This window comes from Gopherus evgoodei, chromosome 14 (assembly GCF_007399415.2).
Source record: "Gopherus evgoodei ecotype Sinaloan lineage chromosome 14, rGopEvg1_v1.p, whole genome shotgun sequence".
Lineage (NCBI taxonomy): Eukaryota > Metazoa > Chordata > Testudines > Testudinidae > Gopherus > Gopherus evgoodei.
This window is the reverse complement of record NC_044335.1, coordinates 10,948,778-11,020,866: the sequence shown is the minus strand read 5'-3', so window position 1 is coordinate 11,020,866 and position 72,089 is coordinate 10,948,778. Positions and strand designations below refer to the sequence as shown.

Below are 72,089 nucleotides of genomic sequence, written 5' to 3'. Positions count from 1 at the left end.
AGTTGCCCAAAATCCAATTCTGTAAAATAGGAATAATCCCATAGTGTAGACATACCCTTAAATGCACTTTTAAATTGCAGGTACAATTACTGTTACTATGCATATGCGTATTCAGCCGTGGTAACTGCAGGATCCCTTTTGCCTGCAAAATTTTGTACACCAGGTTCTAAAAATCTGACTCTCTGTTCCCTGCTGTAACATCTAGATTATGCTTCCTCCAGACCAAATTTTTTTTAAAAAAAGCCACATACCAAATGAGAGAACACAACAAATTTAGGAGACATGAACAGCAAATCCCAATATGCCCTTTTCTATTATGTGAAACAAATGATCTCATTTTAGAACCCAAGAGGCATAGAAGCAATTAAACTGAACAGAGGGCACACAATTACAGCTCTTGTTTCTCCTAGAAGAAAGAAAAAATGCTTTTGAAACAAATATGCTCATGCACCTGTGATCCAGGGCTGCTTTTGGGACACATTCCCTCTCATCAGTCACCCTGGATTCAAAGAAACAATCTGCTAGATGAGGTGAGGTGTGATTCTGGGTCATCACCAGCTTTTGGAAATAAAAGAGAACAATGACTCCATCTTACTGAGATCAGGAAAATCTCTCCTTCCCCACCATCGCACAAGTTAAATTATGTGCAAAAGGGAATGTTTTAGAAGCAACATGTCTCATTCTAAGGCCTCATTCCACATGGGTTATTTTGTTCAGTGGATTCCGAAAAGTTTTATTGGTTACAGGACAGGCTGAGGGCCAGCCAGTTGGCACAAATCTCTACAGCTTCTTCTTTACATCTTAGAGTTCCTCGAAGAATAAACAAGTTTTGAAAACTTGTCCTTTGTCCCAGATTGATCTCAATATTCTTTTAATTGCCTGCCATTGTGGTGTGCAATTTAAAAGAAAAAATATGTACGGCTAAAAGGAACGTTATGCAGCAACAATCTCAGATTCCCTCAACAACAGTCTTCAGTCCCATAGCTTGTAAAATGTTTGTACCTGAAGATTTCTGCCAGGTAAGTAGCAGAACACCCCAAAAGCTGAAAATAAAAGCTCACCGAGATGGCCTGGTATCTTCTTCACAACTATTTGTATAGTTTGGGCTCCAGCTGGAGAATGGGCTCTGAGACCTGGGGAGGAGGAGAGGTCTCAGAGCCCAGGCTCCAGGCCAAGTAGGAAGTCTTAACTCCTGTTTTTAGCCCCATAGTGCAGGACCAAGTCAGTGGACCCAAGCTCTGAGACTTGCTGCCATGTTTTCGATTTTGCTGTGTTGATGGCCTACAGATGCTTGACTCAGCCTTGTCTTTGGACAGCAGTGTGATTTCATCCAATTTTCCCAAATATTGGGCTACAGGGAATTAAGAGAGCTATAATAGCAAGTCAGTAGATAATATATTCACAAATACAGTTCCTCTTCTCAACCATCAGTAGATGAAATAGCTCGCAGACGGCTTAGGTGTGAACAGCTCTTGCAGTTTGTCATGTCAATCTGCTTATGTCATAGAGGTTCATTGGTCATTTTATTTTCCTTTTGACTAGTTCATGCCAGCAGACACTTGTTTATTTCTCTCTGGAAGTCTTTCCTTGGTGGAGAGATAAATTACATGGAGAGAGAAGGAAAGGTCACATATTCAAACACAGTGTCAGATTTGTTTTTAGATTGATGGAACTCGGCTGTGGCTGCCCCAGAAGAGCCATAGCTAGAGGTTTGCACTTGTATTATGAAGTAATTCCCTGAAAAGACCCCCTGGCAAGACACTAGCTTCTCTACTGTCTATCTGGTAACTTTGTAATCAATTTTTGTGCTTATGCACTAAATTCAGTACAATACTAGATCATAAGCTGCTAACTCTAGCATTTCTGTATTGCTGGATTTGATCAGCCTGCAAAGGAATGTATGGCACAGATGGGAAGAAGATATGATCATTTAGTTTGTTTTTCTATGAGTAACTTCCACTTTAGCGCCTCTTACACTGACAGCACAGAACAAATAATAAAGTGATTCAGCTGCCAATAATATAAAAAACAGGGATAGATTGTATTAAAGTTTCATACACAATATGCTGAGCTCTGTTCCAGAGTAGAACGCCCTCCTCTTATTGCAGAAAGACTCACTGTTGGAAGATATATATTTCAATATAATTTTTCAGAAACGTTTTCTACATCAGAAGTTTTGCATGCACAACATTGGTTATAGTCTAATACTGTTCCTTCAGTAACTGACAGAAGCAAGAGATCACATCAGTATTCTTCACAGCTGGACACAGATGAGGATGGGCAGGCTGTGACCAGCAGAAAGAGGACCAGGAAGAATTCCACACAGTTAGAAGATTCCAGTAGACACTAGCTCATCAGCACGGAAACTGTGGAAGATGCCTCCCAAGATCCAGCTGGTCCAAGGGAATAGAAAGATGTACAGGACACACTTATGGCAGCTTGGCCCAAGCTGTAAGAAAAGCAAGCTTGCCCATAAAGAGTTCTCCAACTGTCCAAAAATGACAGACAATCCTTGTCGGGGGTTCAATACTCTGAAAAATCAAAAGAACATTCTGCAAGGGACAAGCAGACAACAGTCATGCAGTCTTCTTGGAGCCAAGACATGAAACGTCACTCTAAGATTGGATAGGCTTCTGAAGTCAGCGGGCAAGGATCCCCTGGTGATGGTTCATATCAACACTAATGACACTGCATTGCGGGATATCTTGCTGATAATAGGTGACTTCAAGGAACTCAGAAGCCTGGTGAAGAAGAAGAATGTCCAAGAGATCTTCTCTGAGATACTGCCTGCCTTGTGAGCAAAGGAAGAGCGAAGACAGAAAATTCTGAAAGTGAACCACTGGCTAGGTATATGGTATAGGACAGACAGTTTGAGTTTTGTGGACTATCGGTCCACCTTCTGTGGGGAAAGGGAGCTGTATAGTTTGAATAGCCTCTACCTCAGTCGAAGGGGAACCAGCCTCCTAGGGAACAAGCTGGCTAGAGTCACCAGGAAGGCATTAAACCAGGGGTTGGCAACCGTTGAGAACTGGTGTGCCGAGTCTTCATTTATTCACTCTAATTTAAGGTTTCGCGTGCCAGTAATACATTTTTAACGTTCTTAGAAGGTCTCTTTCTATAAGTCTATAATATATAATTAAACTACTGTTATATGTAAAGTAAATTAGGTTTTTAAAATGTTTAAGAAGCTTCATTTAAAATTAAATAAAATGCAGAGCCCTCCGGACCAGTGGCCAGGACCCAGCCAGTGTGAGTGCCACTGAAAATCAGCTCATGTGCCACCTTTGGCACCCATGCCATAGGTTGCCTACCCCTGCATTAAACTAATAACAAAAAGGGAGGTAAAAAGAAGGTAAATATGAATACTCATTTAGCACAGAATCAAGGTGTTGAAAACAAAATTAATCAAGAAACAAAAAGGACATGAAGGGAAGGAATTCTTTAATTGCCTATACACTAATACTAGGATTTTGGGTAACCAACAACAGGAATTGAAATTGCTCATTTTCAAACATAAATTTGATCTAATTCATATTTCTGAAACCTGGTGGGATGATTCGCATGATTAGAATGTTAAAAGCTACCTAGGAAGGAGGAAATGGGCAAAAGGGGAAGAGGAGTGGCACTCTATGTCAAAAATAGAATTATCTGTTTCCAAGTCACTGATAACTTGGAGAAAAAAATTGTCTTGAATGCTTATGGATCAACTAACAGATAAAGCACAAGATGGACTATTAGTTTGCATCTGCTACAGACTGCCATATCACATAGAGAACAGGATGGCTGGCTCCTTATGAAATTATCTGTAATGTCTAGGCAACCCCCCCCCCCCCCAAAACAAACCTGTATGATCTTGGTGTTTTCAGTTTGAGTAGCATGTCCTGGAGGTCTCATGCTGACAATACTAAAACATCCCTGGAATTTCTAAATATTCTGGATGATAATTCCTAACTCAAAAATGTTATAACCAACATAGAGGAATTCTATATTAGACTTTGTCTTAACAGAAAAGGAGGAACTAATCACAGAACTAAAAATTAACTGTAGCTGAGGTATAAGTGATTGTGCCATCATCATATTTATAATGTGTAAATAGAATAAAATCCAGACCAACGTCTATACTCAATGCTTTAAAAGGGCTAATTTCACAAAGCTGAAAACAATTATGAGCCAGATCAGCTGGGAGGAAAAATTTAACCAGAAAAAAAGTGAATGTTAATTGAGAATTGTTTGTGGCTTTTTGGCCAACTAATAAAGTATTGTTAAAGTCCCACAATTAAGGAAGAAAACCATAATGATTAAAAACACTGGAAGTGGTTTAGAGGGCAAGTAATGTACATATATCATACACAATAAATTTTTATATAAAAATTATTTGTGTACACACACACAGAGTTCAGTTCTGGTGTCCACAATTCAAGAAGAATGTTGAAAAATTGGAAAGGGTTCAGAGAAGAGCCACGAAAATGATTAGAAAACCTGCCTGATAGTGATAAGCTACATAGGTTGAGTTTCTTGAGTTTAAGGGATGACTTGATTATAGTCAATAAATACCTACATGCGGAACAAATATTTAATAATGGTCTCTTCAATCTAGGAAAGAATGATATAACACAATCCAATGGCTGGAAGCTGAAGCTAGACAAATTTAGATTGGAAATAAGTTGTAATTATTTTTTTTAAAAGCAGTAAGTAATTAACCACTGGAACAATTTACTAAGGGTCATGGTGAATTCTCCAACATTGACAATTTTAAAATCAAAATTAGCTGGTTTTCTAAAAGATCTGCTCTAGGAATTATTTTGGAGATGTTCTAGGACCTGTGTTACATAGGAGGTCAGACCAAATGGTCTTTTCTGACCTTCAAATCTATGAATCCCTGCCCAAGAGCCACAGTGTGTCATTTAGAGCACATGATCTCAGACTTGCCAAATCCTGCTCACCCAGGCAAGCAGGAATCTTCAATGCCATTCATTGCTGCACCATGCAAACTTTCATTAAAAAACAACAACAACAACAACAACAACACATTTCAAGCTATTATGATTGAGAAGAAAACCTTAAAGGCATGATCTTAGTGCACTAGTTTTAAAAGTTCTTGAGCTGAGCCCCTCCCTCCTTTGAGTTACAATTTTTTGGTTGCACCCCCTTACCCCCAATACCTGCCCTCCCCCCTCAGGTTTTCAGGATGGGGGAAGGCGTATGCAATTGTCTCTGCAGGTGAAGCACGGAGGCGTTGACACAGACCGGGTAGCCTGAGTCAGGGGGTGGAGGTGGCACTCCCTCCCCAAGCCCTGCAGGACTGGCCTGAGGCCCCCCCAAATGTTCCTCTGCGTTCTCCTAGGGGACACACACACAACCAGTTTGAAAACCTCTGCCTTAATGTAACCTCCATAGCAGCACCTGGGCAGTATGGGAGCAGCTGCTGCTGTTAAACTGTCTGACTCTGGACCATAAATGGTGCTCCACTCCCTCCCTCAGTTCAACAGCAGTAAGTACAGGAGCAGAAGTAATGGTCCCTCCCGCTATATGTTCCAGGTTCCCGTCCCTTGGGCTCTGGAGGAGGGGAGGCAAAGGGTGACTGAGAGTTCAGGCTTACCTCTCTGATGTCCCCAAGCACAGCTCTGATGAGTTTTCCCACTGGAGAGAGTCTTTCCTGAGCTGGGCCATTGATTTAAAGTTTGTTGTTGCTTTGACCCGCCAAAGCTAAAGTCCTTTTCTTCTAAGGCAAACTAAAAAAGTCTAAGCAGAAAACAAGCAGGCCCTTTATTAGTGCTTTCCAAGGTGGAGGGGAGGGGTTTCTGCACCACCCCTATAGATAGCTCCATAATAGTTGGGCACATGAACCTCAGTTGGGACCCCAGGACAGAAAACTGCCCTATGCTAAAGCCTGGCTTGCTCCACTATTTCCCAGGGCCAGTTCCAATAGTGCCTGTCTCTGTTCAGGCCTCCTCCCCTCACTCCCTAGTGCACAAACACTTCTGCAGGGGCCTTCTGTAGCTCACCTTTAGGCCTCCTCCCTGGCCCTTTGCTAACTTCTTCCTGCCTCCTTCACCAGCTTCCTTTCAGTAAGGAGTGACTACCAGCCTTTTCCTCTGGTTCTAGAGCATCTTACAGGACAGTGCTGCTCCCACCTGTCCCTTCACCTAACAAGAAGCAGCCTGCGCTGAGATTTCCCAGCAGGCCCTGTGCTCAGTCACTTGGGCAAAGAAAGAAAGGAGAGAGCTGGATACTGAACCCCTTAAAGGTACAGGTCATCATTTCACCTACCTTGTCTCCTAGAGACTTGCCCATTTCCAGGGCAGGTTCCATCCATTTCCAGAGCCTCATTTTTTCCATCTGCCCTGGACGATTTGCCTTGGCCTGTGCAGTTCCTCCAGCCAGTGTACCTCAAAGCATAGGCAGTCTGTCCCATCAAACAACCCTTTCCTTTCTTCTTTATACATTTCAAGTTCTTCCCACAAGGCAGCCATCTCAGCTCCCACCCTCCAGCTTATCTTTTTTTGCTGGTGGTTTTCAATCCCTATTTTATACAAACAGCATAAAGTATCCAGATTAATTGACTAGCCATATTTTATCCTAGACTTCTCTTCTGTCAGTGCTGCCCCCTCACCTGAACAAATTTCAAGTGAATAGATTGTCTCATCTAGCAGGGATTACTATTGTAAATATTATTCTTAATTCCTTTTATTAACTGCTCCAAAGTTTGAGGTTGTTTGGATCCAGGGATTTAGGTCAGGGTTCAGATCTGGGGGAGGGTGGACAGTATTAATAACAGTAGTACTTTGCATTTAGATAGCACTTTTTATCCAGAGATAAGAGCGTTACTTGCAATAAATTATAACAGCAAGGAGTATTATTTTATGCAAAACTTCTTTCTAGACAACAACTGAAAGAGGAAGGGATATTTATATTAATGCATTGTTGCCCTGATGCTAAGAAGGCTGAGAAGGAAGAAAAGGAAAGGACGCCAGGGCTCATTCTAGACTAAGCTCTTCAGAATATGGACCTTGTCCTCCTATTTGTTTTATTAATCATCTAGCTCACTTTTGGTGTTATATAAATAATAATAAAAGAAGGGAAGAAAGAAAGAGACATGGAGAGAGAAAGATTCCTTTAGACAGGGGTGACCAAATTTTGTGACCTGTATGCTCCTAAAATACCATACGTAGTCATCATCTTTCTAAATTTGGCTTAAAGGCCCCTGAAGTAAATGTGATTCTTTCCATTCACTTCAAAGGACTTTGAATCAGGCTGTCTGGCAACTAAAGTGGCAGGGGAAACATGATCAGCTTTGGGATTTTATTGCTGTGTAACTCAAGCAACAAGTAACTTAATAAATAATAATCACAACACTGTGTTTCTGGAGAGCTTATTGATCTCACTGCATTCTACACACAATCATCGTTTATTAATTTCTGTTTATCATTTAAGAACGGTACAATATGTGCCATTAAAAACACAATGTTTGCAGTTTTACAGTATCTTCTATTCCAAAAATAGGACTATATTGTGATTAATGCTGAAATTGCAGATGGGGAAGGAGATTTTAATGGTGCCTGCTAAACAAGTACAATAAAAGACAATGGGTGGGTACATTTATTTTTTTAAATATGCATCATTTGTGAATTAGGTTCTGTTCTGGGGCCGCTACATAGTTGTAAGAACAGGCATCTGTAGCACATCTGTGTACTACTACTTCTCAAACTTTTACAATCCAATTCTAATACAATGTTTATTAGCAGGGGAGTATAGCCTGGGTAGTCTTTTTTTTTTTTTTTAATGTTTCCCCTTAGTGGTTTCCCTTGTTTAAACAGCTCTAAAGCTTTTAGTAACTCATAACTATTTTGTGTAGCACTCGTGTGGAGACTAAATGCTATGGGATTATTGGTAGAAAGTATCTGATTGATTAATCAATCCCCTACACAGAAGTATTTATAAGATGGAGAGACAAGGACCAGACAAATATGTTAAAAACAAACAGTTTGTTAAAGAAACCCAAAGGTGCCTAATTATACTAACAGTCTCAAATTTTCAAATATAGAATCTGTGAGCTTGCTTTTCTTGGGAATTCCTGCTGTCAGTCTGATTTGGGAACTCTAATGCCATCTCTTCAGCTGCTCCACATTCCAAAACTCCTTAAGTCTCAGCCTTGTCTGTGTTCTAGACATCTCTCTCCTTTCAGTCAATTACAAGTAACTTTTTCTCAAATATTTACACTCCAGAATGAGACAGATTCTCTGTTCTTCTTCACTCCCTTTGAGCTGCTCATGTGGCCCAAAGGGAAGGGAGATTGGCTGCATCTCCCTAGCTGAGGATTGCCCTGGTGTGAGGAAGTACTCTATGGGTGTAGTGCCAGCATAGCTGACTCCTGACACCACTCCTTCTGCAACCCAAGACAGGGGGCAGAAAGGGGCATACTGGAGGTGGGGAGAAGTGAGGAAGAGGGTAGAGAGTATTAATGCTAATGATTTTTAGCATCTATGCAGCACATTGATCTCAAGATTTGGAAACTGAGGTATAGAGGGGAAAAAGACTTATCAAAGTCACACAATAAGTCAAAGGTAAAGGTGTGTAAGAGTGTGTAAATCAGGTCTCATAACTTCCTGTCTGTTAAGCCAAGCTGCCTCCTCATATACACTCCCTGCTGGATATGTCTTAAAAAAAAATCCCTTTTAGGTTTTTTGACCAAGGACTATGTAATATTGCTAGTGCACTTTTTAGAACGCTGTGCTCTCAAATGGTCTCACAAAGCCACCTTTATCATATGTCAAAAAATGAGTAAAGTTCAATGCCTAAACATCATTCAAAATCACCAATAGTAAAAGATTAGCACAATCATTCTTTTTTGGGGTCTAATTACTAATTAGGCATTCTTCCATTATAGTAAATAATAAGTTAATAGTTATGCTTATTGATATGCTCTCCTGGAACTTGGAACACTAGATCAGAAATACCCACGTTGGGCCTCATTTAGAAACAATGACTGAGAAAGCAGAATGTTGGCACTGTATTGGATTCCAGGTGTTTGCATCTATACAGCTACAAAATTATCCGTAAAATAGTATTTCCCATGCAGGTCTAAAATTAAAAGTTATATATCTAATTTAGAAATTTTGAAATAAATATGGAACATTCATGCAACATTCATTCAACATTTCTGAACCTAGCACATTTATTGAAATTGCTTATTAAGTAAGGAAAATCATAATCTTTGTGCTAATTATTGATGTGACATTCAATGTGTGTTTCCAGACAACTTCTGATTTGTGACTTATTAGTCTATATATTTACTTAACATGAAGGACTAATAATAATGCATGATAAAGATTTGTTTCTGTTCCTACTTACGTGGATGGAAATCAGGAATAATTCCTTTGAATTGAATGTAGTTGAGAACAGAATCAGGCCACACAAAATCCAGAAATAATAATCTCTTTGCTAAGGGCCTCTCTGTCTTTTCAGCGGAAGTTACATCTAATCTTTTATTTCTTTTACACCTCATTTGGTCAAAATCTTGCCCTTGGGTTCTTAATTTCTAAACCTTGATTATGAATTCTAGGATACATTTTATTACTTTTTTGTTTACACTGCACTTGGTTTGCTGACACAGTATCCCTTGTCTTTTCAGAGTGAAAACAGCAGATGTAAGAAAGAGCAGAGCACGTTAAAGGCGATATTTACAGAAATGGTAGGATTTTAAAAGCAGAATACTGCCTCTCAATAGCATTTGAGATTGTTTCTAACATTGTCTTTGGTGGCTGTTGTATTGCTAATCAGTCCATAAGTATGATACAATGATGATACTGCTATGTTGTTCCTTTCTTTCACTGTTTCTCTTATTACTGTGAGACTACTTCATTATTAGGGAGAGGGAAAATTCTTATATTGCAACAAAGGAAAACTCAGGTGATAAAACTAAAATTTAGAGTCATATCATTTGGAAATTATCACACCCTTGATTTACAAACAGTGTTTCCCATTGACTGAGAAATAATAGCACAACATGCCTCTATAATTTTTCTCCTGAAGATAGGTGAAAATGCAATCACAGAATCATAGAATATCAGGGTTGGAAGAGACCTCAGGAGGTCATCTTGTCCAACCCCCTGCTCAAAGCAGGACCTATTCCCAACTAAATCATCCCAGCCAGGGCTTTGTCAAGCATGACCTTAAAAACCTCTAAGGGAAGGGGATTTCACCACCTCCCTAGGTTAAGTATTATGCAGTGTAGCTGAAGTCACGTCGGTTCCAGGATATTACAGAGACAAGGTGGATGAGATAATATCTTTAACTTGAGCAACTGCTGTGGTGACAGAGGCAAGGTTTCGAACCATACAGAGCTTTTCATGACATTTGGAAAAGGAACTCCCAGCATCATAGCAAAATGCAAGGTGGAATAGATTGTTTAGCATAAGTAAAAGCAGCAAAGAATCCTGTGGTACCTTATAGACTAACAGACGTTTTGGAGCATGAGCTTATATATACCTATATTCCACTACATGCATCTGAGGAAGTAGGTATTCACCCACGAAAGCTCATGCTCCAAAACGTCTGTTAGTCTATAAGGTGCCACAGGATTCTTTGCTGCTTTTACAGATCCAGACTAACACGGCTACCCCTCTGATACTTAGCATAAGTAGTTAGCACATATTAAGTGGGACCATTCACCACACTGGGTTATAACAATCTAATTCATGAATCCCCTCTTTTTGTCCTATGACTGCAGAGGTGTTAACGAGCCACTCTACCTTTGAATGGTCCGGTGCCAGGCAAGTAATCTAACCACTGGGCTAAAAGTTATAAGGCATATGCTTTTAACTTTAAGCAGTGGAGAGTATTGAAATCTATGAGAATACTCTCATCTTTACAGTTAAGCACATACTTTGCTAGATCAGGGCCAAACTTCAGTGTAATGCTAGTGACTTGAGCTTCTTTGAGGTTCACTGTCACTAGAAACTCTGATTTAACTAATAATTCTAAGAACTCACAGTGATCCTATTTTTTCAGCCTGCCTTTGGGCTTAGTGGCTGTTCACTCTCCTGCTTCTGGTATTTTATAAGTACATGTCATAAAGTGTAGTCACTTTCAGAGACATGATGTCTCTTTGTACCGTTAGACAGGAAAATAGTATTTACACTCTCCGCCTAATGTTTACATCTTTAAAAACAGGCAACAAGGCAATAATACTGAATTTCTTAATTAATGGAACATGACATTTAACTGAGCTTTTATATAAAGTGTGGCTACTGAATAACACACACCAGAAGCTGATTTTTTGGGGGTGGGAGGAGGTAGGGAAGGAGAATTATGTATTTTCCTTGGGAAAGGGAAAAGTGCTCTCATGAAATACCAGAAAGTGAGCATAATTGTCTGTAGGGTTCCCTCCCCCCATGAAAGAGGGCTTAGGGAATGCACTGATGGCTGGAATCAGGCGGCTAGGTGCCCAAGGTGTTTCTTACAGGAATGAGTTAGGCACCTGCAGAGGAGGTGTTCACCTTATACCCTTGAGTCCAGTGGTTAGAGCACTCACCAGGGATGTGGGAGACCTAGATTCAATTTCCCTTCTTTGCCAGAGCTAGAAGTTATAAGGGGAGCAAGCACCACCTTCTCTTCCTCCAGCTGGATTTTGATTGGTACCCGATGAGGAAGACAGCCCATGCCTACCAGATTGGGGGCTGCACGCAGCTTAAAAAGATGAATGCCTGTCTTCCCACGTTTTGTGAATCATTTTGGCACAAGCGAAGGAAATAGGCATCTGGACACCTAGAGTGAGGCAGCAGTTCTTATGCTGAGGCAGAAAAATAGGCACCTAGCGAATTTTTACCCTGAAAATTTAGCCACTGAGTGAGTTTTAAGCGCCTATAGAATTCAGTGGGAGTTTTGTGTATCACATGGGACTGGATTTAGCTGCTTAAATTCAAGATTTAGGTGCCTAAGTACTTGGTGGATCTAGGACCTAAATGACTTGCCCAAGATCACACAGGAAGTCAGTGGCAGAAACAAAAAATAATTGAGCACAAATCTGAGTCACAATCTAGTACTTTGACCACAAAAAACAGCCGACCTCTCTGAGCCGATACCACCAGCTCTTTTGAGAGCGATGGATTAAGAGCCACATAGCTAGTTAAGAACATCGGGGGAGGGTGTTCAGGCAGAACTTTGTGCCTCCTCCCTTTCTCTACCTGTGCAAGGCTGCAAGGCATGGGCAACCACGAGCACGAGGGGGTAAGTGATAGCAACCCTCAACATCCATATACACTGAGCAGTCAGCTGTCGTTTTGTGGGAGGCAACTGGAGCTTTAAAACAGCAGCTCCAGTTTCTAATTGGATTGGGGGTGTATGGGAAAAGTGCAGCAATGGATCTTTTCTTCTTTTGACAGCTCTCTCCTCCTCAGGACTAATACTGCACGGGGGCGAAGAGAAAACCCCCAACAAGCCAGAAGCACCGATCACACCTCCGTGTGGGAGCTGATTGCTGGGAGCAGCGTTTGCCGCGAGACCTAGGATTTCCCCTGCCTCCAACCTGAAGCGATTTCTCCTGGAACAAAGTCATCCCCCGCCTCACTCCACCTTTGCTGGCCGTTGACAAGTTTTGCCATTTGGATTTAATGGAGCTGGGATTCTTGTTACTCTTTGGACTTACAGTGACCTCGAGCGCAGGTAAAAGGGAATTTCTTGGTTGGCACACAAAGCTGGGGGCTGCAGCAGCCTCCCCCACAGGCAGCAGCGCCAGCGGCTTCTGGTGCGTGGTCAGTAAGTAGGAACCCAAATCAGTAGGTTAAGGTGGGGTTTAAAGGAGAAAACAAGCGAATCTAAACGAACGCTGCATGAAAAGAGACTAAACTCTTGTAACCACTGGGCCTCCTCGCACTAATCCTCGCCTGCAAATCGAACCGAACCCGAAACTCGAACTCCTCGGGTACCACCCTGGGCCAGGGGCGCTGCACCCTGCTCGTGCATTGCTCCTGGGGGGGCCCCCAAAGCAGGCACAGACCCCGGGAGCTGCCTCCGTACCTACCGTCCGCCAGGGCATTCAAGCCAAACTCAGCCCCTCGCCACCCCGCAAAAGCAATCCGGTTACAAGGGTGGGGGGCGCCATTGGAAAGGACAAGCCCCTGGCTGGGGGTCGAGGGATGGGACCCCCCCAAGCGGCTGCTCCCCCGCGGCTCAGCCTTTCTTCTCTCCCCACCCTGCAGGGTTCTCGCTGCCCGTGCCTCGCCCCCGGCCCCTCGCGGAGAGCGGCAGCGGCCGGGGCCCGAGGTTTCCCGCGCTCCGGGAGCAGGCCGGGGTGGAGAGCCCGGGCCGAGCCGCCGCAGGGGGGCTGCCGGCCGGCGGAGGAGGGAAGGCGGATGGCCCGGGAGCGCCGCGCCGCAGAGCCAAGCGCTGCACTTGCTACACCTACAAGGACAAGGAGTGTGTGTACTACTGCCACCTGGACATCATCTGGATCAACACCCCCGAGTGAGTGCGGCGGGGGCGGCACGCCGGCGAGACCCCCCCCCGGGCGCGGGGAGGGGCGGCACCCCAGCGATAGCCTGGGCGTGGGGGGGGGCAGCACCTCAGGGAGACCCCCCGGGCGCGGGGAGGGGTGGCATCTCAGACAGATCCCGGGCGTGGGGGGGCAGCACCTCAGGGAGACCCCCCCCGGGCGCGGGGAGGGGCGGCAGCCCAGCGAGAGCCTGGGCGTGGGGGGCAGCACCTCAGGGAGACCCCCCCCCGGCTGTGGGGAGGGGCGGCACCCCAGCGAGATCCCGGGCGTGGGGGGGGTAGCACCTCAGGGAGACCCCCCCCGGGCGTGGGGGATGGCGGCACCCCAGCGAGAGCCTGGATTTGGGGGGGTGCCACTTCAGAGAGATCCCGGGCGTGGGGGGGGCAGCATCTCAGGGACACCCCCCCCGGGTGTGGGGAGGGGCGGCACCCCAGCGAGAGCCCAGGCGTGGGAGGGGCGGCACCCCAGCGAGAGCCCCCCAGCAGTGGGAGGGGTGCCACCTCAGAGAGACCCCGGTCGTGGGGGGGGGGCGGTACCCCAACGGGAGCCCGGGCGTGGGGGGCAGGGGCGGCTCCAGGCCCTAGCACGCCAAGTGTGTGCTTGGGGCGCCCTGCCGGTGGACCTCCCGCTCTGCTGCTCGCATGCGGGGGGTCCACTGGAGCCGCGGGACCGGCAGAGCGCCCCCCGCGGCATGCCACCGTGCTTGGGGCGGCGAAATGTCTAGAGCCGCCCCTGGTGGGGGGGTGCCACTTCAGAGAGACTCCGGTAGTGGTGGGGGGCGGCACCCCAGCAAGACCCCCCCCCCGGGCGTGGTGGGAGGCAGCAGGTGGTGGCACCTCAGCGAGACTCCGGGGATGGGGGGGGTAGCACCTCAGAGAGATCCTGGGTGTGGGGGGGCGGCACTCCAGCGAGACCCCTCCAGCTGTGGGGAGGAGCCACCTCAGAGAGACCCCGGGCATGGTGGGGGGCAGCAACTCAGCAAGAGAGACCCCCGGGCATGGTGGGGGGCAGCACCTCAGCACAAGAGACCCCAGCCGTGGGGGGTGGTGTAACCTCAGCGAGACTATGGGCGTGTGGGGGGGGGCGGCACCTCAGAGAGACCCCCCAGGCATGGGGGGATGGCACCCCAGCAAGACCTCCCTGGGCATAGGGGGCAGCACCCCAGAGAGACCCTGGCAGTGGTGGGGGGTGAGCAGCACCCCCAAGAGAGCTGGAGGGAGAGCTCCCAGGGAAGGGGGGCGCAGAATGTCTGGGAGGGCTGGGGGGGGAGACTCTGGGGATAGGGGGAGCAGCACCCCAGAGAGAGCTGGGGGGAAGAGATCCCAGGTATAGGGGGGAGCAGCACCGCTGAGAGAGCTGGAGGGAGAGATCCTGGGTGGTGGGGAGAGCAGCATGCCTGGGAGGCCTGGGGAGAAGAGATTGTGGGGATAGGGGGAGCAGCACGCTTGGGAGAGACCTCCAGGAATGGGGGGAGCAGCATGCCTGGGAGAGCTGGGGGAGAGACCCTTGGTATAAGGGGAGCAGCACCCCAGGGAGAGCGATCCCGGGGATAGGGGGAGCAGCATCCTTGGGAGAGACACCCGGGTATAGGGGGACCAGCACCCCAGGGAGAGCTGGGGGAGAGATCCCAGGGATAGGAGGGAGCAGCATCCTTGGGAGAGACACCTGAGTATAGGGGGACCAGCACCCCAGGGAGGGCTGGGGGAGAGCCTCCCCCAGGGATGGGGCAGGGGGAGCAGCACCTGGAGTTCAGGCAATCCCAGGGGAGCTGGAGCTGGGCCGGAATGAGCAGATGGGGACTGGCTCTCCAAAGTGAGTAAGCCAGAGACATGGTGGGACGGGGCCATGGCTGGGGAATAGCCCCTTGACATGAGTTCCTTTTCTATCTCCAAGCCTTGAAGGATGAGAAAAGGAAGGGGATAAGGAGTGGAGTGACCCCTCCCCCTCCATGGGGACAGAGGTTCAGCCACCCAGAGTGAGCTAGCCTGGGAATTGGGTGCTGGGCTCAGCCCCCTAGAGTGAACGAGGCCCCTTCAGGGAGGGAGAAGATGCTGTGTCCCTGGGGAGTAAGGAGATTCCTTTTCTGGGGGAGCTGGGAACCAGTACACCAGAGCAAGTAAGGGGCTGAGGGTGCTCTCCCTTCCCTCCTGGGAATGGTACAGGAGGGCTGTAGGATGATCCTTGCAGACTGCAGTTGAAGGGATTCCCCTCAGGGATGGTGTGCTGTGGGGGCTGAGGCTCCCCGCCCAGAAGAGGGGAGAGTCTACAGAGAGCCGTGCACCAAGTTCTTGCTGCCATCCCTCCCCTGCATGACTCCCCCAGCTGCTACTTGGCCATCTTACCAGTTACGAGGCCCCGGACTGAGTGTGTGTGAATGTGCACCAAACTTATAGCAGCTCTTGTCCAGGGAGCTAATATCTCAGTGCAAGGAAGGCAGAACAGCAGCAGCCATATTTTTAGATTGCACGCTCTTTGCCCTCAAAGTGCCTAGCGCTCTGGAGGTCAGATTCTACATAATAATAATAAATGGAAAGGGTTGTTTGTAGCCAATGAACTATCCCATCGTGCCCTTTGTACAGAGAGATATATTAAAGTTCTGCTCTGAAGAGTGACTCTCTGGAGGTTCCATGTTTGTCGTCTCTCAGTGACCCCAGGGAAAATCTGCTAAATTAACCTGTAACAAGATGGCTTTTCTCAGTGCCAGCCCTGTCAACTCAATTGGGAGTCTTGGCTCATGCTTCTTAACAAGTTAGCTGAGATCCTGCTTTTGGAACTTGGTGCTGGATTTAATGACCCCCCTCCGCTGTGGAGAATTCATATGAGTCATCCCATTGAAGGCACTATCACATGAGGAAGGGCAATCAAGGGGGGAATCAAGCTCTTAGTTAACAATTCTGTTGATGCCTGAACTAGAATAAAATCCTCAACTCAACTGCACTAGCTTTGCAAAGCTAACAGAAGTATAAGTGTAGTAAAATCTCATTTGTCACTAAATAAGCAGAGAAAACTTAAGATACACTCAGGGAGCAGATTTGTTCAGGTAGACATTTTTTTACTTTCTTTTCTGTCCATAGCTGCACATTATCCATTTCACTGACACGCATATCCTGAAATTCCAGCATAATTCCAGCATAATTCTAATCTCTACTACGCTTTCCTATACTGTGCCTCAACACAGTCTTTCCTCTGACAAAAAGAACAGGAATACTTGTGGCACCTTAGAGACTAACAAATTTATTTGAGCATAAGCTTTCGTGGGCTACAGCTCACTTCATTGGATGTGAAGATATTTATACACACAGAGAACATGAACTGTTCTGCTGGTTTTTGAATGTTATGATTCCTGATGTCAGATTTGTGTCTGTTTATTCTTTTGCATAGAGACTGTCTGGTTTGGCCAATGTACACTTCAGCCTCTCTAATCACTCAGTGACAGACGTTAAGGTGGCAATTTTGCAACAGAAAAGCTTCAAAAACAGACTCCAATGAGAAGCTGCTGAACTTGAATTAATATGCAAACTAGATACCATTAACTTAGGTTTGAACAGAGACTGGGAATGGCTTGGTTATTACACTAATTGAATCTATTTTCCCATGTTAAAGTATTCTCACACCTTCATGTCAGCTGTTCAAAATGGGCCATCTTGATTATCACTTCAAAAGTTTTTCTCCCCTGGTGATAACAGCTTCTCTTAATTAATTAGCCTCTTATGGTTGGTATGGGTACTTCCACCTTTTCATGTTCTCTGTATGTATAAATATCTTCTTACTGTATGTTCCATTCTGTGCATCCAGTGAAGTGGGCTGTAGCCCACGAAAGCTTATGCTCAAATATATTTGTTAGTCTCTCGAGTACCACAAATACTCCTGTTCTTTTTGCTGATACAGACTAACACGACTGCTACTCTGAAACCTTTCCTCTGACAGTATCTCTCACCACTTTGTTGAGGTGCTGACAAACATATCAAGGAAGTGGTGGAGAACATCTTACAACATACATTGTCCCGTTAGGATTATGGCTGCTGATAAACTAAACAGAGTATCAGACACTTGTCTGAAGTTACTGTTAACTACACACAGCACTTAATTCTGTTACCTTCTTTGTTTTGGTTAATGTTTGCAGTGTGAAGTCTCACATACTAGAACAGGGGTTGGCAGCCTTTCAGAAGTGGTTTGCTGAGTCTTCATTTAGTCGCTCTAATTTAAAGTTTCACGTGCCAGTAATACGTTTTCACATTTTTAGAAGGTCTCTTTCTATAAGTCTATAATATATAACTAAACTATTGTTGTATGTAAAGTAAATAAGGTTTTTAAAATGTTTAAGAAGCTTCATTTAAAATTAAATTAAAATGCAGAGCCCCCCAGAGCGGTGGCCAGGACCTGGGCAGTGTGAGTGCCACTGAAAATCAGCTCGCATGGCAGCTTCGGCATGTGTGCCATAGGTTGCTTACCCCTGTCCTAAAAGTCAGGCTGGGAGGGGCTTGCATGTTGAACAGCAGGATCAATACCTAGATGGATTAACAGAAAGACCTAGTCCAGGACAGAGTAACACTGAGCCTACAGCCTCAATTTCTGAGCCTTGGCTCCTATATCTAGACTGGGGGCGCTCTGATTTCCTGCCTGAAACAAGAAGTCCAAGAGTCTTAAATATATTCTAAGGCCACGCCTACGCTATGAACTAGTGATTCCCTTGCTCACATACACATATTCACAGTACCTCAAGTATAAATAGCAGCGTAGCCATGATAGCATGGGTAGCAACAGCAGAGACTGGCTTAGCTGTGCTGGGTATGTACTCATGAGTTTCAGGCAGCTTTGAACTTAGCACAGCTAAGTCATGCCTCCACTGTTATTTTTATTTGCACTACTTCAATGAGAACTAGTGTGAGTATGTGTATGCGAGCAGGGGAATCACAGCCCTAGCTCATAGTGTAGCTGTCGCCTAAGGGGAATGTTTCATGGGCTGCCTCCTACTAATAATCAGATAAATCCCTGGAGGAGCCACAGCAATTGTACCTTTAAAAAGTAATTAGGAAAGAATTTAATGTATTTTTAGCTTCATTTAATGCACATTAGAAGCTGGAAACAAGGCAGAGGAGTCATCCCCCTGTGACCATCCAGCTTTCCATTGACCACCAGCAACTGGTCCACTGACCAGAGTTTGGGAACTTCTGCAATTTATCTAAACGTGTTTTTAATTAACTACAAGGACTTTAATTGGTTCAGAATAACAACACTGAGAAAAATCAAGTAACAGCAAAAATACATAAAGCTAATGCGTCCTGACTTACAGGCTATATCCAGCACTACTTCCTTTGTGAATGCACCAACCAATTCCAGCTGGAAGCACTGTCAATTGACAAGTCTTATTAACTCTGTAAATGTGCAGTAACCAGTCACCCCGGTCCTTGAAACTCCATACTTCACCACCACTGGGCTTAGTTAGGAATAATTTTAGCTAAATATTTATCACTCGTATTTAAACCAAGGCTTGACTGGTGAAACTTTTAATAACCAATAACTTCATTGTAAATGTTTTCCCCACGAGTTCCAAAACTGATTTGAACTTTTTGGGGTTAGATTCTGCACCCCTTTAAGTCAGTGGCAAAAGTCCCTTTTTAGTCCAGCAGGAATAGGATTGAGCCTTTGTCTTTGAATATAGCAACCACCTTATGGATGTGGGGTGCTTGCCAAGCCAGTTTGCGGCTCTCATCAGTCATGTGCAGAGCCCTCAGCCTACCATCAATTCTGGTCAGAGGCAGGGTGGATTTGATTAAACCCTAGTCAGGAAGACTCGATTTAATCATGTATTTCTACATAAAAGTGTATTCTTGTTGATTGTTGTAACCTTAATACATATTCTTCACAACTCAGAGATAGATGAGACCCACACTGGGTCTCTTATGACTTGCTGCATTAAAGGTTTCCCTTCTAGTGAGAGAATAGTATGGTAGATCTTAAATCAGTGCAGGCTACACTCAGAAAGAGCTGAAGACTTCTGGAATATGCTGCTCAAACAGTTTCACTTTTGTTTCTATTGCTTGTCTCTCCCTTTTCACATTTATCTCCAGACTTCCATTCCTTGTCCAGATGTATTCTGCTCCCAACAATGTTCTATTCATTGAACTTTTTAGATTTGCACTTTTAGAGAGAGGTAAAGGATTGACTCTGTGTACACAAATTTGCAGAGGGACAATAGGGTTGAGGTTTGTTATTTTTCACCTCTCTCTCTATATTTATTTTAAATTTTTTTTGCTGTTAACAAGCATGTTACTTCTGGACACATAAATCCACAGTTTGAGAATGGCAAAACTAAGCATTTCTGATAGTATCTTCTAGACTGAGCACTGAGTCCCATTGGGTAGATAGAAAGATTAACCTAAATAATCTATACAGAAGCCCCTAGAACCCCATAAAATTGGTTCCCTAATCCATGAACTATTGGAACTCATTTACAAAACTTTTCTTAAACATTACATGAATATATTGTCTCATACTATAGAATTTTAATTTATAATCCCTATTCCATTGTGATGTATCTTAATTAGAACTATCTTTAGATAGGGTTTTTTCCCTAAAAAACGTTTTTATCAAAAAATCCAATTTAAATTTAAAAAAATCCGATTTTTTTAAATTAAAAAAAAATTGATTTTTATCCACCCTGGTCAGAGGGTAGTTGTTAGTGATGCATGACGTTGTCTGTCTTTGGCCACAGCTGTATGAATCCTGGATGCACATTGACCCTGGCCCATTTGAAATCAATTCAGAAGGACCCGTGAGTGACATAGCAAATCAAAACCAAGTACAGTACATGCATATTTGGCTCAGTTCTAAGGGACAGTCGTGCAACATTGATAGTGTAGGAGAGTGAAGTAGGAGAATTCTATTTTTTTTTTCACTTGAACTTTTTTTCCCCTGTGAGGAGAGCAGCAAATGGAGGAAAGGTTTAGGGTAGAAGTTTGTATTTTTAAAAATTAAAGGATTTGATTAATAATTTTAGGAAGTGTATGATTTCAGTGTAAACACCCATATTATGCTTCATTTGCATTGATTTACTAGTCCGTCAGGGTAGGTTTTTTTTAAATTTACACTTTTCATACTATATTTCTTAAACTTCTTGTCTGGATGATATATTATTTTCAACTGAATAAATTAAAAATATCCACTAATCTGAAGTCCTCATTGTGAACCCAGTGCATGTGTGAGTTTTGGCTTGACCCTGAGGAATATTGAAACCCAGAGTGCTTATTTTTAAATCAGTATTTGAATCTTTGCCTCTATTGACACGTTAAAACAAGTATAAATGTTGAAACGTTCAGTTAAAAAAAATAACCTAGTCAAATAGTTTGAACAGAACCTGATCCCAGTCATTACTCATGCAAGTAATGCCATTGAGCTCAATGGGATTATTCAGGGTAGGTTTTCAGGGTCAAGCTCTTATTTTTGAAAGACTGATTTACTGGTGAAATCTAATCATATGGTTTTCATTTCAGAGTAGAGAAGGACAATTTACAGTAATGAGACAGGATTCAAACAGACCAGTCTTTTGATAAGATGACTTTTGCTGTGACAATAACATAAGCACTTTCACTGCATAATTGTCCAGAAAGTAAACTCACTCAAGGACTGGCTCTCCACTGTGTTACACTGGTGTAAAAACTAGTGAATTTGCATTCAAGTCCAAGGAGTTCCTCCAATATAAATTGGTATAATGGAGTGGGAAAATCAGGCTCTCCTGCTTGTATTAAAATGTCCAGGAAGTCCCACAACACTGCCCTGGGTACGGATCTAGCACTTATGGCTTTCAGTATGAGAGCTGATTTCTGACTTTAGCAGAGCTGTCAAGTTTTATGCAGCTGGATATGAAGTTTTATGAATGAGTTATGAACATTTTCTAATATTTGCATCTGAGCATAAACTTGAGTTTATGGTCAGCATACTGCGTCCCAAATGCAGTGACAGGTAGGCCGTGAAGCTGCATAAAACTTAGCAGCTGGCGTGGATGGGAGCTAGTTTGGGTGGGTGCTAGAAGGGGTGTGAATTAGTGGGAGCTGGGGTTGCTGGAATCAGGGGGTGCACAGTACAGTTTGGGGGAATGTTAGCTGGCTACTCCAAGGGTGGGTTGGGTGGCTGGAGTCTCCCAGGGATTGGCTGTACTCTGGCAGGAGCGCTTGGTGCCTGTACTGAACCCACTCACCTTCTGTCCCACCTAGCAGACCTCCTGTTGCTTGAGCCTTTCCCGACCTCCTCCAGCAGAGAGAACACCTAGAGGGGAGACAGAGGGTATGTCTACATCTAAAATTTTGCAGCGCTGGTTGTTACAGCTGTATTAGTACAGCTGTATAGGACCAGCACTGCAGAGTGGCCACACTTACAGCAACCAGCGCTGCAAGTGGTGTTAGATGTGGCCACACTGCAGCGCTGTTGGGCGGCTTCAAGGGGGGTTCGGGGAACGCGAGAGCAAACCGGGAAAGGAGACCAGCTTCGCCGCGGTTTGCTCTCGCGTTCCCCGAACCACCCTGCAAACCGCAGGGAAGGAGACCTGCTTGCACGGAAGTTCGGGGAACGCGAGAGCAAACCGGGGAAGGAGACCAGCTTGATTACCAGAGGCTTCCTCAGATATGCTGGGATACCTGCTTATTCCACGGAGGTCAAGAAAAGCGCTGGTAAGTGTCTACACTTGATTACCAGCGCTGGATCCTCTACACCCGAGACAAAACGGGAGTACGGCCAGCGCTGCAAACAGGGAGTTGCAGCGCTGGTGATGCCCTGAAGATGTGTACACCTCCTAAGTTGCAGCGCTGTAACCCCCTCACCAGCGCTGCAACTTTGTGATGTAGACAAGCCCAGAGAGGTGGCTGCCTGCAGAGCAGGTGTCCCTGCAGACCTTGGTGGACAGAAGGAGTAACTACAGCTTTTGTTCTCGCCAAGGTAGATGCTTGAGGCTCCTGCTAGGCTGCAGGAATGTGAGAATGTCATGAGAGACAGAGAAGGACAAAAGATTGATGGGGTAATATATGTTATTGGACCAATTTTTGGTGGTGAAAATGACAAGCTTTTGTGCTTACACTGAGCTCTGCTTTTATCTGTAAGCTCAAAAGTTTCTCTCTCCCACCAACAGAAATTGGTCCAATAACATACATTACCTCACCCACCTTGTCTCTCTAATATCCTGGGACTGACACAGCTATAACACTGCATATATCAGAGATGTATGACACTTGGCACCACTGGCTTAGCTACACCCAGGGAGCTTCCACAGAAGCAGGGATGCATATCTGAGAGCAGATGGAAGGGCCGTGCATGGAGACATTGACCCTTCTTGAAAATACACACATCCAGTGCAACAAGAGCACAGCTGGGTTTTAGTGTCAGGCATATAGACCCTATGTCATGGTATAATTCCTCACTCTGAACCCTAGCGTCCAAAAGTTGGGGTACCAGCATGAATTCCTCTAAGCTCAATTACCAGCTTAGTACTTGTAGCGCTGCCACCAACCAGGAATTCCAGTGCCTGGTACACTCTGGTCCCCCCAAAACCTTGCCCGGGGACCCCCAAGACCCAGTCCCTCTGGATCTTAACAGAAGGAAAGTAAACTCTTTCCCTCACCGTTGCCTCTCCCAGGCTTCCCCTCCCTGGGTTACCCTGGAAGATCACTGTGATTCAAACTCCTTGAATCTTAAAACAGAGAAGAAAATGTACCTTCCCCCCTCTTTCTCTCTTCCCCTCCCAGATTCTCCCTGAGAGAGACAGTAATCCTAACACAGATAGAAATTAGCCTCTCTCTCCCCCCTCCCTCCTTTCTCCTCACCAATTCCCTGGTGGATCCAGACCCCATCCCCTGGGGTCTCACACCAGAATAAAAAAAATCAGGTTCTTAAACAAGAAACTTTTAATTAAAGAGAGAAAAACAGTAAAAATTATCTTTATAAATTTAAAATGGAATAAGTACAGGGTCTTTCAGCTAGAGACACTGGGAATATCCTCCCAGCCTAAGTATTCAAGTACAAATTAAAATCCTTTCAGCAAAATATAAATTTGAACTCCTTCCAGCCAAATACACATTTGCAAATAAAGAAAACAAACATAAGCCTAACTTGCTTTATCTACCTAGTACTCACTATTTTGAATTTATAAGAACCTGTATCAGGGAGTTTGGAGAGAAACCTGGTTGCACGTCTGGTCCCTCTGAGCCCCCAGAGTGAACAACAACCAAAAACTAACAGCACACACACAAACTTCCCTCCCTCAAGATTTGAAAGTATCCTGTCCCCTGATTGGTCTTCTGGTCAGGTGACAGCCTGGCTCATTGATCTTGTTAACCCTTTACAGGCAAAAGAAACGTGAAGTACTTTTGTTCTATTAACTCTTACTTATCTATGACACCCTACCACTGTGCTGACTGTACACCCTGAGCAGCCAGGCCCCCTGAAGTTAGTTGGATTGATCAGGAATATGACTGAGTAGAATGTGGCCCGCAGTGAGTAGTTTAATATCCCCTAGAATTCAGCCTACGCTTTCTGAATAGGAATAGCCACAATGTCCATAAGAACATTATATATGTAGTGTTTCTAAGTGGCCCTGTTTTGTCACCGTTGCTAAGTGCATGCAGCTGAGACAGTATTTGACAGCGAAACAGTTTGCTGTCAAAGAAAGCTGATCCGAAGTAGGTTTGGTATCCCTAGAAAGAGCATTATTTACTCTTAGGAAGTAAAAGGAGCAGGAGGCCAGAAGGATAGTTTTCTGAAATTTCTGCTTACTCACCTCTTTTCCTTTCTTCTCTTACTTCCTCACCACTCATTTCCCATCTAGGCTCAGCAGCATCTTCCACTCTCTCCCTATTTTCTTTCCTCCCCACACCATCATTATCCCCTTTGAATTACATCCTTCCTCCCTCACAGCCCTTAGTTCCTCCTGTTTTACTCTTTCTTATTATATACCATGCTGCCAAATTCCCTTCCTCCTCCAACCTCATTTCTTTGCCTACCTCTTTGCACAGAAGATGCTTTTAAACATTGTATTAACATATTTAAAACAGACTCTGGTTTTGGCTTCTCTGGCCCTAGGGAGATGATTGAGATTTCCTTAAAAACAGTGCTGGAGGTAGAGTGCCAACCCAAAGCAGATTTTATCACTTAACTGCCTACCCCTTCCTCCCCTGCTCCCAACTGTGGTGAGAAGCATCTTAGATCAGCAAGTAGGGAGGTGTCGGAAGGCAGAAAATTACAATGTTTCTAGGCTCTGACCCTGGAGACTCCCCATGTGAAAAAAGTGAGAGCGTGTGTCTGTCTGGACTTGTCAGTGAACTACTGGGGTCACTTCAGCCATCAGAGCATGCTGGTGTCATTTTGATACTGTTGTCTTGTTTGTTGGAAATGGTGAGAGCCTTAGAGAGAAAGGAGGGAGTCCTAAATGAAAGTCACAGAAGGATGTAGCAATTAATGTCCTTGTGGGCAAAAGGTTACATTGCAAAACCATTGTGAAGAGCTAGTATATGCTACATGCCGAGGCGATCTGTTATTCAGTAATAATGATTGAATTGCTTTATGATTCCGTGTTCTCTGTTAAGTGATTAATTTTATCTTGTTCCTGCAATTAAAGATACTGAAAATCTCTCAACAGAAGGAACTACTACTTTTTGGCAAGACCCACTGACTTATAGGCTCAATTATAAAATTTATTCATGAAATAACTTAGAGAAGAAACCAAAATCTTTTCTAGGTTACATCTTTAAAACGTTTAATGGCCCCTTATCTTTTGATGGGAGCTGAGATGTGCATTCAAAAGCAATGTGTGGTCCAATAAATAGATTTTATAGTGTTGCTGACAGAGTTATTTAAGGTCATTGGAGATAAGCTGAATGGGTTAAATTTGCCTGGGTCACTGCAATGATGTCAGTAAAAGAACAAGAGGTGACTTGATTACAATGTAAAAGTGCCTTCATGCAGAAAAAATACAAGATACTGAAAGGATTATTAAGGTAGCAGAGAAATACATAACAAGAACCAATGGCTGGAAGTTAAAAGTAGACAAATTCATATTAGACAAATTCATATTTTTCATTGCGTGAAGCGTTCAAATCCAGGAAGATTATGCATTATTCAAACACAAGTTACTGGCTTGGTGCAGGAGTAACTGGATGAAATTCTGTCTTGTGGTTATACAGGAAGTCAGACTAGATTATCTAATGGTCCTTCATACTTTAAAATATGAATTTATGGATTGGATGGGTACAGGTAAAGGCAGAATTTGGCCTAATATTTCTGTGCTGGCTGTCCAGTTCTGAACTTCTGTACTTATCCAGATATCTCCTCCAGGGCTGGAAGAGTGCAAACATAGCCCAGTGGTCTGCCTCTTAGTTTTCAGGATGGGTTGGCAGAGGATGAGGCGAGCAGCATCTCACAAACATAGGCCTTGGCTACACTCACACTTTACAGCGCTGCAACTGGGGTGTGAAAAAACACACCCCTGAGCGCTGCAAGATACAGCGCTGTAAAGCGTCAGTGTAATCAGGCAGCAGCACTGGGAGCGCGGCTCCCAGCACTGCACGCTACACCCGTAAAGGGATGTGGTTTACATGCAGCGCTGGGAGAGCTCTCTCCCAGCGCTGCCGCTCTGACTACAGTCACACTTCAAAGCGCTGCCGCGGCAGCGCTCCCGCAGCGCTGCCGGGGTAGCGCTTTGAAATTCCAAATGTAGCCATACCCACAGTGAAACATTCTTGTCACTGAATAACGGACACACATACTGAATCCAACAATATTAATGAATCAGATATTTCAGATTTTGACTGCCATGTAAGAGTATGATGTGTGCTCGGCAGACAGCTCCAGCCAGTTTTCCTATTAAATTATGCGCTCCTGAGTTGGCAGGATGGAACCCACCTCTAGGGCTGAGAAAGGGTAGTTGGGTATTCGCTTTCCATGCATATTCAGGCCTTTGGTCTCTTTGCTGAAACTGTCATCCGGCTTGTTGTGGGAGTGGACACTAGGTGTCAGACTGACAACAGCCACTGATTCCACCTACAGTAGGCCACTAATACCCACCAGAGATTAATCACCTTAATTCACTACTGACTTAGGTCAGCTTCAAAATGCTTTATTATTATTTATTCTTCTAATGGCTCTCTTTACTTCTTACTGGGTTTTGTTTTGGTATAAAGATGGCTATTTGTGTATGGAAGATTTGCCACTGCATTGCATTTACCTGTATCAGGTTTCGGCAGACCCTATTCATATGCTCATTTGAGTCTGTTAGAGAGACAGGGTGGGTGTAAAAAGCAACAAAGAGTCCTGTGGCACCTTAAAGACTAACAGATGTATTGGAGCATAAGCTTTTGTGGGTGAATGCCCACTTCATCAGACGCATATAGAGCTGAAGAAGAGCTCTGTGTAGTTCAAAAACTTCTCTCTCTCACCAACAGAAGTTGGTCCATCAAAAGATACTACCTCACCGACTGTATCTCTCTAATATCCTGGGACTAATACAGCTACAACCACACTGCAAACAAGTCTGTGGGAGTTTTCCCTGGGTATGCTCAGCAAGGATCATGTTACCCGTCTGCATGTGTGTATCCTAATATAGATTGTATGACAGAAACAGAAAGATTAAAGGAGAATAAACCTCACAAGCTATTAAAAGTAAATAAAGAAGAGATCATGGATTATGGTCATACCTACTGGTAAAACTGCAGGCAAAACACTAGATAAGCCTTTCTGGAATCCACTAGTTCCTTTTGACTGACTGGAGACTGTCCTTTTTTGTTTTTCTTTTCTTTTTGTTATCTTCAGTTAGAAATTGTTGAAAAAAAACAAGCTAAAATATAAGTTGAACAGTTCTTTTTTGTAAATTCCTAACCACAAAAATTGCAAAATTTTGAATGCATGGATTCTGAACAAATGTTCCCTTTCAAAACAGGCATGTTTCAAATTAAGACAGATTTATTAAATATAATAAATTATCACTTTATAATTGGATTATATCATTGCTATCTTTTATGTCACACACATTGGCTAGATTTTTAGGGCCCAGTTTCATGTTATTTCATGTGAGCAATTGTGCATGAGCAAGGTGTGCCTAATTTGCATATGCAGTTGTTGTAGTGGTATGCAAAATTGCACCTGATTTTACTGCAATAAACAGTGGTGTTAGTTGTGAGCTTTTTTCTCATTTGAGGGACAAGGAATTTCCATCCCCTACATTATTTAAACCAAGTAGGGCCGTTTTTGTTTGTTGATTTAAAAAAAGATCTGTACTTGTTCAAATCCATTACTTAAAATTAGTATTACTCTAACTCTTTTTCTCCTTCCCATTGCTGGAAGCTGTTTGAGCTGCATCTGTTTGCAACTTTGCAATAACATGATTATGAGACCCTGCGAGACAGAAATTATTTCTCATGCCTTGATTTTGGACCTTTGTCGTTGGGGGGGGGGGTGAAAGACATAAAAATTTGCTGATCCCTCTCATATGGTGCCCTGATGTGTTATAGTATAGGAAACAAATGATGATGAGATATGTTTATAGTTTAGGACTTTTGTAATCCCTGCCCAAGAAACTTAAGATTTCCAAAGTAGTTTTTGGTCTCCTGGATTCAGACTCAGCTTTATCCAGTTTACACTTTCAGCATCTCAGTCACGGCATGAGAGCCTCTTCTTTAGCAAACTCTGTTTAGAGTACATAATCTCACAGCAACATTTATTGCAAAGCTTCTAAAGCTTTATGGGCCCCTCTAAATATAGGCACCACGTTCAGTGATTTCCTTGTAAAGCTGGACAATGTAACTGCATGGTTAGGCTGCTAGTGTGCAGAGACCACTGCCAATAATACTCACCAATATTGTATCATTGTTTCCCTACACTCCTTCATCTGTTTATATCCATCTGTTGACTCTTGTCTTCTATTCAGACTGTAACCATAGTTGTTGGAACTGGGGGTGCTACCGCACCCCCTGGCTTGAAGTGGTTTCCATTATATACAAGGTTTACAGTTTGGTTCAATGGCTCTCAGCACCCTCCACTGTAAAAATTGTTCCAGCACCCCTGACTGTAACAGGGACCATCTTTTTGTTCTCTGTTTGTAAAGTCCCTTGTCTCTTTCTCACAGTTTCTGCATAGAATTTTTCATATCTTAAGCTTGAAGCAGCAGCCTCCACATCCTGTGTTGCGGGCTTATCCCCTCTGCTCCTTAAAGCCTCTTCCTTGCCTGAAGCTTTCCTGTACTGATCCTCACCAAGTGTGGACACAGGCCTTATGCTTTCAGACTGTGTATCTTCCCACCCCTTTGATCTAGTTAGATCAGTTCCTGGCCAATGGAGCTAGAGAGCCAGCCCTCGGGGCGGGGGTACGCACAGAGCCTCCCTGGTCACCCATGCATCTGGGGCAGGGATCAGCAACCTTTCAGAAGTGGTATGCCGAATCTTCATTTATTCACTAATTTAAGGTTTGCGTGCCGGTAATACATGTTAACATTTTTAGAAGGTCTCTTTCTATAAGTCTAATAATATAACTAAACTACTGTTGTATGTAAAGTAAATAAGGCTTTAAAAATGTTTAAGAAGCTTCATTTAAAATTAAATTAAAATGCGGAGCCTCCCAGACCGGTAGCTAGGACCCAGGCAGTCTGAGTGCCACTGAAAATCAGCTCGTGTGGTGCCTTCGGCACCTGTGCCATAGGTTGCCTACCCCTGGTCTAGGGGCTGCAGAGACCTGGCAACTGCTTTGGGGAGCCACACAGAGCTAGGGCAGGCAGGGATCTTGCCTTAGCCCTGGACCCCCGCTGCACCACTGACTGGACTTTTAATGGCCCAGTTGGCAGTGTTGACCGGAGCCGCCAGGGTCCCTTTTCAACTGCTTGTTCTGGTCAAAAACTGGATGACTGGCAACCCTAGCTACATATGGCCTGTGGGCCACAGGTTGAGAACCACTGAGCTAGACTGTAATCTCAGGGTCTTTGCGTTTTGCTGTAAAGCACTGAATATCCTTCTAGTGCTCTTGACATTAATATCACAATCGATAACCACTCTGAAAGATCTGGATTGACTGGCCTGGGAGGCTAAAATCCCTTCCGACTTAGGACGACCCCTTCAGGGGAAGGGGGACAGGGAGGGGACTGAGGCACTCTGACAGGGCAGTGTATGGAAGTTCACTAGTGCCAGACATGCTGTTCCAATTCTGAGATAAACAGAGGAATTTCAATCTCCAGGCTGTCAAGCTAGCACTTTCACAAGCTTAAATTAATGCCTCACACTTATTTCTGCCCTTCCCCACTAGCTTTTTGCAAACAATCAGTTTGAATTATACATGTGGTGGAGTGGAGTGAAGATCTGGCAGGCAGAACTTGGTTTTATTCATTTCACATACACACCAACGTGGCGGGTTCAAAATGTGGCTGCAGATCGCTTTGATTCCTGTTTTGGCTCAGCTACTCTTTGGCTGCCTATTTCCACCCAATCCCCTTCATTCCCCAGATGTTCCTTCCTTTCAGGAGCTCATCCACTCCTCTTTGCACTGCACCCAGCCCACCTACAGCTTCTACTCCCCAGCAAGTTCTGCTCTCTTCAGTGATAGGGAGAGAGTAACAGCGGGAGCTGGAGCGACAATAGCTGAGAGGCACCCGCCCTTTGCTATGCTCAACAGCACCACAGTTTGCTGTGCCATGAGGCTAAAGACAGGTTGGTCCGGAGCAGTGGGAGATCGTGAGGGATGAGGGAAATGCTGTTTTCAAAGAGGCAGGTTTCTCTGCATGTGAAGCTATGGGAATGTTATTTCATTAGGCCTGTGTGTGAGAGAGAGAGAGAGAGTGAGTTTGGGGTATATTTTTGAAACGGAAGGTTGCGGCCTTTAGGAAGAAATACACCTGTGTTCTGCAGGAATAAATCATCCTAAACACTAGCATAGTGCAATTACTGTGCAATCCCATAGCAGGTTTTTGTTAGGAGGATTCCATTCCTTATGACACACGCGTTAGTTGATATCTGTGGCATATTGGCCTTGGATAGTTCTACCGGCAATCACAGTGAACACCCCCCATCCCTGAAGTCAGTCACCTGGGCCATTGCCAGATTCCCAGAGATTGAAAAATGAGGAGGGTGGGGATGGGAGGAAATATTTATTTTCCCCTTGAGTGTTTGCCCTTTTGAATGCTAGTTCTGATACTTTTGTTCTCATCCTCCTGTTATACTTGCATGTTGCATTCTTATTTCACAATCTTGCTCTGTCTTGTCTGTTTGGATCTTACACTCTTCAAGGCAGGGACTGTCTTACTAAGTGTTTATACTGGGTTTAACTTGATTGCCATTTGGTGCTTGATTACCATTAGGTGCTATTATACACTATTAGCATACCCATGGGATCTCAGTGGAGTCAATTAAGCTTCATGGGTGCAAATGAAAGCCCAGAGTGGGTAAATATTTTCTTGATGCAGAGGTAAATTAATTAGTGTGGTTTGGGATGTCTAGCTACTTGGATTTCTTGTTGCCTTCTAAGGATATAACATATAATTCCTGAGTCTGCTATGTTTTTGGATGCTAGCCTAAATGAAACGTACTTTAGCATTCCTTTGGGACGCCCCAGTGACTATTCTCATGATAACTGATTTAGGAAACACTGAATGCATTTTTGCAGCAATGATTTTTTAAAAACACCTTGATAGAATAGTCCACCCCTGTATTGGGTTATGGGATTCTGCCTTTCTCCCGATGTATTTCTAGGGTTGCCAACTGTCTAATCGTGCAAACCCAAAGACTCTTGCCATGCCCCTGTCCCGCCCTTTCTGAGGCCCTGCCCCCACACTCCATCCCTCTCCTCCCCTCCCTCCATTGCCAGCTCTCCCCCACCTTCACTCACTTTCACCAGGCTGGGGCAGGGGGTTGGGGTGCGGGCTCTGGGAGGGAGTTTGGGTGTGGGCTCTAGGCTGCAGCAAGGGGTTGGTATGCAGCGGAGAGGCTCTGGGACAGAGTTGGGGTGTGGGAGGGAGTGAGGGGTCATGATGTGGGAGGGAGTTTCTGTGCAGGCTCTGGGCTGGGACAGGGGGTTGGGGTGCTAGAGGCAGTGTGGGATGCAGGCTCTAGGCTGGGGCAGGGGGTTGAGTTTCAGGAGAAGGTCAGGGGTCTGGCGCTTACTTCGGGTGGCTCCTGAAAGTGACTGACATCCCTCCAGCAGCGGCTTTTAGGTGGGGGGCCAGGGGGTCTCTGTGTGCTAGTAACTGCAAAAAAACCATAACCATAGGAGATCAAATCCTTTCCTCTTTGCATAGATGCACAAGTCCTGATATAAAGAGAAATCACTGTAGGGAGACACAGGAAGAGAATCTCAAGGGAGTTCTCTTTACACTTCATTCTTCAGTGTGCTGCATGTGAGTTACATGACTCTACAACAAATCATTAGATAATAATCTCTATCTGAAACAAATTCATGTGTTTGATGTTTCTTTTAACTCTGGGTGAAATCTCTAATCATATAAAGCGTAATGAGAAAAGAAACAACATTCCAGGACATCCCTACACTCCCCCACCCCCATTCCAACTCATTGATAAAATACTAAACATAGGCCAAGAACACATCCCTGCGGACTCCACTAGAACACTACCAGCAGAAGGTTATGTATATTACATCAAACTATTATTACCTTTATGACCAATTGACAAAAACCTATTTTCTATAACCCTATCTTGGTCAGCATTAATTTTATTATCCTCCTTTAATTTTTTTTTTTCATTAAAGGAGTCCTGTATCAACTAGTTTCTTATGTTGCCTGGAATTGATGTCAGGCCTACAGGTACCCAGGTTATCCCATTTATCCTTTTTAAATTTTAGCACATTAGCTTACTCTCAGTCCTCTGAAACTTCCCTAGTATTCCAGAACTTATTGAAAATCAACCATTACTGGTTTCAGAGAGCTCCCAACTCTTTTAAAACTCTTGGATGTAGGTTATACAGATCTGCTGATTTAAAAATATTTACCTTTAGTAGCTGCTATTTAACATCTTTCCTAGTTACTGTTGAAGTGGAAAGTATTTAATCACCATCTTATGATATGGAAGACCATTTCTTATTTTTCCAAATCAAGAATAGAAAATTTTATTGATCACTTCTCACTCTTCTGCATTATTATGACAATTTTACCACGTCCATCTAGTGATGGAACAATACCATTGTTAGGATTCCTTTGTTCTCAATATACTTAAATTCTTTCTTACTGTCCTTTAAAGAGTTCACAATTGCTTTCCTTATCAATTTCTATACTTCCTAGCTTCTAATTTATAGTCATTGACATCAGCTTTCGCCTATCTCCCTTTCTATTTATTTATATTTATTTTCATAGGTGCTTTCACTTACCTTCTAAGCCAGGGTGGTGGCCAGTGCACTTATATAGTCCACTCCCAGCACATTGTCTAACCAGGGTAACTGGTGACTCTAATCAATTAAAAATGAATGGAACATTCTGTCAGGTTGCAAAACATGTCACTGGTTGTTAGGAATCTGCTTTCTAGCTGGGAAGGAAAGAGATTCCCCCACACCTCTCTGAAAACAATGTTTACAACCATTTCAACCAAAAGGCTGTCATTACGCTAAAGGAATTGAAGTTCATGCTGTACCGAACAATAACTAATTGTAACCTCTGTACCTTACCATCCAGCAATACAATGTTACATTTTAGGTCTCAAAATTAAGTAAGTGTAAACATCCCCAAAACCAAAACCAACACTAAGGTTCCCCTCAGCCTTTCTCGTGCCGAATTTTGGTATAAAAACAACCTTCGATAGTTTACTCAGCACTTTTTTTGCCAAAAAAAATGCCAATTAGTTGAAACGAAAACTCTTCAAAACAGGGTTGGGTTTGATGAATTTTCCAACTTAAAAAAAAAACAAAAAACCTCAAGGAAATTTTTTTTTTGAAATTAACGAAATGGACACTTTCAAAACAAAAAAAACTCCAAGTTTTTGGTTCAAAATGACTTTTCATGTAAAAAAAAAGTTTTCAAGGGTCAAATTGCAACCAAATATTTAGAAATTATTGAAACATTTTGATTAACCCATAATCAAAAATTTTCATTTTTTTTGGATGGCAAATATTTCAGAGATTTCAACTTTTTGTTCTAATGCAAGACTGGAAAACATTTCAAACTTTCAAATATTCACAGGACCTTTTCCTACCCAGCTCTAGTATGAAGTTGAGCTCTCAAAAACAGAAGGAGCCAAAATCATTTGTCATTTTTAGAAAGCTTGGCCTAATATATTAGCTGATAAATCCTTTGCCAGGAGAGCTATGGTCTCATACCACAGGGAATAACTTGGATGTGTCTTTCCCATTTTCCAAAGACTATGATATGCAGCATTTATACATAATCCTGTCAAATGTGGCACAAATCCTGGCACTTCTTCCCCATTTTGCCTCAAAACATAATAGCAGACACAGCGTACGAGGAGGCTACGTTATCTCAGGAATGAGAGAAGACAAAAACAACACAGAAATTAAAATAATTCCTACCTGGAATAGAGGAAGGATCAGCAGTTAGTCATTTGAAGTGGCCATTTTAGGGCTGCCCAGATATAAAGGGCTAGAGAAGAGCATGCTGGGAAAGGCCATTTTAAAAGGGTGAATCCGAACAGAAAACTCCAGTGATAAGCAGGCTGCTTAAGGGATAGCAGCTCCAACTAATGGGCCTAGAAGGAGTTAAATTCCCAGATCTCAAGACCCAGGAGATGGGTGTGAGACACCCTGAAACTGTGTTAAACAAAGCCATCTGTCTCAGGTTTCTGGGGTGTTTGTACTGACTCTTTATTTTTGTTGTCTTCTCTCTGCCCCAAAAAATAAAATAAAATCCTGATTCCTTTTGATCATTCTGTGCAGCCTACGATTGAAATGTCCTGCCATATCCTCATACAGTGTCATAGAAGGATCTCTGACTATTAGGACTATGTTGCTTTTACAACATAAACTGTATTGCATTTGTTAGCTACTCAAACATTGTTCATCACTAAAGGTAAGCTACTGTTGTCAGAGTAAGTGACCATAGCACATTTTGTAGTGCAGTAGCCTCGATATTTACTTTTTATTTTACTGTGCTAATGCAATTATCAAAAAAGGGATTCCTAGTGTATCCTCTGAATGAGCAAGATTCCAGCCATGGGAACTTTTCCTCTTAGATGTCTATAGAGGTCCCAGGTTTAATTATTTCCATCAAAGGATCAGCAAAGAAATGTGCTGCCCATTGTGATGGATGTGATCATTCAGTTTGCCTGAGGCATAAATAGCACCAAAAGTGTTTAGCTTGCACCAAGGAACAAGTAAAGCTGGAAAAAAAAGGTTAGAGTGCTTATGTTTCTAGGAAAAAATGCATCTCTCTCACTCTAGGGCAGTCTCAGATACTGGGCAATTCCAACTAATACACCTAGTAAACTGAGCTCTATGTCAAACCTCTCATTCCCTGGACAGCATTAATATGCCAGTTACATTGAATTTGGATCTCGGCTACCTAGAGGTCAGTGGAATTACTCTGGATTTCCTAGGTGTAACTGCAATTTGGCTTATTGAATTAATTGTGGTTTGGACTCACTGGGATCCAGAAACAAAGATGTATAAACTCCTTTGCTTCCAAGGGAAGAAAACATTAATTTTGTGACATTCCAGAGTGATGGGGTGTGTGTGTGTGTGTTAGTTGTGAACAAGATAGACCAAATCCTAGTCATTGTGCCCAGCTCAAATAAATGGGCCTGGACTGGGAAACTGTAGGCTGGGCAGGTAGGCTGCAAATTGGGTAGTGGAGCGGCTCTGAATCCTCTGTGGTTGCTGTGTTCTCTCTCTTTGGGAGTCAGGTGGGAGGATCATGGTAAGATTGTACACCTGTCCTGTTGCAGATCCACTAGTCCCTAGTACCTCCATCTGTCCTGGGCATGTGGAGCTCCACAAGAATACTGCTCCAAGACACAGGCTTCATTCAAGGCCTTCCATGCCTATGGGCATTGAAGGTGATTTGCCTGCTTTGCCAAACATCTAGAGCCAATAGCCCTTTGGCCAAACTCTGCTTTTTTACAGCCATGCTGATGTGAATGGGGTTAGATCAGGGGTAGGCAACCTATGGCACATGTGCCGAAGGCAGCACGCGAGCTGATTTTCAGTGACACTCACACTGCCCAGGTCTTGGCCACCCCTCTGGGGGGGCTCTGCATTTTAATTTAATTTTAAATGAAGTTTCTTATACATTTTAAAAACCTTATTTGCTTTACATACAACAATAGTTTAGTTATATATTATAGACTTATAGAAAGAGACCTTCTAAAAATGTTAGAATGTATTACTGGCACGCAAAACCTTAAATTAGAGTGAATAAATGAAGACTTGGCACACCACTTCTGAAAGGTTGCCGACCCCTAGGTTAGATGGTCAGATGGGTGTCACTGCAATGCTTGGCCTGTTACCTAAATTAGTTACAAGTGTTTGGATCAGTTTGAATATAAGAGGAAATTGGGTTCTGGAGCTTTTATAGGTAATCAAAAATATCCATCAGGATCTATTTGCCAGTTTCTGCCCCATCATCCTACACCTATAAGGCCCTTTGTTTCATTGAAAGGTGTTTGAGAATTATTCTTTCCTCCTTCCCGTTCTGCATTCTCCTTGACACTGCAGGGATCTTATAGGTTTCAAGATTACTGTCACGTAGTGTGGGGGAGTCAGGACCCTGCACCCCCACTTCCTGCAATTCACTGTGACTCTCAGCAGCCAGTAAAACAGAAAGTTTACTAGATGATAGGAACACAGTCAAAACAGGGCTTGTAGGTACAGAAAACAGGACCTCTCAGTCAGGTCCATCTTGGGGGTGGGGAGCCCAGACCCCAGTGCTAAGCCTCCCTCCGTTTCCCCAGCCAGCTCCAAACTGAAAAACTCCCTTGAGCAGTCTCCTCCAGCCTTTGTCCAGTTTCCTGGGCAGAAGGTATCACCTGGCTCCAATCACCTCCTGGGATTAGGTTACGTGCTCAAGTATCATCCCTCAAGTGAATTCACACCCTGATATCCCAACACCAGCTAGTATTAATGCAGACAGTAAAGTAGTAAAACTCCCATGCAACATTACCAAGTTAATACTCCCCACTGCATCACAATTACACTCAAAGTTTTGGAGATCCCCCTTTTGTAGTTTGTCTGGCCTGGACTTTTGCCAGAAAATATTGCCTGAATTCATGGTATCTTAAATGAATGCTGAAGGGTTCCTCCCTTCCCTTCTCTTCTCCCCCACCCCCCACCTTATTTATTTTTGGCTGAAACTCAGAACTGCTCTCAGATGTCTGTTGTATTTAAGTGGCTGGGAAAGTGGTAGCTGCTTCTGAATTAACGATAGCATGACAGGCATAGTCATGCTATAAAAAGGAAAAGTAAACTTGTAGGATTCTGGCTGTCTGGATACCGAACATTCCCAAAATATAACTGGCCAGGAGCTATGAAAGTAGCCAGATGATTCATTCACTAACTAGTCGTGCAAATGTTGTATGCCATGTTCTGTTAATGAGCATCATCCTGCAGTCTTTGCTTGGGCAAAATTCTCATTGATGTCATCAGTTCAAAATCACTGTTTCATTGTTCCTAAACACACATGATGTTCTTCATACATGCATCATTGTGACATGTGTTATTAATTTCAGGAGGGGAGGAGAAAGTGTTTTTAGAGCCTGACTTTTACATGATGACCACTTCTTGTTATGCCTGTGATTTGTTGACACACAAGTATAGAAACCACTTAGGCATCTAAGGACCTGAATTTCAGGTGCAGTTTTTGACTGGTAGAACCTCAGGGCTGTTGGCATAGGACAATCCATCGAAACATTTCCGATCCACTCCAGTTAGCACATCAGCTTGCTTGTTCCCATCTGGAAGAGATGTAAAAGATTTACATCAAAGCGGTACTTACAACCCTGATCAAGCAATGAGGAATCCCATTGCAGTCTGTGCACATGCTTAAAGTTATGTACGTGCTTAAGTGCTTTGCTGGATTAGGGCCACAATGTGGAAAATTCTGCCTTTCCATTCTAAGGCATTGAACGCAATGAAACTTATGCAAAGAGGGTTACAATGCCAGAAACCTTGGCATCCTTCGTGAGCTGCTGGGGCTGCTTTTGTGCTGCCTTGGACAGACCTTCAGCATGGGGTAGTGGGTGGTGACTACGCACATCCACCTGCCATTCCCCCTTTTAGAGGTGGTGAATGTAGTGATTATACAGGTTACAGTAGCTGCCACGGAATGGCTCTGTTACCACTCCACAGCCTGGTAGGAGGATTTCAACTCCCACACAAGTCCAGTTACTTAGGCCCTGTGCTTAGAAGAGAAACCATCCCTAAATATGTAAGTAGCATTTATTAGCCCAGGTTTGAAAAGCGGAGCATCAATGCCTTTGAAACTACAACCCTTTTCCCACTTTGTCAATTACAGACAGGAGAAACCTAGCATGTACAGTAGGTCTCCATTTGCAGAACACACTGCAGCTACTAGAAGACTGATTCTCTCTCAGCGAAGCACTGTATCTATCACCAGTGTCCCAGTGCTGTAGAATATCCTCTCCCTGATAAAATTCAGTACAGCCCTAGCTTGTGTTTGACACTGGCCATAACTTGTACTAGTTCAGTTTCCCTCATCTTCACTGCTAGGAAACAAGCTGAACTGCCAGATTTATAGTGGTGTAACAGAAGGACAGAATTTGGCCCTGAGTTTGTAATGCTTCCTTTTTTCTTTGGCCAGCTTATCTTTCTTAAATTGTCTTATTTCCTCTCCTTTGTAGTAAACTCAAATTATCTTAAAATCATTGGCTGTTTATGCTGCAAAGGTGATTAAGCTGCAGGCGTTGTTATACTCAGTAGATCTAATCCATCTAAGTAGATGCAACTAAAAGTTTTGGCCCAGATACCAAATGAGTGCACAGCTCCCACTGACTTATCCCCACTGCCTGTGGAACGTGATCCCTTTGAAGTTTATGAACTAAACTCATAAAATAGCTACAGTCAGACAATACACACAAATCAATGGGGTTTGGGCCTGTCTGTGGAGCACAGGATCATGCCCAAACAAATTGCTGAGCTGGGTAGAAATCAAGGTCTGAACTCTGAGGCATCTTGCAAAATGCTCTGCACCAGGTGATGCAACACTCCTCAGTAACATCAGATGTGATACCAGACCACCGTTTTAGATTACAGAATGGGTGCATGAACCCAGAATAAAGAGGAAATGGCAGGAGAAGAATAGAGGTAGTGAGGAGGAGACTGGGTGGTTAACAGAGAGGCACTGAATACAGCACACAAGCCTGACTTTTTCCAAAATGTCAATAGCCTGAGTTACAGGGCATGGGAGAACATGTACAAGTCCCAGGGTATGGGGCCCTTTGAAACTTGGAGCGGTAGATACAAGCACATGATTAGGCACAAGCATGTGACCTACAAGAAGCCAAAAATAAAATGTCTTGCCTCTTAACCAAGGGCAGCAGATACGAACTCCAGAGGAAAACCCTAATGTGGGGTCTCAGTATAGTATTCAGGAAGGGATATACTTTCCCTTCCCAGCTGGTTGAAGTGGGAAAGGCCTTGGGTTGGTATTACCCAATACTTTGAGTACCTCTGTTCTGCTTTTGAGTTTGTGTTTTAGAAATAAAGGAAGATCTGAAGCCAGGGATGTGAAGAGACCTTTAGTTGGGATATAATTTTTCTATCCTCAGCTGGCCAGTCTGCACATCGGTTTACATACAAACTTTCATGTATGTGCGTTTTAGCAATTACACTTTTTCAAACTATGACTGACTTTGGCCCTGGTTATGGGGCATTTACTGGTCCTTCCAGATGAAGTGCTCTTGAATACATTCTCAAAGCTGTGAATACTTTTTCCAAGACGTGAAGCATAAGACACTAGTTTCCCCTTTACAGAGGGTAGGAAATAACTGCTAACTTTTGGGAAATGTTGACTTTTTCATGGCAACCAATTTGGCCAGTGTGAGGAAAACTTTACTGTACCTTTCTATTGGAATTTTTCTGTATCTATTCAGCATGTGATGGAATGCTATCTGCAAGAACACTTTTAAAAAACATTTTCCTCTAACACCTGTGTGCCATAATATAGAGTTTTCAGTTTCAAATCACAGCAAAATCCATTCCATGCTTTATGCATTATCATCATGCATATGCACATCTAGCACAATAAATGTACAATGCCCTATGTACAAATGGACTTATCCCTTACCGCCAAGATCTTACTGTTTCGCGAGTAGGTGCTCATCAGCATGAGTAAAGAGCTCCACAGTCTAGCCCTAAATAAGATGAAACGTTAAAACTAACATGCCAGGACAGCCTCAGTTTTCAGGCCTGGGCAGGATGAAAGTAGTGCACATCTGCAACAGAACTAGCCGGTCCATGTGGAAGGGGCAGAGTAGAGTCTAAAGGCTCTAATATCTTCTCTTCCCCAAGGACAGGTGAATGTCCCACTGCAATGTTTATGCCCAATGGGTTTCCAAGACAACAGGTCACTGGGGTGGGAGTGGAGCTCGGTACAGCTGCTCTGTTGAGCACTGTCCCTTCGGAAACCCGACTGCCTGAGGAGATTCCCACAGGAACTTAATGCTACTAGTTTAAGCATCAACTTCTGCTCTGCTGTTCCTAAGGCCCTTTAGAGGAGGTAGGAAAGTTGCCAATCACAGCACAGTTCCTATGAACTCCTACCGGAAAGAGAGGGGATGTCTTTCCTTTCAAGCCATTTCCCTCCTCGGATGCGATTCCATGTGGGCTGGGAAAGTTTTTACTCATTGCCTGGTAAGTCCACTGCAGCTCCAGCAGACAAAGCTGTGAAGACAGCACGCAAACAGATGATGTGTTAGAAGTGGGTAACTCTGAATAAATAACTTGCATTACTTTAGCGGATAGCAATCAAAATCTTCAGAGCTTTGTGTTCTTGCAGACAGCAGGAAGATATTGTTCTGCGCTCTCTGCCCCTTCAAGTGTGTACTGATGGAAAACTTGTGCAGATCTCTTACTGCCAGCCTAATGGTATTTAAGGAGGACAAATTAAACTGAGCAGTCCAATGCAATATTTGTCTGTCTTACATAGTTATTTACTCTCAGGCAGCCAGGCTTTGTTCTGCATTCCTCTGTTAAAATGATTTTGTTCTCTCATCCTGTTTCCTTTAGAAATAAGAAATAAGTTTTTCTCCCCTAATTTCAAGTTTGTGGGTTGGCTGGACTGGCCTGACCCTTGCATAAATCAGAGCTGCCTCATGCGCTTTTAAAAGTCCCATGTTTGGTAGGCTCATGGTGGTAATTCTCACAATAATTTGATTTATCACACCAGCTGCCAGTAGGCACATGCATTTGGATATTAACAGAATGGGCACCCACTCAGAAAAACAATGCAAAAAGCAATCGGCAATGCTAGTGCACATCCATCATTAATAATGAAGTAGGCAGATTGCTAGGGATTGAGGAGGACTTCTTCCTGATGTGATGCAGTGAATATAGACTCCAGTAGATGAGCAGTAGTGGAGTCATTTCACAGTCACTATGCTACAGCAGCTGGGCCATGGTTGCCTCCACAATTGTTGACCTCCACACCAGGGGGATTGTCCAGTTGATTCCCATATTTAGGGGTTCTGGGCTATGTCCTGAAGCCCGACACAGTGAACTGAACATACTGGTAACACACCAGGAAAATCATGTAATAAGTGGCAGTTGTGTCTGGGGGCCAGCTCCTCAGATGGTGCAAATCATCAAGAGTTGGCCCTGAATGTGTTTATTTCACTAGGAACATTCTACATAGTGGATTGAGACTGGCCCATACATAAGAATAACGACTAGTGAGAATTAAAATGAGCAACAACCTGGGATTGTATTTCTATTCAGATTTCAGGTACTTGGTATATTGTGATTAACAAATAGGGCTGCAGAAACCAGATTTGCTGTTTTCCCTGCTATTTGCTGCTGTCTATTAGGAGTGCATTTTCACATATGACATTTTATCTGCCTTTCTCTGAATGTGGAGTTTCAACCTGGAGGAGTTGCAGTCTGGTTAGGGAAGGATTTTCTGTGGGAATGTTGTGGCATGACTGAATTGTTCAGGAGCCCAGAGCAGTAGACCATTTTATTACATGGAAACAAATAAATGAACAGAAACAGATACTGAACTGTATCCAGAGTAGCTCCTAAAACTGTATAGTGTCTCTGTGTTTCTCATTACAGGAGGACTGTACCATATGGGCTGTCTAACTACCGAGGCAGTTTCAGAGGCAAAAGGTCTACAGGACAGCTTTGCAAGAGCACAGAGTCTTTAGATTGGTCTTTATCACGGTGCTCTTGTTTGGACATACGTGACAAACAGTGCATGTTGTTTTGCACAAGAACCCAGGACAGCAGATGGTGAGGGTCTTTGATTTCCTCTTTTAAAAACAGTAAGGTAAATTTTGAACATCTCTCAACATATATACAATCAGCTATTTCATTAAAATGAATTAATCAAGCCACACAGAACAAATGAAATTGATCAACAAATTTATTGATTCTAAATGAAATTCTCACAGATAGTAGTTTAATACTGCTTTCTGGATTTTTGTTTTAAATGACGTGGCATCCATGAAGTAGCAGAGCTCCTGTCTAGTTGGGAGAATACATAGGATAATTCAGAGCATATTTAATCCTACATACTTTTCAGACAAAAGGAAAAAAAAATCCAGAGCATATGCCTGTTTTCTTCTTTCTCAAGAAAAGTACATCATTTGATACCTTAAAAAATAGCTCTCTATTGGTGACTGACAAAACGGAAGTGGTGACACTAAAATAATTCTAAACTCGTTATCTTTTCTACAGTAATCAGGGGCCACTGAAAAAAACAGCAGAGAAAGAGCCATGCAGAGAAAATGAACATGCCCTTATTCATTAGCACAGAGGGTCCAGGCAGTTTCTGAACTGAGAGGTACAGTATATACATGCAAGTTCTACTTTATGCTAGATAGAAACATTAATTTGGGTTCCTGTGCATACAAAGATCTAAATCTTGCTTTTAGTTCAAATCAGTGAAGTATCGTGAGCCTAAATGAGAGCATAATTTGGCCGAGAGGTTTGTTTTGTAACAATTATACTGCATAAATATTTAAGGCATTCTCACAAGAATGGCCTCAGTTAATGCTGATGAATCAGCCAGAACGTCTAAGGGTTTAATCTTTCAGGCTTTAAGACAGATTTATTGGCATTGGTCATATGTTTGGTGTTTTTAGTGGTTGTTTACTTATGTTTGATTTTGTTCTATTTGCCTTGGAGCAACTTTGGACACATCTGTTCATGTATTGTTTCAGTAAAACTTAAGTTGCCAAGACACAGAAAGTGGAACAAGTTGGGTGGAGAAAATATTTAGAAGCAACAGTAAATCTGGTTTATTGCTGGTTGTGGAAAGGTAAATTTGACCTAGATTCTGATTTCTGTTAACCGTCTCCACCTCCACTCCCCAGTCCACTCTGAATACTAACCTCACTTGACATCAGAATAAGACAAAATGCTTTTAGTTCTGAGGTGGAACGCAGCAGCCAGTGGAACTAGACATGCCAGATCTGGAACTTCATACCTGCAGTTTTCAAGGGAGGTGTTTGGATTAGAAACTCCTGATTTGAATTCATCCTTATGATTTTGTTTGAGAATCAGATATAATTAGATTTTCAAGTGATTCACTTCACCCACAAATAATCTTGGATCCAATTTTGTACCCCCAGTTTTGCCGAGGTCATGGTAAGGCTGGTCTCAAAATCAGGTCCATATACTGCAATATAATCCAGCAAATTTCATTCAAATTTATTTTTTTTAAAGGTTTAGTGTTTGTTTGCTGAAGCTCAGAAGCAAGAATCTAAGCTACAGATCTCCCATGAGATGGACATATTGGAATGCTTCAGGCTGGCTGCCAATAGATAATCGAGCAGTATGCAATGCCTTTATTGCATTGATGTCAGTTTGAGGGCACATGAACCTGTGTGAAGAACTTTGCATCCTTTTATACTTCTCTGACGAGAGTGTCATAAACCATGCAGTACAGGATGAGTATTTGCATGTACCCTGGAGATGCGGGGGAGGGAAAAAGGAGTATTTAAACTTAAGCAACACAAACAGATTCAAGAATGACTTTTTACCTGGTTTTAAAAATAATACAGTAGAAACATACTGTTCCACTTAGTGCTTGCTGCCTGCGTGAAGTAACCAGTTCCAGCTGTATGCAGGCAATTATGATTGGAGAATCTGGTAAATTAGAGAATTGTCTGTATAAGAATTTGCATTATGGATAAACAGAAACTAAATTCGTCTCTTGCTAATAGATGCAAGCCTATTAGCCAATCATCATATTGTAACATTGTTGGCAGATATTTAAAAGTCAGTATCAATGCAGAATAAATATGAATGGTTAATATTTATTTCATTATAAAATATAGCAAGTTAGCAATATACAGTAAGTATTCAATAGGTTACTTAATTAAGGCACAAATTATTTCTGTGCTGGAAATAAACACATCTACAATGAATATCTAGGGATATACACTGTAGTTGATTAATGGAATTCCAATTATCCACCAACAAGAATCTGCTGAGGATGAAACTAAGACTGACAGATACAAAAGCATTATCTAAACTTTATACATTCAAAATAATTTACATCTCTCTCTCCTAATCCCATATGTGCTGTGCCATACATACCCAGTGCATACATTCCTGTTTGCTGATGGTTTTAACCCTTGATTCAAACCACTTTACTGAGCAGTTGAAGGATTGGGGAAATGTCAAGAAAATGGGAACAAGGACAATGTTGGTCCCTGGAAATTTATCATCAAAAGTGATTTCCTCAGCAAGTATGGACTGGACTGTTTTTTTCGGGGAAACAAAAGAACAAGCAAGAGGATGAATAACGCTTCCAAATGTTGCTCTTCGATATGATTTAAAATGTAAACAGAGGAATTTCCTAACTTGTGGCATTACTGATTCCTTTGTTAGACCTTCATACAAATCTTCCTAGGTGAAACTATGAGCAAATGACATTTATCACTTTTATCAGAAGATAGTTGCAGACCAAAACAAAAACTGTAAATTGAATATAACTGAACTTTGAGTTCACAATACAAATGGATATATAGGTTAAACAGTGGCAATAGACATTGAAACAAGAAAGGGTAAGGTCTCTGCCAAAAAATTATATATATATTATATATATGGATATATTTCATAAATAAATTATTAGAGTTATAAAGTGAATATATCTTTCAATTATCACATTTGTATCACTGTTTTTTACTTGCTGGCATGATTTTGTATGTTTATAGAAATGTAGATTATTTATTGTTAAAACACTTCACCTATGGCTTTTTGGTGTGGCTTTTTAAAAATAATATAACAAAGGGAATGTGTGTGTGTGTGCATATGTATATATATTTTAAATAACCAACCTTTTGTTATGAAAGCAATAATGTTCATTTATAACCATTTTTCGGAATACATATGCACAATTAGGAATGTGAGAATTTCCCATCTTCAAGTTCTCCTAATAAGCTGCAAATTAAGTAAAATCAAAATCACAATAAAAAGACCTCTTTGATATAACCATGAATTAAAAAGATTTAATTTAATCTTCTGTCTTTTCCGTGGCTGAATGGATATCTTGGTATAACCCATATCTGGTCTCACTGGAGTTGTTGGACAAATGCAGAAGCACTCAATCCAGGCTAGTTATGAACTCTGTACTCTGCCTCAGCCGGAAGATCCACAGACTTCAGAATTAGGCAATAAAGAGACCCAAGGTGGCTAGCACCCTACTGACTCAATGCTGCTCCACTGGTACTGTTAGCAGGCTCTCTCTGGTACAATGTGGTCAATATATTTGGATTCCTACTATTGTTGCTCCTAGGTGGGAGCTGGTGCAATTTAATTTGGTATCCCTACATGGAGTCTCACCCCTAAGTCCTGCTTGTCTTCTCGACAGTGTTTTTTTCCAAAGATGGAGTGCCAAATTCACTGAGTTCTACGCCATCTTGTAATGACGTAAACTTACACTTGCCTGTCCGAGTTTTGGCACTACACTGGATTTGACCCTGGAGTGTTGGGGGGACTGCTGTGCTTTGGCATCCGGAGAAAATTTACTGGATTTTACATCTGAATGCTCCCCTAAAATAGTTTGCTTTTGGGGTGCCCACCAACATGAGAATATCATTCTACCCAATGTAATGTTGTAATCATTGTGAAAATATCATCAGGGCCTCAAAGTGAAGAAAACAAACATAGTAAGTGAAAGTTATACCGAACCCAGGAGAGGCAAAAAAGCAGAGTCCTGCATGGACCTCTTCTGCTGAATCTTAGCTAATGCAGCCCATGCCCAAACACTAGGCTCACGCAGGCCCTAGAATTATCTGAGTTGGAACTAGAGTTATTCTACTTGAGAAAAGATTAATGGGCTTGACATTCAGTAAATAATAACCTCATGCATTTATAGCAAGTTTCACCCTGAAAGATCCTAAGGCAGTTAGGAAAAAGTTTTCAGAACTGCTTGGCAGCTCTACCTGTTCTAGTTGGGAGCTGCTGGATGGGGAGTCCTTTTGAAGTTGTGCTTACTTCATCTGGGAGCTGAGTTCTTTTGAAAATCTGGCCTTGAGGAAATGACATGTGAAATGAAAATTGCATATCGTGGAAAAGCTGACATGTGTCACTATGTAAGCTAAACTAAGCCTCATAAAATCTGATGGCTAAGGGCATAAAATGATCATTTTGCAGAATTCAACATCACCTCCCTTACTAAATGCTTTTTGTAACACATGGAAATTTATCAGATACATGGTTCATGGATGTGATAAAATCTTATTGAATTATTGTGTGTATGGACAGATAGAATTACTTTTCTGTTGGCTAAAATTATGATGAGCTGAAGTGCTCTTCATTTGCTTTAGAACAATGTGCTGAGTTGGAACTTTGATTTCCTGAAACTATTTATTAAATGCAGAAGAATTGACTTAATTTTCTCCCCAATGATATAATACACCCACTTAACTGACATGATTGACAGTAAACAGACTGAGTGAAGTGCTTTCCAAAGATGCTAAACAAAGGCATATTTCTTGTTATGTCTGGCTGTGTTAATTAAGGACCAGACCCCAGACTTCTTATGCAGGCATGCATGGCAAGACTTCAGTGGGATTTCCACCTTCCTATAGCATACACACTAGCCCCTCTGAGGATTCTGCTGTATTTGAAAAAAGCTGCTTTAAACAATGAGGCTAAAGAAAATGCTGTTAATAAGAACAATGGCCACTTTAACAACACAGAGCCACATCCCTAAACATTCCAGAGTCTTAGAAATGAATTAGCGTCTCATCACAGTTCATTTCTCTCATTGGAGAGGAACGCTGGGGGTAGCTCTACACCAGGGGTCGGCAACCTTTCAGAAGTGGTGTGCTGAGTATTCATTTATTCACTCTAATTTAAGGTTTTGCATGCCGGTAATACATTTTAACGTTTTAGAAGGTCTATAAGTCTATAAACTATTGTTGTATGTAAAGTAAACAAGGTTTTAAAAATGTTAAGAAGCTTCATTTAAAATTAAATAAAATGCAGATCTATCAATTTAGTGCCGTGATTCTTAACTTGGGGTGCACGCACCCCCTGGGGCAGGGCTGGTGCAAGGATATTTTGCGCCCTAGGCAAAACTTCCATCTTGCTCCCCCCCCCACCCCGCATATTGGTTCATTGAGGGGCAAATCCCAACGAGCCTTTATAGACCCTAGGGGCTGCTCCCCAGACCAGGTTCCCCCCCTCCCTGCCCCCTGAACTCCCCTGCAGGGTGCACAGCCCCGCCCCAGACCCCTTTCCAGCCCACCCCTCTGGCCCCTGCCCGAGTCCACTCACTGGCTTTGCCGGGCTTGGGCCACTTCAGCAGCTCGGCAGGGAGGAACCCGCCTTCCGGAGGCACCAGAGAGCCAGAGCGTCCAGCTTGCTGCAGCATCGAGCCCCAGCCATGGAGGAGCCGGGTGGTGCAGGGGGGCAGCAGCCCTGCAAAGGCGGCGGCACTGCTCGCGGGGGCGGTGGCGCCCCCCCTGCCCCTCAGCCAGCAGCGGGCTGAGTGGGGCGGCGGCCTGGACTCAGCTGGTCAGGCACGTGCCAGGCAAAAATCGGCCTTACATTCCACCTTTGGCACGTGTGCCATAGGTTGCCAACCCCTTGTCTACACAGTGAACAGCAAGTGATGACAGAGCTCGGGTCAACAGACTTGGGATGTGCTACAGTACTAAAAATAACTGGGTGGATATTATGGCTCAGGCTGGAGCTCAGGCGCTGAAACTGGGGGGTGAGAATGGGGCTTCCAAGCCCAGCTGCAACATCTCCCCAGCTGTTTTTTGTGCCATAGCCTGACCCCACCAGCCCAAGTCTGTTGCCTTGGAGACTGTTGCTGCTTGGCAGTGTAAATATACCCCCGGTCTCTCATACAAGGATGTAGTTTCAGGACTCCCCTCAGCCATGATTATAGATGGGCACAGTGGTCCCAATTCTGAGACATGTTCTAGTAACCAGGACCTAGACTGATTACCAGCCTGCCACCCCAGGTGTGGATTCCCTTGACAAAAGGGATTCCATGCTGGCAAAGCCCTGTGCTGCCCTTGGTGTATGAGCACAATAGGGAAGAGTTGTTGGGCAGGAGGCAATGTTCCGCGAGCCGGGTATGACTGCAGTGGACTGCTAGATGGCACTATAGCAAATAGTTGGAGGCAGCAAGAAGGCAGACTTATGCCAGGGTCCATGCAAGCCCCCCAGACCAATCCAGAATTTAGTTGCCCAGAGGTGGCATAAAGCACAACTTAACTCAGAACCGGGGCCTGTAAAAGGTGATACCTCTCTAGCACCTCCTGGGAAGGGAGGGCGCTGCTCCTGTCTCAGAGTCCTGGTCTGAGGATGATTGTGTCCAGAGACTTCTCTTTAACCTTTTCCTCTGGGCACAATCACCCTCAGACCAGCTCGTCAAGGCTGGGCAGGTCGTGAAAAGGAGACTCCTTGCTCAGGGCAGGGTGACGTTCTGAAGAGCAGGACTCCCAACTCAGAGCTTCGCAGCCCCTGGAAGGGCCACTTGTACAAAAGCTCCTACTATTCATAATAGATCAACATTTTTCGTAAGTGATATCTGTTTGCTGCTGAACACTGGGAGTTCCAGGGACTCAACACCCTCAAAATTATTTTTAAATATAGCACGGTAAAATGGACATAAGATATACATACTGGGCCAGATTCTGAGCTCAGTACACTAATATAAATTTAGAATGACTAAGATCAGAGTTGGGTCCTGAGCTTTTCATTGAGAAGAAAAGTCCAGGTGAGACAAAACGCGGTGAGCTTTCATTATAAAAATGTTAGTGGTCTGGTCCTAGTCATTAGTGGACAAATTATTACCTCCTTTTTATATTATGGTAATGCCAAGAGGCCCCATTTTTAGACTCCTTTCATACATAATGAAAGACAGTCCTTGAGCCAAAGAGCTCACAGTCTAGGTTGGGGTAGTCAATTATTTTTTTGTCAAGGTCCAAATTTTTTGGTCAGGGTATAGTCAAGGTCCAGACTCCAGAGAAACATTTTTTCATACTGCAACAACAATAATGATAAGTAAATAAAGATTCTGGGGTCTGTTCAAAACATCTGGTGGTCTGGATTTGGCCCGTGGTCCACCTATTGGCTACCCCGAATCCAAGTATCGGATGAGAGACAATTCATGGATACAGACCACACAAGGGAGGACACCATAAGGGTGACGTGACAATGATTCTCATAAGTAGCAGCGGTACCAACACAGCTATTGCTTAGCCACTCATCCCGACGACCACCGTACATCATGCAGGAGAGATGGCTAAGGGTAGAAAATATCGGGTTGCTGCAGGTCAGGGACTGATGAGTGATCAACACAATTTACATGGAGAAGCTTGCAGAACTTGTCCTGTGTAGCTCTGGCCAGTGCTATTCGTGCCTTACTTGCATGAGCCCTAAATCCTCCACTTTATAATAGAAGTAAAACTGATTCTATTACAACACTGTGCAATGATTCATTGCAGCAGGGTAAAAGGCTATCTATATTTAAGACCCCATATTTTCAAAAATGACCTTGATTTTTGGGGAGCCCAGCTTTGGACACCAATGGCTCAGCCCAGCAAAGTCCTGAACACCCCTTGATTCCCACTGGTGGCACTCTGCACCTTCCACCAATGCTCACTTCACCATCTTTCAAAATTGTCTCTCTAGGCGCTGGTTTTCAGAGGCTCTGAGCATGAGCTACTCCAGGGGAAATCAATGGGGCTGTAAGTGCTCAGCTAGGGTGACCAAATGTCCTGATTTTATAGGGACAGTCCCGATATTTGAGGTTTTTTCTTATATAGAAGCCTGTTATCCCTCACTGCCATCCCAATTTTTCGCACTTGCTGTCTGGTCATCCTATGCTCAGCACGCTGGAAAATTAGGTGTCACTTGGGACAATCTGGTCTTGGATGATATAAGGAGAGAAGAATGTTTCCAGATCTAAGCAAGATATATAGGTGATGGGAGTAAGACAATGAAAGCGTAACAGAAGGCTATCATGAGAAAAGGAACAGATTCCAGCCATGGGAACTTTAAACCTTTAAATCCATGCTTGGAAGCCACTGGTATAGTAGTCAGCAAAATTTTAAACAGATGAGATTGAAAACAATGTATACTTTTGTGGCTATAATTTTCAGAAATTATACACTTCTAACCTACTGCAGAGGGGTTTACAGGACAGAGAAACCTCACAGGTTTAAGAGGCTTACAATTCATCAGGAATTTAAACAAAGAATATTGAACCGGTTCTGTTTATAGTACAATGTATCTTGAACTTTATTTAAAAGTATTTCCCCCATAAAATATGGTGAGGGTAGTTTGTGTTTTGTTTTTGTCTCTTGGCTTCCAAGCTTTTCTAAAAGGCTTTGGAACTCATCAAGACAGCAGTGTCTAAACGTACATTCTGAAGGCTGTCTTTGTAATTTGTACAAAGAACGAGGAGTACTTGTGGCACCTTAGAGATTACAAATTTATTTGACATAAAACCACTTCATCGGATGAATGCAGTGGAAAATACAGTAGGAAGATATATATACACAGAGGACATGAAAAAATAGATGTTGCCATACTAACTATAATGAGAGTAATCAGTTAAGGTGGGCTATTATCAGCACGAGAAATAAACTTTTGTAGTGATAATCAGGATGGCCCATTTCCAACAGTTGACAAGAAGGTCTGAAGAGGGTTTTAGCCCACAAAAGCTTATGCTCAAATAAATGTGTTAGGCCATGGCTACACTGACACCTTACAGTGCTGCAACTTTCATGCTCAGGGGTGTGAAAAAAACACCCCCCTGAGCACTGCAAGCTACAGTGCTGTAAAGCCTCAGTGTAATTAGTGCCGCAGCGCTGGGAGCACAGCTCTCTCCCGTAAGGGATGTGGTTTACGTGCAGCGCTGGGAGAGCTCTCTCCCAGCGCTGGCACTGTGACCACACTCGAAACTAGCGCTTTGAAGTGCAAGTGTAGCCATACCCTAAGTCTCTAAGGTGCCACAAGTACTCCTGTTCTTTTTGCTGATACAGACTAACACAGCTGCTACTTTGAAATTTGTAATTTGTGCTGACTTACTCATCCTGAAGGATAGTAGCTCTCATGAGAGGGAAATGGGGGCTAGCCTGGGCCAACAAGACCAATGTTCCATTCTCTGCTCTGCCACAGATTTCCTGTGTGATCTTATGCAAGTTACTTAGGGCTAGATTTTTAAACTGGTTAGGCTGCTAGGCATTTTTGAAATCCCATTATGCACTTCTCTGCATCTTTAGACTCCTAAATATCTTTAATAATCTGCCTCAATTTTCCATTTGCATAACAGGGATAGTAACTTCCTTTACCTCACAGGGGTGTTGTGAGAATAACTCCATTAAAAGTAGTAAGGAGCTCAGACACTATGGGAACAGTGGGCTTTTTAAGTGGGTGGTTAGTTAGGCTTCAGTATAGACTTGCCATATGCTACCATGTGATATTTAATAATGGACATAATGAGCCAGATACTCAGAATGAACTGGCAGAGCTCTGATGACTTCAGTGGAGTTATGGCACTTTACAAGAGCTGAGGATCTGACCTAATAGCTTTCAGATGAGCAGAAGTCTTTGCAATTTGCCATTTATCTGGAGTTCTGTGTTCTACCACTCATTTCCCCTATTACTGTATGTACTAACCATGTGGAAACAGTCACTTTGGCACTTTAAAATGACAGCACATTAAATAATATTTTAATGCTGGACTATTTGGGGATCATACAGTTTTATCTGAATGGTAGAACCAGAGCATATAAAATGACGACTGCTGTGTTAGTAGACATCAAATGACCATTTACTAGCTAACCGCTTCTTTTAAAGCTGTGCTTTGAGAATCAGATCCAACTTCTGTTCAAGTCAATGAGAGCTGGATGAGGCTTAAAGCAGGAGTAATTACATCCTAATTACTTAGAAGTCTGACTTCTTCTATTGTGTTCAACAACGTTACTCGCATTAAGCAATAATATATGGATTCTTTTCAGTAGAATTTGTTTTGATTTTGTTAGCTCGTATTAGATTTGCAAACAGCAATACTGGAAGATTTGATTTAACTTTTTCCCCCACAAACACTTGGCTAAACAATGTTAAAATGTCAGTTGTTTCTCAAAGAATAAAAACAAAATAAGACAGCACATGAGAGAGAAATAATGCATACAAGAAAGGATGAAAGGAAAGAAACTGTTTAAGATGAAACCAGCATTTTAAAATTAAACTCTCAGCTCCATATGCAAAATAGAGCAAAATGCTGCAGCTACAAAATGGTGTGTATCTGTTTCTTAAAATATCTTTAGAGTGATGTTTTTCTGGGCAATATATATTGTTGCAATATAGAGTTGCTAGGTTGAATGAAGTCAACAGCCTATCAGCCCTTTGCAGTGTTGTAGACCAGTGGTTCTGAGCCAGGGGAACATGTACTCCTGGGGCTACGCAAAGGTCTTCTGGGGGTACTTCAACTCATCTAGGTATTTGCTTAGTTTTAGAACAGGTTACATAAAAAGCACCAGTGAAGTCAGTACAAACTAAAACTTCATACATACGATACTCATTTATATTGCTCTATACACTATACACTGAAATGTAAGTACAATATTTATATTCCAGTTGATTTATTTTATAATTGTATGGTAAAAACGAGACAGTCAGCAATTTTTCGGTAATAGCGTGCTGTGAAACTTTTGTATTTATGTCTCATTTTATAAGAAAATAGTTTTCAGTGAGTGAAATCTGTGGGTACGCAAGACAAATCAGACTCCTGAAAGGGATACAGTAGTGTGGAAAGATTGAGAACCACCACTGCAGACAAAGTAAACTGGGTCTGGCCTAGCATTATAGCAAACCATAGGAAAATGGGAACATAACATGGAAAGTGGTTCTATGGTAGGCTGGGGTCTTCTATGTACCGGGGGGGGGGGGAAGGGGGTCTGGGCACATATGAGCAGATTAACAAAGGGATTTAGGTGCCTAAGCTGCAGATGGATGCCTAGATGGATTTTCAAAAGCACCTAAGTGAGTAAGACACTGAACTCCCATTGAAATTGATAGGAGGTTGGCATCTAACCCAATTTAGGTACTTTTGAAAATCCCACTAGGTGTCTAGCTGGATCTTTAAGTTCATAAATATCTTTGAAAATCTGGCCCCCAATTCCCATTCAGTGGGAGTTAGGGCCCACATAAGCCAAATGCACCTCTGTAGTTGCACATAAACCCTCAAAATAAGGCTTACTTGCCACTTAGGAAAAGTTCAGAGTTCAGGGCTTATGGCTTCTCTACGTTGCAGGCAGTAAAAGCAGACATGATCATCAACACTTGACCAGGAGTGCTAATGACATCCCACCCAGTAGATGGCAGTATTTGGGGAAGAGAGACAAACCATATTATTATATAAGCAATCACAAATAAAAGCAGAGGGACTTTGCATAAATGGTTATGCCTAGTGTCCCTAGAGGGCTTTAAAGTCATCTTTCATGTGATGACATGTTCACACGAGCTTACTTAAATTAGAGGCAATCATTGCCTTATCATTTGCAAGAGCTCCAGAGTTCCTGCTCCTGAAGTACCTATCTGTGAGAAAGAGAACACCAATGAGTGGTAGTATGAGTCAAACCAGAAGTTGCCACTGAACTGGGACTTCTCATGATGCCGTTCCTAGTTACTTGACACACTTGCTCCAATTAAGGTGACCACCAATCCTTAATTGGGCGAGAGAGTCCCGAAATGTAGATTTCAAGTCCCGGTCCCAGACTGAAAGACTCCGAGACAACATTTGTCCTGGATTCTCCTCAACACAATTTATATTTACTGCTTAGCAACGGTCAAACCATAGCAACAACAGTGCCATGCAAAGCCTTGCTACTACTGCATCATTCACAGTGCTTACACAGCCACAGAATGACTGACACATGGTGTAGCCAATCTAAGATATAACTTATCGTCCCACTATCATGTGACTTGTAACACTTCTCACATGTTCCCAAATGGCTAAAACTAATCGGCTTTGGTGATGCAGTTCAGTGAAGAATCGGACACATTGGTAAGTTGATATTTAATTTTTAATTGCCATTATTAGCATCTTGGGACTGTATTTGGGGCAGGCAGCTAACCTCTCCTTCCACCATGGCGACACTATTTTTTAGCATGCTAGCTCAATCAGCACTAGTGCAAGTGTGTCTTCTTGAGAGGGAGTCGTACCCTGAGACTGAAGGGTAGACATACCCTCAGGCAGGCACACACTACTGCTGCTATTTTGTTTTGTAGGATCCAGATTTTCAGAATTGCAGAAGAGCAACTGTAAGTGTAAACAAATGTGCCCGTGCCATTACCACAGTTATAAATGTGGTCATCACAACGAGCATGCATATGGACCGCTAGATGTCTGATTAAATGTGTGCACAGACCTGGTAAAGGCATGCGCAGACCAGACAAGCCTTTTTGAGGGCACTGTTCTGAAAACCTGGATCTTGGGTGCTTCTGATGGAGAGTATCCTAGAAAAAAAATGGATCAGAAGAAGTATCTAATGTGGTAGTGTTAAATGCTGACCTGCATCTGGCTGAGGAAACCAGAGATGCCTGTGGAAGTGGAACCCTGTGTAGTTACTGTTGATAACTCTTGCTGTCAGTGTGAAGCCGAGCTGTGTTACTAAGTAAATAGCCGATGGCAGCAGCAGCTTCCAGAGTTGACACACCACCTAGCCATGAAAAACGCCAGAAGGAAATGCGTGAAGAATGTTAATGGTCATCGTGTTCAGGTAGCATTATCTCAATTGTGTGCTAGTTATCCTGCAGTGAGGTGACATCTGTATCCAGCATGTCGAGGCAGAACTGCGTCGCTGTCCAGGCAGAGTTGGTTTCCCCAGTGCAAATCAGAGGGGCATCCAAGAAAGCCCAACACATCCCATTTATTAACCCACTGCTCCAGCAAGCTCGATTTTAGAATTAAAGCCTAAATTGAATCAAAGGGTTTTATTTGCAGCATTTGTTTATAGAAAATTGATAACAGTCTGCAACAAAGGATCTCACAGATACACCAATTCCCCATTTGTTCTAAATTACAATAAATAAAATGGAAGCAAATAACAAAAAACAAACCCTAACCTAAATAACAACAAAACATCCAGCAACAAACTCATTTCCTTAGGACATATTTAATTCATTTCTTTCTCTCTCATTTATCAAATGGTCTAACATTTGTTTCTTTCTGATGTTTCAGTTATCAGACTCTTCATGGTCTAATGTGAAACAGCCCCTGGTATAAATGAGATGCCCTTGTTTTTGAACCATGAAACTGAGCTAGCTGCTCATCTGATCTTAATTGTTCTTGCTGACTTTCTTGTGTGAAGGAGATTGAAATAAATTGCAGTAACCTAAGGTTACAGTTCTCCTGCCTGTCTGGTTGCATGGCTTGCTGGTGTACCAAAGAGAGGAGAAGAACTGATACCCTGGCCCAACAAGTTTATAGTCTTAGGTCTGGTCTTCACTGAGGGCGGAAGGGAGGGGGAAATTGATCTAAGTTATGCAACTTCAGCTACATGAATAACGTAGCTGAAGTCGACGTACTTGTATCTATTTACCACAGTGTCTTCACTGCAGTAAGTCAACTGCTGACACTCCCCCGTTGACTCCGCCTGCGCCTCTCACTCCGGTGGAGTACTGGAGTTGACCGGAGAGCGCTCACCGGTCGATTTATCGCGTCTTCACTAGACTCAATAAATCGACCCCTGCTAGATCGATCGCTCCGGAGGTAAGTGTAGACATGCCATAAGGGGTCAACCCTGCAAGTGCTAGGCACTCCAAGGTGGAGTAGCCCCCTCGCTTTAGTGAGGATGCTCAGCTCTTTGCAGGATCACGCCCAGCTAGACAGACAGCAATTCATGCACCATAGACCGACCAGGATCGTAGTCCTATCCTGGAATTTAATGTGAATCTTTAATACTTTCAAATCACCCTTCTCTAGCTAAAAGCGGAACTAAAAAGGTGAAGGTTTGGGCAGGCAACCCATTGTGAGTGTGTGGCATTGGGGTGTGTGTGGAGGTGGAATGATTAAAGTGGAGGAGTGTGCCTAATCAGCAACTTCAGCATAGATAGCAGAAGTGGGGGAAAAAGGGTCAGACAATATACTTACTGAAGAGCGCCAAGAAGATCAGGGCCAGCTGGCTCTCTCTCAAGACACTGAAGGTGAAACTAGGGAGTAGACTTCAGTTTCCTGAATATATTGCCCAGAAGTCAACAAAAAGACAGTAAAGGGGCCAGGTCTCTACTGAGCAGCGTGAAAGCCGTGAAGGGAGAAACAGTGACTCAGTCCTGACTCTGGCCTGAGCCCTGGCTTGCTGAAAGGGTTGTGAACTTAGAACTTTTTGCTGACTCAGAGCAGTGCCCGGTGGGGGTTGAAAAATTAAACTCAGTTGAGATTCAATGCCAAAAGCCTCCTGAATCACGCACGCCTGTGAATGCACAGATCCTGAACAAGATAAAAGCATTACAGGCTTTTGTATCTGTATTTTATTTCCAATGGGTCCACCCCAGAAGGGAAGTTTGTTAATGCCACAGGAATAAAGCCAGAATTCAACACCTTCTGGTGTCAATTTATCAAGTCATGGGTCAACTGCGGGTCAAGCTGTGCACTATTTTAAAGGTGCTGCCAATTACATGCCAGACCAAACTGAGGCGTTTCCATTCTTACATTTAAAAATCTTTTCTTACACAAGTCTGATCACAAGTTAATAAACGATTCAATGCTAAAATCCCTTAACAAGATACTAAGGTCCTTCTGTTTATATTCAGTCGTTAGCCAGGTAAAGATCCTATGGGACATAAGGATTTGGCTCTATATTTAGGCAGTGAGGAATGGGAGATAAGAGACTTAGGAGAGGCCATGGATCTGGTGCTAAGTCAGGCTTGCAAAGGGGATTTAAAGGTGCTTTCAGAAAGCAGCACAGGATTCCCCAGTGGAAAGGAATCCTCAGCGGGTTTGGCCCAGTTAGATCATAGGAGTATACCAAGGACTGGGGGACAATATCTCCAGAGTTATAATCCTGGTTCTTCCACTGACTCACTGTAGGGTCTTGAGGAAGTCATTTAGTCTTTCTGAGCATAAGTTTCCTCACCTGTTAAATGGTATAATACCTACCTAACTACCACAGGGGCAGGGCCAGACTAAGGTAATTTGGGGCTCTAGGTGCATGCCACATAAGGCCCCATGGCCTTACCTCTGTGCCTTGCCTCAGCTCATTTGCCACTTAATGGCTCCACCCTTTATTGGTGCGGCAGTGGCACAGGATACTCATGCCAGAGCTGTTTTCTGGGGGAACTGTACAGTTCCTCTTTCCCCCACATCCATCAATCAACCACCACTTTGTGTTTTCAGGCAGACGGGGGTCTGTTCTCGAGGTGAAAGCCCTCAGCCTTCTCCCTGCTGAGGGCTCTGTATGGAGAAAATCCTCCCAACACCACTATAAAAGACCTAAAATGGGGTGGCAGCGGGGAGGACGACACTCATAGACCTGTGCTGGATTGGCATTGGTGGAGTGCCCAAAGCAGCTGGTTTCATATATAGGATGTATGGAGCAGTTCACACCTCTTGGAGGAATTGTTTCAGGCTCTCTGCACACTCAAGTGCTGGTTACACTTGGATCACATTCTGAAGCATTTCTTTACTACAATGAATGCTAGAAACTTGTTATAGTATGAAACCTGATATTTTGGTCTCATCATGTGAATCCAGGAACAGGGGCCCTAGACACTGGCTGAACGAGACCCGAAGAAGATTGTGGCAGGGCATAATTAGTTACTGTTCAGTACTCTGCAGATGTAAAGAACTATTTAATTATTATTTCAAAAGCAACTCTGCTGAATCTTGACTGCTGTTTCACCTTTACTGCCTCATAGCAATCCTGGACACAACTTGGGATCTTATTCCAAGGTAGAATCAATCATTGTTGAAAAACACCCGAAAGCTAACTAATTAAGACATCTGGGTTGTTTTTTTTAGGGGTACCAAGTCCCTGTCAGCCATTCAAGTCAATGTGCTGAAGCAATGCAAGCCTTAAAAAAACAATTTGAATCAGCATGGTATGGAGAGGTTAAAACAAGAGCCTATCAAATATTACCTGATTAAATAGACTAATACTTATGACCTTGTGAGAGGAAGGACAAAATGATTATTTTGGTGTATCTAGATACTGTAGAAAAGAAAGAACAGTGGGTGATATTGGTTTCTGAGAAATGGCAGGTCACTCTAAATTATGGGAGGAAGTTAACGGTCAAGTTACCATGTCAAAACCCAAGAGTATCAAAGCACCTCTACCTCTTGTAAAGGACCAGTAATAGACCACGTCACTTTCACTAGCTGACCATCCACTCTGCTTGCTTTAGAGCAGCTTAACAATGAATTAATTAAAAAACAACAAAGAATGGCTAAAAGGTCCAGCTGACAGGGTGGTCATCAAGTCTTCAGCTGAATTTAATTTATATGAAGGTCAAAATTTCTACAGCACTTAATGCCACACAAATCAACAAGTTTAATACTGAATAGCAGGCAGAAAACAGCCAGACTCCAGGCAGATTTACCCCTATGCAAACCCCTAGGATGGGGGAGGAGCAGAGCTTAGCCACAATATTTAGCAAGTCATGTTTATGTGGATTTTGGAAAGTTAACTTATTTATATTTACTATTAGTACATACCAAAAATGCACCTCTCTTAGTCTCTAGGCATCTTTGCCAAAAATGAAAAGATACAATCAAACACAAAAATAAACCCAACATCTGCTGCTCACCCTCAAGCCAAAATCCAACCCCCATCACAGGAAACTGTAGCTCTTGTGAAAGATTCTAGAGATTGTTCTCAGAAACCCTCTGTGCTCGGAACACCTAGATTATAAACATTGCAAGATTCCCAATATTCTGTCACCAAAGTGTGCCACACAACAAAAACACTTCACATGAGACTGTAGTCCTGTTTCCACAACCCATTCAGTCCGGGGCCTTTTTGCTGAGACCACCACAACCATCACCAAGAGCAACTGTGCTATTGTTTTTTTCTCTCTCACACTTATGTGCCATAAATTATAGAAAAGTCATCATATGGGAATGATTTGTGTGGTCACCCTGATCTGGATTTGAACCAGTGACTTAGAGGTTAATTGTTCCATGACTGTTCTCCAAAGCAAATCCAGCAAATCCAAACTTTACAGCTTCACTCATTTGTCTTTATGCTCTGGATGCAAGGTGTTTGAGGGCAGAATTTAATCAGAAAATCCAAACTGCAATAAAATCCTAATTAGTACCTTGGGGAGTAAGCACAGAAAAGTAGAAAGGTCAGTTTTTTTATAAAATCTTTGCCATTAAGTGAACACATGTAGCTTCCCTGAGAGGGTTAGAGAATCTAAAGAGAAATGAAATTAGAAGAAAGAGGAATAACCTGGTAAAATTTGAGAATTATGCATTTTCCAAGGCTAAGCCCTGATCCTGCAATCTGCTTTCCTCTTCCTCCCTCTGGGAACATTTCACCCAAGCAAACTCTTTTCCGGTCTGGAATATAGCAGAGGTATCTGACATTAAGACCCTCTAGGAGGAAAATAATAATACCTAGCTGTTATACAGTGCTTTTCATCAGTAGGTCACAAAGTGCTTTACAAAGGAGGTCAATAGCACCAGCCCCATTTTACAGGTGGGGAAACTGAGGCAGAGAAAGGGGCAGTGACTTGCCAGAGGTCACTTAGTAGCAGAGCCAGGAAAAGAGCAGAACTGTTTCCACCCACTCCCTGGCAGCTGGCCTGATTTCCTGTGCCATGGCAGCCGCTCCAGTCCTTCCTCCCACTCTCACGTCCACAAGATATCACAGGGGTGGAAAGGTACATCAGCCGCACCCCCAGTGTTTCCATTGAGGGGGCACTAGCCCCCTTCTGACTCCTGGTTCTGCTGCCTCCACTTTGAAGAATAATAAAATCTGTATATCCACATTCATCTATTAAAAGAACAGATAGAGATGGAGGAAAATTTTTGTCCCAACCACAAATGGTGATTACAAGATCTGAACATAATATGCCTGCAGACACTTCTAAAACATGAGGGTCAGTTTTAGAAAGAGGATTGCACTCTGCCAGAGTGTTTCTGCAAGGACTGGGAACATGGAAGAATTCAGCTGGCAGAGCAAGTGAGCTCTGAGAGAACCACAATCAAGTAGGAAGTAAGACTAACAGCAAATAGAAGAGTGCGGGGAACTCTTCTGCCTGTAATAGTTCAAATGACAGTAGTGTGAATAACAGGGTCTGGGTAACATTATCCCATTGACACTGTTGGAAGTAGCACAAATTTGCACTGTACCGTTTGGAGGGGTTAAGTCTAATTTTGTTTTACAACTGCAATAAAGTGTATTGCAAACCCTTGATACAATAATCATGGGATGTCAGAAGTGAGTCTGTTTTCACATAATCAGAATTAGGGAGGCTCTGGCCTGAATTGCTAGGCTTCTTTCACGTATTCTGATTTATTCTGATTTCTGTTCAGATGAGGGCTGCCAGTCGCAATTAACTCAAGCAATTAATGTAAAATAAATTAACTAGATTAAAAAAATTAGTCATGATTAATCACAGTTTTAATCACACTGATACACAATAACAGAATACTAATTTAAATTTACTATAAATATGTTTGGATTTTTTTACATTCCAATTACAACACAGAATACAAAGTATACAGTGCTTTATATTATTTTTGATTAAATATTTGCACTGTAAAAAATAAAAAAATAGTATTTCTCAATTCACCTCATACAAGTGCTGAAATGTGATCTCTATCGTGAAAGTGCAATTTACAAATATCGAATTATTTTCTTTTACATAACTACAGCCAAAACCAAAACAATGTAAAACTTTAGAGCCTACAAGTCCATTCAGTCCTACTTCCTGTTCAACCAATTAATAAGACAAACAAGTTTGTTTGCATTTATGGGAGATAAAGCTGCCTGCTTCTTATTTACAATGGCACCTAAAAATGAGAACAGGCATTCACGTGGCACTCTTGTGGGCAGTGTTGCAAGGTATTTAGGTGCCAGATATGCTAAACAGTGGTACGCTCTTTCATGCTTCAATTTGCAGATTGCATTATCTTTTTAAAAATCTTGTTTAGAGTGCAAACATTTGTAATCAAAAATAACAACTGTGGCTGTCAATCACAGTTAATACATGTGATTAACTTTTAAAAAATTAACACTTTTTAAAAAACGAGCATTAATTGCACACAAGGGTGCCGTGCTCAGTGAGGTACCCTGCTCCATTGCTGTCTCCTCCTGCACATGGAGCCACCCCTGCCCAAGCTGCTTCAGACCGGGAGCCAGCACAGAGAGGGGATGGAGGTGGGACTAATGTCAGGGTGTCCCCCTCCCCCTGCCCATGTACCCAGTCACCGCTGAGCTGGGGCCGGGGAACACAGCAGGAGCCTGTCTGCTGCTGGCAGCTCAGGAGTGAGTGATGCCACAGCAGCTGCTGATGGCTGAAAAAGCATTCAGGTCCCTAATTAAAGAGACAGCACATCCCCTCTCCCCCCTAACACACACACTTTTGCCAGTAAGGAGCTCAGGATTCGGGCTTGTTACAAGTGATTTTTGGATTTATTTCATGGGAAAAAAAACAGACCTTCCTGGGCAGATTTCCCAAAGAGCTGAGCCTCCAACAGCTCCCACTGAAAGTAATGGCAAAATGGAAGAGTAGAAGCTGTTGGATGCTGAACACTTTTGAAAATCTGTCCTGAAACCTATGTGATTGTTACATGAAATTCTGAGAGACCCTCATACCTGTTTCCATTTGATGGTCATTATAGGTCACACTGTGCCTTTAGGCACAACCATGAGCGAGGGGTGTGGTGTGTAGGCAGTACCACCCAGGAGGCAATGTGACTCAGATGCCCTCAGAAGTACAATTCCTTCCCTCTCTACTTTTCCTTTTCTCCATGGAGATAATTTACATTTCACCGCTATGAGCAACATTTTACTCTGCTCTGCACCAGCTCAGCTGTGCTAGCCAGCGAGTTGGAGGAAAAGGAAGCCTTGGTTCTGCTCATTCCTGTCCATTCTCTGTCCTCTTCTACTGGGAAAGGAGGAAGCACCTACTTTCCTCTGCATGTCTGGACCCAAAAGAGGGGGAAGGATAGCTCAGTTGTTTGAGCATTGGCCTGCTAAATCCAGGGTTGTGAGTTCAATCCTTAAGGGGGGGTCATTTAGGGATTTGGGGTTTGTCCTGCTTTGAGCAGGGGGTTAGACTAGATGATCTCTTGAGGTCCCTTCCAACCATAATAATCCATGCAGCTAGTGCAAGAACATTAAAGAGCTGAGGAGAATTCTTATTGCCCCACAGTCCCATACACAAGCACATCAAGCTCTAAAGAAACTATTAATACACAGGCATCTGATAGCAGCACTTCATTCAGAGCTTCTGCTGCAGCATCATTACCAGAAGGATCACTATCAGTGGTGATAGTTTTAGAGTTGGCATCAAATGCCAACCCAACTAACATATATGGGCTACTAGGAAGAACTAGAAATTGCTCAGTTCAGCTCCCAAGTGCATTTCAATATCCATATTATTCCTAAGCAGTTCTCACTATGAAAACCACAATAATGTTAGAATATGCTCCCTAAGAATCTAATCTTAACCTTAAAAACCTCATTCATCTCTTTTACCTATAATTCACCGGTAGAGCTAGATTTAAAAACATGTTGCATGATTTTGGGGGGTTGAAAAGTGGTCTCAGATCAGAAAGTTTTACCATTTTTTTCAAAATTTTCTGTTCTTTTTTTAAACAAATATAGGAAAAAAAGTCTTTTTTTGGTTTATAATTTTTCCTTCGACCCTCCCCTTTTTCCTCTTTTCACCAGCAAATTGGAAAAAAGAAAAAGTGGGGTGAAGAGGAGAGAAAAAAGGGAGACAAAAGAAAACCTGAAACATTTCAAAAATGAAAATATTTGAAAAAAAGTTTGCAAAATATGTTGAATGAAAAACCATTCCCTTTTGAATCCTGCAGAGTGTAAAGGACTGACATTATCAAAATTTTTCACAAAAAATGTTCTCTTTTTGGAGCCAGTTTTAATCACAAGGAACTTTGACACAGACCCATTTAGCTGCCATGGCAATACATGCTATAGAAATGATCAAAAATAACTAACAAGTAGGATTATGCAAAGTGCACTTTGCAAGTAGCTCCAAGGTAGGTATTTTCCGCTATAATCACTACTATCATATTGATGTTAATTAGCATGTTACAGTAGAACCTCAGAGTTAGGAACACCAGAGTTACGAACTGACCAGTCAACCCACACACCTCCTTTGGAACCAGAAGTAGGCAATCAGGCAGCAGCAGAGACAAAAGACAAACAAAAAACAAATACAGTACAGTACTGTGTTAAATGTATGCTACAAAAAACAATAGGGGAAAGCAGCATTTTTCTTCTGCATAGAAAAGTTTCCAAACTGTATTAAGTCAATGCTCAGTTGTAAACTTTTGAAAGAGCCACATTGTTTTGTTCAAAGTTACGAACATTCCAGAGTTACAAACAACCTCCATTCCCAAAGTGTTCGTAACTCTGAGGTTCCACTGTACTGTGATGCTGGCAAAGCAGGTGCCAGCTCTTGCCAAGGCTGAGCACTGACAAATTCATTGCTGGAAACCAGTCTATTTCACCTGTGTGTTAGCGTGGTTAAGTTGGGTATTGAGCATTTAACAATGTGTTGAGTGTTTAGACTTTACGAAATGCTTGTAAGATGATGCACTCATTAATTTCACTTATATCTTTATCACGTGCTATAAGATTAATATTAAAGTTTTTGCTTTTATAACTGTAAAAATGTTTGTTCTAAACCTGTAAACTTGTCTGCAGGGATTGTCTCCTGCTCATCAAGAAGGCTATCAAAACCACTGTGGGACATCACAAAACAAAGACTTCTTGTTTTCATAGACTCATAGGTCAGAAGGGACCAATCTGATCATCTAGTCTGACCTCCTGCACAAGGCAGGCCACAGAACCCCACCCATCCAATTTTATAACAACCCCTATCCCAGGATCGAGTTATTGAAATCTTCAAAATTGGTTTGAAGACCTCAAGCTGCAGAGAAACCACCAGCAAGCGACCCGTGCCCCACGCTGCAGGGGAAGGCGAAAAACCTCCAGGGCCCCTGCCAATCCGCCCTGGAGGAAAATTCCTTCCCGACCCCAAATATGGCGATCAGCTAAACCCTGAGCATGTGGGCAAGAGTCACCAGCCAGCACCCAAGAAGGAATTCTCTGCAGTAACTCAGTTCCCATGCCATCCAACATCTCCCCGCAGACCATTGAGCAGACCTATCTGGTGGTAATCCAAGATCAATTGCCCAAATTAACAATCCTATCATAACATCCCCTCCATATACTTATCAAGCTTTGTCTTAAAGCCAGGATCCATGAAGAAGCTACCTGCAAAAGGGCTCATCCCATCAGCCTGAATTCTGGAAGAAGGAAATAAAAATGGTTGACAAGAAGATATTTATTCTCTTTTGCTGTTTGGACTCTCACAGGGCTGAGCTATGACACAGAAGCAGAGATCCCCACGGTCAATCTGGGCTAGCCCTAAAAGATACTCAGAGCTGACACATTACTACAGCTCTGCAGAGGTGAAAGTATGCCAGTCCAGTCCAGTATGGTGTACTGGCAAGAGCCAGTATGCCGTGCCAGACTGGACTGGCTTCTATGGCGGTGATTTAAAGGGTCCAGGGCTCCAGCCGCTGCGGGGAGCCCCAGGCCTTTAAATCACCGCCGGAGCTATGGCAGCCAGGCTCAGGTGGGGATTTAAAGGGCCTGCATTGTGCAGGAGGTCAGACTAGATGATCATAATGGTCCCTTCTGACCTTAAAGGCTATGAGTAGTCTATGATGGACTTGACCTCGACTAGCTACACTGAAGTAAACACTACGATGCCTTGGTCTCCACTAGGATTTCAAATTCAGATGGCTCCCTCAAGTTAGCTGTCTCGATATCAACACACATCTTTTTTACAGTGAAAACACTGCCCCAGAGAGTTACTGTATAAATGTCTGTTAATACAATGAACGAAAACACAAATAGCCCGTGTATTATTCTTTGACCTTCAGTAGAGATTGTCTGTGTTCTGCGGCAGCCAATAAAGAAAACATCTGCTATATATCAGTTCAGGGACAATTATTGATTTGGAGTAGGATGCAGATATATTTTTATCCTTATTACCTGTAGGGAGACCTCATGCATCCTGTGTCAGGCCCCAGATTATTAAAGTCTTGAATGTGACTTAAAGGCTGGGCAGACACACTTTGATTTATAGCTTGATTTTTAACCACATGCAGGCGGTGAATTGCTAGTCTTTCACAGAGTTAACTACAGTTGTTTCAGTCATTTCCTTATTTCTGCAGAGAGCCTCAACTGTCTTCCTCACATACCTAGTGACATGTGCCTCCCATATGTACACTAGAGCTCTCTTTCTTTTAGTTTTATTTAAAAGTGATTGCTGCAATATTTTGTTCTGCTCGCACCACTCTCTCAAAAACAGAGCAATAGATCACAGTTACCACGATGTTTTTTTTAAACTGAGGTGTGTATACTGACTTGACTGACGTAAATGATAATGCGAGGAAACATTTAATGTAGTTCAGATATCTCCTCCTAAGTAACGCCTTCTCCTCCCCCCACAAAAAAGAGTGGAACTAACATGATGTTTGCTGCCATCATAGTGTTCACTTTACTTGAGTGTTCTAAGCCTATCTCCACCATGTCTTGGTCTTGTCTATTGAGATTGTAAGCTCTTTGGGGCAGGGACCTGCTACTACTCTGTATTTGTACAGTGCATAACACAAGGGGGCCCACACACATGATCAATAATACACATGATACACACAATACCCATGATCGATGATAATAAAAGATTCTGAACCTCCACATGAAAGTTTGGATGTGAACTTTTCATTCTGGCCAACTTAGATCAGTGCAATGTGCTGAAGCAATCATGCCATTTATAACGACTTACTATTCCTTATAGGTCTCCTATTTGCCAGCTGGTGTCTAGGTTTAAGCCATTAGCATCCAACAGGGCAATCTCTATCTGGCCTTCAATTGCCAAGAAGTGTTAATGCTGCCTGATAACGTGTGCCTTGAAGGCCATTAGCACATCCTTACTGCCATTCAGACAAACACTTTTCATGTAGCTTTTAGCATAATCCCAAGAACAGACCAGAACAAAGTGTGGCTTGGCTACTTGAGAGTTACAGCGCTGGTGGTGGCTTTACAGCGCTGTAACTTACTCCCCGTCCACACTGGCAAGGCACATACAGCGCTGTATCTCCCTGGCTACAGCGCCGGTTGTACTCCACATGGACGAGAGGAATAAAGAGAACAGCGCTGGTGCTGCAGCGCTGGAGTGCCAGTGTAAACAGTGATTAATCTTACTATGCTGTAACTGACCTCTGGAATTTTCCCATAATGCTTTTAACTAAAGAACTCTCTGTTGTGTTGTGATGCCTCTCTTTGTTTTGTTGTGAACTCGTGGCTCCCAGAGCTGCTTATCTAAAAAATAAACACAGCAATTGTTTGCTCGAGCAGAGGCAGGCAGAGAATGTCCACAGCTAGTGTTTGCTTGAGGAGAGAAACAGCATGGCGGGGGGGGGGGCGTCGCGGGGGGAGGGAGTCCCTCGGAGCAGCTGCTTATCTGGTCTGAAGGCTATTTGCATGTAAGAGTGAATGAGGGAGGGGTGGGGGAAGTGGTCGGAATTTGCAAGACAGGTTGCTGACACAGTGTCGGCTCCAAAAATCCACTCTCTCTCTCTCCCCCAGCTCCCTGTCACACTCTACCTCACCCCCCTCTTTTGAAAAGCACGTTGCAGCCACTTGAACGCTGGGATAGCTGCCCATAATGCACCACTCCCAACACCGCTGCAAATGTGGCCACACTGCCGCGCTGGTAGCTGTCAGTGTGGCCACACTGCAGCGCTTTCTCTACACAGCTGTACGAAGACAGCTGTAACTCCCAGCGCTGTACAGCTGCAAGTGTAGCCAAGTGTGGCTGAAAACACTGACAGAGCCTATGTGGTCAGCAAGACACAATGACCCAGGCTCACTGTGGGGTAAAAATAAGTTGGATGTGCAGAGTTGAAAAGATGTTTAATTTTGCTGGTCCAACAATTATCCTGATTGCAAAAAAGGGCCTTATTTGCCATTCAGTTTGATAGCTTTTAAGGGTACTCTCTATAGAACCTTTTATTGGGTTTGTCTCAATTATTGTCCATAGAACTTTATGATAAAGGTTCCCCTTTTCCAGAACTATTTGCTGTAGCCATTCACCTGCTTAGAACATGAAATATTTTGTTCTTCTGATTATTATTATAGGTCATTTACACTCCAGCAACCTCTGAGGTTCCCACCCGGATGAGTCCCCAAGGAGCTGGGGGCTTTACAAACCCAAAAGAGATCGTCTCTTCACAACGAGTTTATAATCTATCATTGTTACTTCGATTTCAGCATCAAAAAGCTGAAATGCCTCATAAATCTCCAAAATTAGGGCCTTATCCTGCATTGTTAAAGTCTTCTGGTTGCCAAGGAAAAGAGGGATGTCACCTTAGACAACCTCAGTTGGCCAAAAGTCTATGAGTCCAGGCCCTGGATTTACCGGCTGGTATGTAATGTTATATTCTCAGGCTACTAGACAGTAAAGCGCCAGTGTTACAAATTGTTAATCTATGTACTTCCATTGAAGTCCCAAGTTTATTTAACTAAAGCTACGGATGTATGTTTGATCTTTGCTGCATTTTCCCTTAAAAAAGTTGCTATTTTTAGGCAGTTTAGGCAAAAGGTATGTGCGCATGCAGATTCCCAAAGTGACTGCAATCTCTCTCTTTGGCTTCTCAGAGACGTAATAAAATTAGTACCACACTTTACACTGAGTGCACAGATTTTTTTTTTAAACGGAGATAAGATCACCACTAGGAGTATTCCAAATGGAAAATGAATAGGAAAAAAAAATGCAATTTTTAAACCTCAGAGTAGACACGCTGGATATTAAGGATTGAAAGAAAATCAAACGACCAACCTTGGACATTTTAAATGGAAACCAGATGACAGGAGTGCCAATTAAAACAAAATAGAAAGTGATTTCTCCAAGTCTGTCTTATCTATTTTTTTTTAAAAAAGGAGAAAAGAGGTTATAATTCATTAAAGTCAATATGTTAACAACTTAAAGGCTACACCATTGTTTAGCTGAAGGCAAATTTGATCATAAATGTACACAGTGTCTCACCACTGTTGTTGAGAAATGTGTCAAATTTGTAACAGTTGTTTAAAGGCATCTTGGAAAAAATGAAAATTATGTTGGAAAAATATTTGCTATTATTTTCCTAGTGCTGGAGATATTTATTCAGTATTAATTAAAATCCCAATAATTACATCAGTATGGTACAAATTGTGCCTTGTATTCTATTAATTGTTTTTCCCACTGGTTGACTATCCCAGAACAACATACCGTACATTTTTAAAAAGGTGCCTGAAGGAAATAATTATTTATGCAAAGACCAGTCGACAGGTTTAGAAATGAAAAGAAAAATATATCGCCATAGAGACAAGGTGGGTGAGGTAATATCTTTTATTGGACCAATTTCTGTTGGTGAGAGAGACAAGAAGTTGATCCAATAAAAGATATTACTTCACTCACCTTGTCTCTGTAATATTGTGGGACCGACACGGCTACAACAACACTGCATAGTACCATATAGTCACTTGACAACATTCAATCTTTGCAGTGGAATTTTCTCCCTTTCTATAACTCCATCTTAAAAATTTACCCTGTATTTATTTTTCAGCAGTATCTCAGTAGTGCCTAGTAACCAGTGGCGATGAGTGCTGCCTTATCCTAAGCAATGTACCTAGCAAGGGACAGCTCTGCTCCAAAAAAGCTTGAATCCTAAACAGACAAGGTAGACAAAGAGCAAGAGAGAAGGAAGTATTATTATCTCCATTTTACAGTAAGAGAAGCTAAGGGAAAAGGAGATATTAAATGACTTGCTCAAGGTCCTTGGCAGAGTTGCTGTAGCTGTAATGGTCCCAGGATATTAGAGAGACAAAAGAGAAGCTTTCAAGCTTACACTGAAGAAAAGCTCTATGTAAATTCAAAAGCCGGTCTCTGATCAATAAAAGCTGGTCCAATAAAAGATATAACCTCACCCACTTTGCCCAAGGTCACACAGAGTCTGTGGCACAGCTGGGAACTGAATTCAGATTTTGAGGCCAATCCAGTGCCTTAACCAGAAGACCATCTTTCTGCTCTGTTTCCCTGTACAACTCTCTTTTAAGTGTATTTATATTGAATTCAAAGACCCCTTTCAGGACCAGCCCCAGGGTTCTGAGCCCTTCCCTTCTGATGTCATGCGAGAGAGAGAGAGAGAGAGAGAGAGAGAGAAAGCCTTTGCAGGAAGGCTTTTAGTCAGGGGCCGATCAAAATGCTTCTTAAAGTCAATGGAAATACATCAGTCAACTTCAGTAGGCAATAGGATAGGCCTCCAGACCCTAATCCAAAACCCACTTGTAGTCTATTGACTGTAATGGACATTGGATGAGGCTCTCATTAGGAAGAGTGGAGTCAAATCCTGATCACTTTACTAACATGACCACAGTGGCACCAATTAAGGGGGTAGTAGGGGACAACTTCCTCCACCCCCCAAAAAAGTTTTTGTGCTTGTTCAAAGTTCCATAGGCTGCAGAGTTGGGGAAGGGCATGACCCTACCACTTGTAAGTAGTGCTCCGGTACTAAATCAATATGGCTGCTGCCAGAGTGGTCAAGAGCATGGCTGCAAGGCTACTGAAATTTGACCAGGCTGCACCTCCAAACAGATGGAGGGGCAGCTGGGCCAAATTTCAGTGAGTGGTTGTGTAAACTGGCACACTGGGTCACAACGCCACTCAAATTTGGCCTGATTGCCCCTCCCTCCAGACCCTGGGGTAGCCAGGTCAAAGGGTGTTTTGAATCTGTTCATGTAGGGCGGAGCACAGGGGAGACAGCTGAGAACTCGACACTTGGAGGGACTGGCTCATGTAATGTGTGGGAGACTCCCCAGCCTGAGAGACCTGGAGTCCCTGCAGGAGGAGACGGGCGGGGGAGGGGGTATGGAAGAAAAAAACGCAATTCCTGCTGGGGGCAAAGAGGACCAGAATTTGCCCCCCCTCACCTCCAAAATATCTGAATTGGTTCACTGATGAGGCGTACTGACATTCTGTTTTTTTATCGCATGTTATTTTCAGTCCTTGTTTAATTTAACCCTATGCATGGTGGTTACAAATTCTATGTTACAGCTCTTACGTTTTTCATGCATCTTTCCACCAGCAGTTCCCTCTCTAATAAAGTATCATCTCATTACTGCATCAAAATACCTAGTTAGAGCACAGCAGGACAGGCCTTCCATACTGACGTCTACTTCCTTGAGTTTTGCCTTTTGCTTTAATTTTCTATTTTTTTAAGATTTGTACAAAGAAATGAAAACTGGGTTTCGATCTTTAGGAGACTATTGTTAGAAATATAATTAATTTTTTTTAGAAAAAATCAGACTTTTTAATGCTGTTTGTCCTGAAAGTAAATAGAGATAACAATACAACTTTGATGTAACATATGGAAATTTAATTCTCTGCTCACTTGTCTAACAAAATGAATTTCAGAGTTTGTGAAAGATGCTGATTTAATAGCCCTGGAGAACCCATGGAAAAAAAATAGTGGGTGCTGAGCCTATCAGCTTCTCCCCCTTCCTCCCAGCAACTCCTGCCCGCTGTGATCAGCTGTTCCACGGTATTCAGGAGGTGCTGGGAGGGAGGGAGAGAAGCAGGGATGGGGGTGGAAGAGGCGGGGCGGAAAGAGTTTTGGGAGGTGGGGCTTTGGGGAAGGGATGGAGTGGGGGCGGGGTCTGGGGATGAGTGGGGGTTGAGCACCTCTGGGCAAAGGAAAAAGCCAGCACCTGTGGTTTATACAGCCAGCAGACAGAGGCATAGGCTGAAGCAGTGGCAGTGAACTTGCTCCCATAGGGCCTAGGAAATGTGCCTTATACGGCAGTTCTACTCTGGAAAATATGTTGTCTCAGACCCTGTTTCAACATCCACTGGAGTCAACGGTCCCCAGATCAAGTCCTCCTTGGTTTCCCATATCAAATTTACTTAGTACAAATACAAAGTTCCCCCAACCATCTCCACTTGCAAACCCAATCTGAGATATGACAATCAAGCTGGGCTCATTATCATGCATCATCACCAGTAATAAAGGCTCTGACAGTTTGTCATAAACAGATAGTTAAGAGTTAATAGAGAAATACTTCATATCTCTTTTGCCTGTAAAGGGTTAACAAGTTCAGTGAGCCTGGCTGTCACCTGACCAGAGGACCAATCAGGGGACAGGATACTTTCAAATCTTGAGGGAGGGAAGTTTGTGTGTGTGCTGTTAGTGTTTGGTTGTTGTTCTCTCTGGGTTCTGAGAGTGACCAGACGTGCAACCAGGTTTCTCTCCAATCTCCCTGATACAGGTTCTTATAGATTCAAAATAGTAAGTACTAGGTGATAAGGTGAGTTAGGCTTATGTTTGTTTTCTTTATTTGCAAATGTGTATTTGGCTGGGAGGAGTTCAAATGTGTATTTTGCTGAAAGGATTTTAATTTGTACTTGTATACTTAGGCTGGGAGGGTATTCCCAGTGTCTATAGCTGAAAGACCCTGTAACATATTCCATCTTAAATTTACGAAGATAATTTTTACTGTTTTTTCTTTCTTTAATTAAAAGCCTTTCTTGTTTAAGAACCTGATTGTTTTTTATTCTGGTGAGACCCCAGGGACTGGGTGGGGAGAAAGGAGGGAAGGGGGAGAGAGAGGTTAATTTCTCTCAGTGTTAGGATTACTTTCTCAGGGAGAGTCTGGGAGGGGGAGAGAGAAGGAGGGGGGAAGGTGGATTTTCCTCTCTGTTTTAAGATTCAAGGAGTTTGAATCACAGT

The 72,089-nt window shown here is 43.0% G+C and overlaps 1 protein-coding gene across 2 annotated transcripts; it reads left to right on the top strand.

Annotated features, from left to right (window-relative positions):
- The first annotated feature begins 12,151 nt into the window (after positions 1-12,151).
- On the top strand, positions 12,152-46,925 carry EDN3 (endothelin 3). 2 transcript variants are annotated; one of them, XM_030533804.1, is made up of 6 exons: positions 12,152-12,228; positions 12,384-12,663; positions 13,200-13,464; positions 41,690-41,866; positions 42,314-42,419; positions 43,304-46,925. In XM_030533804.1, exons 2-5 carry the CDS (start codon positions 12,612-12,614, stop codon positions 42,384-42,386), a joined length of 567 nt encoding a protein of 188 aa, XP_030389664.1. In that variant the 5' UTR covers positions 12,152-12,228; positions 12,384-12,611; the 3' UTR covers positions 42,387-42,419; positions 43,304-46,925. The 2 variants fall into 2 exon arrangements, with proteins under 2 accessions (XP_030389664.1, XP_030389663.1); XM_030533803.1 differs by lacking the exon at positions 12,152-12,228 and having other exon boundaries at positions 12,307-12,663.
- The last annotated feature ends 25,164 nt before the right edge of the window (positions 46,926-72,089 follow it).

Excerpts from the sequence above, each read along its gene's own strand:
- EDN3 (XM_030533804.1), top strand. The coding sequence starts at position 12,612 with ATGGAGCTGGGATTCTTGTTACTCTTTGGACTTACAGTGACCTCGAGC. Across the intron at positions 12,664-13,199 it reads TACAGTGACCTCGAGCGCAG|GGTTCTCGCTGCCCGTGCCT; the intron begins GTAAAAGGGAAT and ends CCCACCCTGCAG. Across the intron at positions 13,465-41,689 it reads ATCTGGATCAACACCCCCGA|GAGGACTGTACCATATGGGC; the intron begins GTGAGTGCGGCG and ends TTCTCATTACAG.